General features: G+C 39.8%; 1 protein-coding gene across 2 annotated transcripts; it reads right to left on the bottom strand.

Annotated features, from left to right (window-relative positions):
* Positions 1-1,265: 1,265 nt before the first annotated feature.
* ZMPSTE24 (zinc metallopeptidase STE24) lies at positions 1,266-50,719 on the bottom strand. 2 transcript variants are annotated; one of them, XM_079941763.1, is made up of 10 exons: positions 50,193-50,719; positions 48,068-48,214; positions 40,844-40,930; positions 29,625-29,741; positions 29,092-29,244; positions 27,609-27,750; positions 22,551-22,735; positions 9,099-9,203; positions 7,186-7,329; positions 1,266-4,433 (listed from the first exon to the last, which is right to left on the bottom strand). In XM_079941763.1, the coding sequence occupies exons 1-10, from the start codon at positions 50,313-50,315 to the stop codon at positions 4,209-4,211; spliced, it is 1,428 nt and encodes a 475-aa protein (XP_079797889.1). In that variant the 5' UTR covers positions 50,316-50,719; the 3' UTR covers positions 1,266-4,208. The 2 variants fall into 2 exon arrangements, with proteins under 2 accessions (XP_079797889.1, XP_079797890.1); XM_079941764.1 differs by lacking the exon at positions 1,266-4,433 and adding an exon at positions 4,464-4,936.
* Between the last annotated feature and the right edge of the window lie 269 nt (positions 50,720-50,988).

Here is a 50,988-nt window from a genome sequence, read left to right as displayed (position 1 = left end):
TTAACTGAGATGCCAGCTTCATCCTGCTCGCTGGGTAAGAACAGTCCTGGTTTCACAGGTTTTTAGAACACATGGAGGTATCTTCCTATCTGTCTCTGGTCATATTGTTTGGCAAACCCTCCTCCCTGGAAACTATCCTGGATAATAAGAGAAGAGCCAGAGGTTTCCCTATCCATATTGTCTGAATAGGGCCATACCATCCCACTATGCATTATTCCTGCTTTTCCACCAAACTGTACATAGCCTGACACAAGAGTTACTTGCTCACATCATCATGATCTTGAATCAGGAGTTTCTGGAAAGCAGTTCTCTGTACTTTTCTTTGTATAGCATCTATGACAGAACTGAAGGCCCTCGAGGTAAGCTTTCTGCTAAGGTAAAGCTTTTCTGCAAATGATGATAGAAAACTCAAAACAGCCAAAGCTACATAAAGTATATATGTACAAACGAATCCAAAATATTGATGACAAAGACCAAGTGGAAGAACGAGTCCTCAGGGAGGGGAAATACCACATAAAGGATTAGGGGTGAGCGTGAGAATATACAGGTCAAGGGCAAGCTGGAACCACCATTGATACTAAAGTCGTTGATTTAATCCCAGCTCCTATCCTAAACAGAGGTAGGACTTACTAGCAGCTCTCAGACTTCAGCAAAAAGCCAAGTCAGATAAAGGCAGTATGTACACACAACAAGGACTCTGCCTTAGATTCAGAGATAAACCCTGCTGAGGTCACGCCATTTAATCTGAGGCCTTGATCTACTTCACTCTGCCCCCTGCACACCCACCAAATATTAGGGTGCAGACTGCCACCTCTTTCCCTCCTTGGCGGGCCTCTTTACTCCTTCCTCTGATTGGTCAATACCTCAGGAACCTACCAGTATCCTCTGGCCATCCCTACACCTCCCATAAACTGTAGGTGACCAGATCAAAACAATCACATATTAAAAAGCTAGTTACTGGGACTTCCCTGGTGATCCAGTGGTTAAGACTCTGCGCTTCCACTGCAAGGGCCGTGGGTTCGATCCCTGGTCAGGGAACTAAGATCCTGCATGGCACGGGGTATGCCCCCCCGAAAAAAGCTAGTTACTGCTGCCACATGAAAGGAAGACTAAAGAGGCAGCTGGAGCAGACCAAACAGGCCTAAGACAATGAGAGGTTATGGGAATGGAGAAGGAATGGTTCTGAATGACACTTCTGAGAAAACACCAGCAAGTGGCACTCTGGAGTGGAGCACTGAAGAGGACTCCGAGTGAGGTGCAGTGATGGTCCTGCTGCCACTCGGCACTCAGGCCGCTCCTTCACACTACTCTTCACGTAGTGGGTTGGCCAAAAGGTTCGTTCTGTTTTTTCCGTCAGATGGCTCTAGTAGCACTTAGTTGTCTTTAACTTCATTCAAAACAATTTTGTTAGACTGTACGTGACAGCTGTCATATCAGTGTGCGTTTAAAAAAAGACTTATCAAAGTTGGTGAATTTTTATGTAGCCATTTTAATATCGAAGATGGAAGAAAAGAGCAACATTTTCAGCATATTATGCTTTATTATTTCAAGATAGGTAAAAACGCAACCGAAATGCAAAAAAAAAAAAAAAAATTTGTGCAGTGCGTGGAGAAGGTGCTGTGACTGATCGAACGTGTCAAAAGTGGTTTGCGAGGTTTCGTGCTGGAGATTTCTCGGTGGACGAGGTTCCACAGTCGTGTAGACCAGTTGAAGTTGACAGCGATCAAATCGAGACATTAATTGAGAACAATCAACGTTATACCACGCGGGAGATAGCCGACATACTCAAAATATCCAAATCAAGCGTTGAAAATCATCTGCACCACCTTGGTTATGTTCATCGCTTTGATGCTTGGGTTCCACATAAGTTAAGCGAAATAAACCTTCTCGATCATATTTCCACATGCGATTCTCTACTTAAATGTAATGAAAAGTTCCATTTTTAAAACAAATTGTGATGGGCGATGAAAAGTGGATACTGTACGAGAACGTGGAATGGAAGAGATCGTGGGGCAAGTGAAACGAACCACCACCAACCACACCAAAGGCCGGTCTTCAGCCAAAGAAGGTGATGTTGTGTATATGGTGGGATTGGAGAGGAGTCCTCTATTAAGAGCTCCTTTCAGAAAACCAAACGATTAATTCCAACAAGTACTGCTCCCAATTAGACCAACTGAAAGCAGCACTCGATGAGAAAAGTGTACAGAATTAGTCAACAGAAAACGCATAACCTTCGATCAGGATGACACAAGGCCACGTGTTTCCTTGATGACCAGGCAAAACTGTTATAGCTTGGATGGGAAGTTCTGATTCATCCACCATATTCACCAGACATTGCACCTTCAGATTTCCATTTATTTTGGTCTTTACAAAATTCTCTTAATGGAAAAAATTTCAATTCCCTGGAAGACTGTAAAAGGCACCTGGAACAGTTCTTTGCTCAAAAAGATAAAACGTTTTGGGAAGATGGAATTATGAAGTTGCCTGAAAAATGGCAGAAGGTAGTGGAACAAAAGGGCGAATACATTTTTCAATAAGAGGTTCTTGGTGAAAATGAAAAATGTGTCTTTTATTTTTACTTAAAAACCGAAGGCACTTTTTGGCCAACCCAGTACTAGCACTTGGTTCCTCTAGGGTAATAAACATATATCTACTAGGTAACAAATGACAGACAAATTTTGTCAAATTAAAGACAAAGAACATCAATATGCACTGGCAATTTTTAATGTTTCACTTGTGCAGAGCTGAAATTTGTATTTAAAGGCACGGAAGGAAGGAAAGGCAGTTATCACAGCATGAATTCACAGATGAAAGATGCTGGATCAAATCATAGCACTGTTCCTCTTCAGCCTTAGGAAAATAAATAATACGGTACTAAACTAGATGTTTATTTTTATTATATTTCCATGTAAAGACATCACCCAAATATCAGCTGAGCAAGAGACTTTCTGGCCAGATACCAAGCACGCACAGTTGATCCCACTTTGGAATAAATGCCCAGAAGGAACACATCACCAGCGGGTGGGAGCTCCAGGCACAAAGTTGGGTCTCATTCATGAAGTGGACAGAGATTTGAATCAGTCAAACATGCAGCTTCAAAAACTGGAAATCTTTCATGACATTTGTTTTGAAAATAAAACTTGTCAGCATATCAAGAACTATAATTTTCTAAAATGGAATCAGGCCTGATTAAATAGCACTTAAGACTTACTGACAAAAATTAGAAAAATAAAAACGAAAACTCTTCTGTCCTTGAAAGAGATAGAAAATTATATTTTTTCCCTGTAACATCATAAGAGAATCATCAGTATTTCAATCTTACATCTCTTAAAATGTCATTTCTTCTTCTTTCCACATTCTCCCACTTTTAAAAGAGCAAAGCCTGTTCAACATGGCAATTTTTGCTAAGTAAAAGGATGCACTATTTATTGAATACAAGAGTATGAATGAGAAAAGGCTGAATGTTTAGAAAAATACTCGTTTACCCCTAATGGGATCATACCCACCAGGTGGAAAGAAAGAGAAAGACTTTCTTAAAAACAAAAACAAAACCCAGTGATTTAAAACATTCTGTACATAATTCCTAATTTCAAAGCATTATTAGAAACTCCTGAACAGTGTATAGCAAGAGAGGGAACAGAGAAGTTTGATAGAACAGGAGAGAGCATATTTCTAACTACTTTCATTTACAAAACATCAGCCTTACCAATTATTAGCTTTCTTCCTTATTTAAAACATTGATTGGCCAGCTTAAACCATAACAGCATGAAAGTAAAAATAAGTCTCAACTTAGGTATGAGCACAGTGATTCAGGACCACTGTTTCTGCCTTACAGAGAGGATTCAGAGGTGTGTTCCCTTTTAAACATATGCCCCCAAACGCCTTATATGCAGGTTCCATATAAGCATGTAAATAAAACAAGTTCTGTATTTTCTCAAGTAATTTTACAAGTTGACGGTAAACTAGATTTTAAAGATAAAACTAAGCCTTTAAAAACATTAAGCCTCAAAATTTCATCCAGTGTTTTCTTTAAGAAATGGATTATTAATATCATTTTTGAAATGAGATATTAAATGTATTTAAATCTTGGCTTTTCCATACTTAATAATTTTTCTTAAAAAAAAAAAAGTTTAAAAACATCAAGAGCCAGAACATGCTGCCAGGACAGAAATGATCAGAAACGTCTTCAGTTGCAGACCCTGGGCAACTCAGTCTTGTTTTGAATTTTTCAAAGCCTGGAGTCTCTCTAGTAGCGGAGGATGAGAATAATGCCACATAGAGAACAACCAGTCAGAAACAGGGAAACCCAAGTTATCTTTGTTTAGTTTGATTAAAGCAGAATATAAGTCTTTAGCCTTCCCAAGTTTCTTGGCAAACGCATCAGCTTGAAATTCAAATCTGCGGCTTAGGACTGTTAGGCAAAAAGAAAGAACCTGAAAAAGTAAATAAAAGTGTTTTAACCACTGCTCCCCTCTTTGTTGTCACTAAAGGTTTCATGAGCCAAAACTGTAGAGGAAGTTTGGCTCAGGATAAGAGAAACAGCAGGCCAAAAGAAAGATCACTCATATTTAGGGGACCTAGGGTGGGGGAATTATTAAAAATTGAGCCTTTTCCCCAGCAAGCCAACAGACCAGAAACAGACATATGTCCAAAGGAATGTCAGTCTTAACAAGGAAATACTAACATTTGAGAACTTGCCATGTGCTGGGCACTGAATTGACACTTTACATATTCTCCAACAATCCTACAAGGTAATTACTCTTATTCCTGTTTTACGGATGAGGAAGGTGTATCTCAGAGAGGTGAGGTAACTTGCTTGTAGTCACACTGCTAGAAGGTGGCAGTGCTGAAATTCTTGATGATTCCAAAGCCCATGGACACTACCTTCCTCAGATACAGGTAAGATGTGGTGATTTATATTCAGACTCTTCTTTTTCTTTTTTAAAAAAATTCTTGCTCACTTATCCACCTTTAAATGATAACTGAGAACATTCTAATATATATATATGTGTGTGTACACGCACACACACACGTATATATATATTATAGCCACTAATGACAATCTCAAAATAGAACTTTCTAAAGTGTTCTGAGCTATGGTAGCTTCATCAGAATAAATGTTCAGTCCCTGAAGGTGACAACTATGAAGAGGACAAATTTCATCCGAAAATATAAATTTTGAGGGAAAAGTAATTTATTTGCATATTGAAGTATTACAGGTTGAATGACATGATGTCTATTTCTTACCTTAAAATATGTCAGCAATAAAAAAAAAAGTTTAAAAAGTCTCTCCTCTGTACCCCTTATTGCCACTAGCAGATATAGAGTTTCAACATAAAGGCTGGGAGTTCCTGATACCTTCTTAGATATGTTCAAAGCTAATATCTGAATTCTACCTGAAATTTCTTTCCAAATCTTGAATGTACTTTTTGGGACAGAATCATTAACTAGTATCTATCTATCTATCTATCTATCTATGTATCTATCTCCTGATTTCAAGTGTCCCAGGCTAACTGTTCCTTGAATCTCACTGTAAGACATAAATAGAAACATAAGCAGATATAACCTATACCTACCTACTCTGCTGTAGGTTTCCAAGCTCTTCTTGATGGGGCAATTTCCCCATTTTCTGGGAAAATATGTCTTTCCTATAATGACCTCTTAAATGCTGACATTAAACATAAGATTTTCTGTTTAAATACTTAGTCTTTTTGAAATGAATCTCCTGGGCTCACCAAAGTTTTTACAACAGTTGCTAATATCTCACATTTCAAATTACTCTAATACCCCACATTTACTTAGACATTTTTTGAAGTGAACGCAACCACTCAATATAAGGAGACAAAGACAAAAACTGAGAGGCCAAATTAGATGCCCAAAGGAGAACCACTAACGTTACTGGTGCCTTCCTTATAAGAGGACACTTATACTCAGTCAAAATCTAGTAACTTTTACTTAATGAGTTTATCTGATTTCCCAGTCTATGATTGGTTGAAGAAGAAAATTATAAACAGATAATGACCATAACAGAAAGTTACACTGATATTAGCAAGGATTATCAGCCTGACAGTGAGCGAAGAGATAAGAAAATTAGTTAAACAAATAAATAAACAAACAAACAGCATAACTGCTTAAAGAGCAAAGCAGTCTGGGGCATTTCATATACATAACTCAGTGTCCTTAAGGCATTTCTGAATTGTGACTGAAGACAGAAATGACAATTACCACTATAAGGTGTTCTATAACCTCTTTAAGAAGTAACAGTCTATATACAGCATTTTATACTCTCAGCAAAAGGTAAAATAAAAAATTAAAACATTTAGAGTTTAAAGATAATAAATCTCAGTTCTCTGGAAAATGAATGTAGATTCTGAGGACAACGCTATACAAACATGATCTATTCCTCTCCATTTTTCTTTGCTGGTGCCTTACACCCCAGCCCAGCCCCACCTTTTACGGAGAAAGTTAAAACCTTAACTCTACAACCTGTCCCAAGAAAGAATTCTTCTGAATGGAGACACCTCGAGATCCCCGATACTATTTCTTGGCTTAATGTGGAAGTCTAATCAATTAGTATCAGGACATGTTGCCATCACTGGATTTATTCATATACAGTCTCATTAATCTATGTCTTATCACATATACGGAGTCCCCCTACTGAGTGGTTCTTAAACTACACTTATCATAAAACACCCAATTCTGATTCAGAGGGTCTGGGGTGGGATGCTAAGGCTATTATGTATCAGGTGGTCAGGGAATACAATCAGAGGAACACTGTCATACAGCCTCCCTTATCCAGTCATACTTACACTCAATTATATTTGCTTTGTCCCTTCACACACAGAAGGTTTTCACCCAAGCACTGGTGAATATGTGGTTTAGGACATAGCATTCCAATAGTTACTCTCCATCTACCAAGTCTCTAGGTACCTGTTATATCAAGGTTTTCACCACAAAAGTCTAATTCTCCACTTTTTTTTTCCCCTAACAGTATGCAAGCACTTATTATTTGGGATTGGGTTTTTCTGCTACTTTCTTATACTAGCTAGTAAATCAAGCGACTAAAACTTTGTTTCATCTGCTTGTTAAAACTATAGATTTGTTTTGTTTTTTCACTACCCTAAAGGTTCTAGATTTGAAATAGACAAGGGCATATGTGAGATAATTTTAAAGAGTATACGTTACCTCATTGTAAGGTGAAAAAATAAACTGGAAGATGATCAATAGTCCAATTAGAGTGGGTTGGCTGTCATAAAAACCAAATGCAACAAAAAGCTCCTTTCGACCAATTAATACAGCAAACAAGAAAAAACACAGGAAAGAATTCATCTAGAAAGAAGGATACAAAATTTCTAAGTTATTTCTAAGCTGATTTCACTGTGGGATCAGTAGAACAAGACATCATGATGTGATTTTAAGAATGATGTTAGTGTAATCACAGAAAAAGTTATTTAGGTAGTTTTACAGTTTTACTTTTATTCTAGAAGGAGAGAGGGACTGAGCTGAGGATATATACACTAATTCATGTTAGTGGACAAATAATGGTTTAGCTGGATGACTAGGACCTTGGAACAAACTAGTGGATGGCTAACAAGAAGATCTGGAAAGGGGTATGTGGTAAAACTTCCAAAATTAGCGCAGAGTATGATAATACTTAGGTCTAACGTGAATGTTCACCAAAAGCGTTCCACGGTAGAGGAGGCCCTCTCAATGATCAGGTGGAGAAGATATCTGTTCTGTGGATGTTAGCCAGCTTCTTTCCTTAGCCACTCTAGGACTTGGTCAAGGGCTCATGAACAGAGTGGCCATGGTGATAGGGATGGAATCAATGCATTAATCAGCAACTCAGACATCCCCCCACTGGCTCTTGCTGAGTGTGCAATTTTTCAGAAGAGGCAATCAACCCCGGCCCTGATGAGGTACCTCAGGGACCAGTCCACCACCCTCATGGTAGGCTGATTCTATTGGACCCCTTCCTTCATGAAAGCAGCAGTGATTTTCCTTATTAAACTGAATAACTTACATTAAACTTGGATTTGGACTTATTTAATGTCTTACTCACTGCCATGTATCTGTACAACATAGCTTCCCGCCAAGGAATTCATTTTTATACCTATAGATGTAAGGCAACAGGAAGGTACGTACAGGGGTACACAAGTCTTCCCATATAATCCATCACCCAGAACCAGCTAGCCTTTTAGAAAGGTACAAAGACCCATTTAAGTCTCAGTTGAGGCCATATATGCTCAGAACCAGTCAACAAAACACAGTGCTACTTCACTTAGAGCCTTAAAACTGTGGTCACTCTGTTGGTTTAGTGGTATTAATACTCAGAAGAGGAATATTACAGAAATTATTATGTGCTTTATATTTACTACCTTTTCCATTTTTTTTCCTATGGGTATAGAATGACTTTTTTCTGCTTCTTCCGGGAAGCCCTTATAATGACTTTTTTAAAAGAGAAAAAATGTTCTTTAAAAAGTATTTTAGGGCTTCCCCGGTGGCGCAGTGGTTGAGAGTCCGCCTGCCGATGCAGGGGACACAGGTTCGTGCCCCGGTCCAGGAAGATCCCACATGCCGCGGAGCGGCTGGGCCCGTGAGCCATGGCCGCTGAGCCTGCGCGTCTGGAGCCTGTGCTCCACAACGGGAGAGGCCGCAACAGTCAGAGGCCCACGTACCGCAAAAAAAAAAAAAAAAAAGTATTTTAATACCCAAGTTATCTGGGCTCACTTCTTTTGATCTTCACAGCTCCTTAGCTGAGTGACTCAGGAGGTGGTGACGATGACGATGATGATAACAACAATAAATACTTCTATAGCACTTACCATATTCCAGGTACTACTCCAAATTCTTTACGTATATTAACTCATTTAATTGTTACATCAGTCCTATGAGATATCATCACTCAATAAGGGAATGGAGGCAGAGAGAGGCTCAGGAACTTGCCTGAGGTCACACAGGTAGTAAGTCAGGAAGCCGTGATGTGAAGCCTGGCTACAGAGTCTGTATTAACCTCTCTACTATATGAACTCTCATGCCTGCTATATTTATGATTTGACTATCCTGTCATAAAAAGAGAACTGTCACTCCAAACTTACCTGGCTAATAATGATATTTTTGACTGTGTGTCCCAACTTCCAGTGCCCCAGTTCATGGCCTAGCACAGCAAGCACTTCCTCATTTTTACATCCTTGTTTCTTATTCTGAATCGAAGAACAAATTGAAAATAAATTATCAACAAACTTCAAAAAGTTTATACCTTTTAACCCAGAAAGAGACCTTCTTAGATTCTAACTTAAGAAAACAATCGGACTTTTGTGCAGAACTGTTCATTCACTTAACAAAACATTCCCTGAACCACTCCACATTAAACACCGGGTTAAGCTTGAACACAGAATCATGAACAAGACAGACATATTCTGACTTCATGAGTCTACTTTAGATTAAAAAAAATATAAATCTTTATCAATAGGACAACAGTTAAATAAATCATGACACAGTCATGTGACAGCCATATTATAAACCCATTAGAAATTTTGCTTTCAAAGATTATGTTGCAACATGGGAAACTGCTCATGATAGTGCCAAATAACATTTATGTTATACATCCACTAGATGAATATCCACTAGATGTTTTCAAAGATTATGTTCTGACATGGGAAAATGGCTCATTAGGTGAAGAAAGCAGGAAACAAAACTAAAAATATATAGTATGATTCCAATTATGAAAAAATGCAAATGTGTATGTAAAAATACACAAATATAGAAAACAGACTGAAAGTATATCGAAATGTCAACAATAGTTTTTCTATATGGTAGAATTACAGTGATGTTTATTTCATATCTTTCCTATTTTCCAAATTATCTGCTAATAAGGACATGTCACTTATGACCCCCCAAAACACCAGGAAATGCTCTTTAAAAAACTGAGACTTCCAAGCTAAGATGGCAGAGGGAACATTCACATCTAATTTTATTCCCTCTAAAAACTCCAGTAAAACTACAATCAAGAGTTGTTTTTTTTTAAGATATAAACCCACAAGGATAGGGAAAACAGGTGAGGTGGCAAGAGCAACAACATTTTGGAAGCAGGAAAGCAGACAGACAAATGATAATAGACTAGGCAGGCCAAAGGAAGTTACATCATAAGCTAGCAGTGGAGAAAAGAGAACCAGCCTGATTTACACTGGCTGAGAACACTGAGTAACACTGACAGTCTTTAAAGGGCTCGAGAACTAACAGTACCAGGTAATTCTGGAACTGGGGAACAGGAGGTGGTGGCTGAAATAAGAATTGAGAGCTGTGTGAGAAATGGTTAAAGCTCCAGATTTCTTCTCCAACTCCACACCAAAAGGCAAGTGCTCCTCCTCGTTCTGGCAAAAGCCTGAAAGCTCATTCTCCCTGGATAGGGCAAAAGAATAGGACACTTCAACTGGGAGTTCGACATAGTTGAGGGCCTGGGTACACTAGCAACAGACCATGTGTTTGCTTACCTAATGGTATGGTACACTGAACACTGAAAACTCCCTCTCCCAAACTAGTCCTCTCCCCATACCTGGCTCCCAGATAACTACCCACCAGGCAAAAGACCAGAAGAGTACTCTCTGGGAACTGACCATTCTACCAGGAAAGACCTGAAGATACTAACAGCAGGTATTCCTCAACTACAAGCACATCCAAGCCAAGCTACAGTGAAGCTCAAAGTTGATAAGCCTTATCTACAGGCTCAGAGATTCCAATCAGGTTTTCAGTCCCATTCCTTTACTAAGGAGTACACGAACAAGGATTATCAGGTATACAAGGTAAGTAAGCTGTTAAGATGGAAGACCAGATACAGAAAAAAATGCAGTATGGAAGAAACAGAAATTATAGAAGGAGAAAATTCAGAGATAAGATATTATATTCGTGGAAAAACAGAGGATAGTGTAAAAATGGGAAATTCAGAGAAAAATAAATCTTGGAAATTAAAGCTTAATAGAATGATTGGAAGGACTTCCCTGGTGGCACAGTGGTTAAGAATCCGCCTGCCAATGCAAGGGACACGGATTCGAGCCCTAGTCTGGGAAGATTTCACATGCTGTGGAGCAACTAAGCCTTTGCGCCACAACTAATGAGTCTACACTCTAGAGCCCGCGAGCCACAACTACTGAGCCCACGCGCCTAGAGCCCGTGCTCCGCAGCAAGAGAAGCCACCACAATGAGAAGCCCACGCACAGCAAGGAAGACCCAATGCAGCCAAAAATAAATAAATAAATTTATTTAAAAAAGAAAAAGGTTGGGAGATGATGGAATCTCCCAGAAAATAGAAGAAATAAAGAAATGGAAAAGCAGGAGAGAAAAGCTAAGAAAGTTCAATATAAGGAAGCCAACATTCAAATAATAGGAACTCTGAAAAGAGAGAATAAAAAAATGGAGAGGAGAAAATCATCAACAAAACAATTCCAGAAAGTTTCCTAGTACCAAAGAACCTCAACTTCCAAATTAAAAGGGCCCAATGCATACCCAGCACAATGGGTAAAAACAGACCCACTATGTTGTCCATTAGAAACTAATATAATATTGCAAATCAACTATACTTCAATTTAAAAACAAGGCTCACACCAAGGCATGTGAAATTTCAGAACACAGAGAAAGGAGCCAACAATTTCCTAGAAGCATAAAAATTAAGGTAACATACTAAGGATAAGTAAACTGAATGGTTTCAGACACCTCACCAGCAATGTTGAAATCAAGAAGACAATGGAGAGAGTTCCCTGGTGGCCTAATGGTTAGGATTCCGGGCTTTCACTGTTGCAGCCCAAGTTCTATCCCTGGTAGGGGAACTGAGATCCCACAAGCTGTGTGGTGCGGCCAAAAAATTAATTAATTAATTTTTTAAAATAAAGCAATTAAAAAAAAAAGACGATGGAACAATGCCTTCACGATCTTGAAGGAAAAGTATTTCCAATCTAGAAATCTAAACCCCAGTCAAAGTGACAGAAAAGAATGTGACAGAAAAGTGAAGGCATTTTGATGCCAGGACTCAAAAACTTTACTATGCAGTCTTTCTCAGGAAGGTACTGGATTGAGGATGTTCTTTACCAAAATGAAGGAGTAAATTAAGGAACAAAAAGTCATGGAATACAGAACACAGGAGACCCAATGTAGGAGAGAAGTGAAGGAAATCTCTAATGGTAAAGGGCAACCCCAGAATGACATCTATACACCAGCTAGAGAGCGTAACCCATCCAGATTTGAACAGTGTGACTCGAAAGAAAATCTGTTAAGGGCTGCCATGATCACACTCTCAGTCACCATACCATCTTTTTAACCTGATGAAACTAGTAGAGGATGTACACTATCAAGAGAACACAGCAAATCAACTTGGAATCAAGGATGAGCACAAGGGAAGTCCAGTATGAGAACTGAAGAGCAGGGCTTCAGAGAAACCACCCCAAAGAAAGAAAATAGAGATCTCTTTTGGGGTGTGGCAGGGATGAGGGGGACTAAAATTAATAAGGTTAATGATGCAATTAAACTTGTAGGAAATTATACTGAAGGACAGCAGAAGTTGTGAGAAGAATTAGCAAAAAGATAAAAGGAAAACTAAGCACACTTAAAAAAAAAGCAATTATTAAGCAAGAGGGAAAAAAGGTAAGGCATGCTCAGCAGTGAATAGGTACAACACTGTTTTACAATAATGTTTACAAAAATGTTTTGATACTGATTAAACCAAGAACTGTAACAGGACTATATTGGAAGAATTGAGGGAAGGGAGGAGCAGAGCGGATGTTAGGACAAGAGCTAAATCCTCATCTACCGTAAGTGAAAGTCAAGAGATAATAGTGTCAGGGACTTCGCTGGCGGCCCAGTGGTTAAGACTCTGTGCTTCCACTGCAGGGGGCGCGGGGTGGATCCCTGGCTGGGGAAACTAAGATGTCACATGCCATGCGGTGCAGGAAAAAAAAAAAAAAAGAGATAGGGTCAATAAATAATAGTACACATACAATATAGAAAATGATATGTGTAAATGTCAGAAGAAGCTAAAAGAGTTGCAGTCTGTGGGGAAAGGGCCTTGGCAGCACGTGAGCAGCACAGAGAAGCGAGAAACATGAAACTGCTATATTTTATTATATGCTTTTTTTGTACTCTGAACTTCTAAACAGTATGTTTGTGTTACTTTAATAAAGTAAAATTTAATGTTAAAATTTATTGGAGTTCTGCTTCCCTAACTTTATGATAGCCTCTCAAACCAACATTACAAATATATATGTAAATACACACACACACATATACACACAAAAATATATACATACACATGCATACATATTTTTTTTTCCTTCAACACATATGAAGAATAGGCCAGGAAAGATTAAAAAAGTAACAACAAAGTTGCTAACATTTATTAAACAGTGACTATGTACCAGGTTCTCTGTGCTAAATACTGTATTATAACTCATTTATACATCATAATCACCATATTAGATAAGTACACTTATTACTGCCCTTTAAAGATGAGAAAATCTAGACAACTGATGGGAACATACTGTATAGCATAGGGAACTCTACCTAATGCACTGTGGTAACCTAAATGGGAGGGAGGTCCAAAAGGGAGGGGATATCTGTATGTGTATGGCTGATTCATTTTCTTGTGCAGTGGCGGCTAACACAACATTGTAAAGCAATTAATTAATAAAAATTAATTAAAAAAATAAAAATATAAAGATGAGAAAATCTAGGTACAGAGAAATTAACTAATTTTCCTATGGCCACACAGCCAATAAACAGAAAACCTGGGATGTGAAGCCAAGTAGTCTGATGCCAGAGACCTGTGCTTTCAACTTTCACACAGCTATAACTATAAAAGTAAATTATTCAACATTTATCTAATAAACAATTTTTTAGTCAACAGATATGTAATCATTTGCATATTATTATAGTACTGGTTTTAAAATAACTAAACATAGGGAATTCCCTGGTGGTCCAGTGGTTAGGACTCCATGCTTCCACTGCAGGGGGCACAGGTTCGATCCCTGGTCTGGGAACTAAGTTCCTGCACGCCGCATAAAAATAAATTAATTAAATAAAATAACTAAACCTAAATGGTAGGTGGTCATATGAATGATAAAATATAATGTTTACAAAGCCAAATAAAATTCTCACTGTTTATAAACTTTCCAGATTAAATTTAAATAGTGCCAAGACACAATGAACAATTTAATCTTATACACACACTCTCACATGTGCATACCCACATTCACTCACCAACACACACATACTCTGAAAAACATCTAAAAATTCTTAATAACCACGATGAAGAGTGGCCCCCGCTTGCCACAACTAGAGAAAGCCCTTACACAGAAATGAAGACGCAACACAGCAAAAATATATTAATTAATTAATAAACTCCTATCCCCAATATCTTTTAAAAAAAAAACCTGCTTAATAAGGTAAAACAAATATCTTTAAACATACAGTTTAGTTTATTTTAAAGTAAGAAAAAGCCAAAGGTGAGGAGTTGAAATTAACATCCCTTGCCTAATCCCATGAAGGGGTATACTCTGAGTCAAAGAGTGAGCCAGAAAAAAAAAAAATGCTGGTGAAGTAGCCCAACTGTGTCAAGCTCATCTAAAGTGGAAAAAAAAGAAAAGTCTCCATTAAAATTCAAAAACATTATCTGCATGGTCCAGAAAACCCCAAGATGAGATATTAAAGTGCTTCTGGCTTGGTAGCACTGGGGCCAACTGATAGAAGCAAATACAAATCCTCTATTGAGGAATGTACCCTAAACTCAGACACTTCAAGATTCCCGAAGATTAAGATCATTGACCTATTATGAACTCACAATAAAAATTACCAAATACTTCAGAAAACAAGCCACAATGAGTAAGAGTTAGCAGAAACAATATGGAGCTAGCTGTATTAGCTCCTTAAGACTTCAGATACTGGAATTATCAGATACAGAATAAAAAGAAGCATGTTTTATACAAACAAGGGAACTAAAAACATGAGGAAGGAATAAGAGACTACCAGAAATGACTGATTTGAAAAAGAACCAATTAGAACTTTAAAACACAATGGACTGGTTAAAGAACAGATTAAATATAGCTAAAGGAAGAATCCATGAACTGGAGTGTAGAGCTGAAAAATTACAGAATGCAGCTCCAAGAGACAAATATAGAAGAGCGGTTAGCACCCATGGGAGACAGAATGAGATGGTATAACATTCATCTAATTGGAATTCCAGAAAGATAGACTAGGGAGAACGGGAAAGAAGGAATACTTTAGATAATGGCAAAGAATTTTTTAAACTTCAGGAAAGACATGAGTCCCTAGATTTAGGAACCACAGTATATCCCAAACAGGACTGGGATAAAGAAGTCCATACTTTCACAACACGAAAATCGAAGAGAAATCTTAAGAATAACCAGAAAGAACTAAAAAAAAAAAAAACCAAAACAAACAAAAAAAACCCAATAAGCTCAGAGAAGAATTTTTTTTTGGCCATGCTGCAGGCAGGACCTTAGTTCCCCGACCAGGGATCGAACCCATGGCCCCTGCAGGGGAAGCACAGAGTCCTAAGCACTGGACCACCAGGGAATTCTCACAGAGCTGACTTTTTCAACAGGAACAAAGGAAATCAGAACAGAATAGAAAAAAATAAACAAATATTAGGATGCTAGGATAAATAGCGGTCAATCTTGAATTGATATCTAGAATGAGAGTGATATAAAAACAAAAACAGGGACAACTTCCCTGGTGGCACAGTGGTTAAAAATCCGCCTGCCAATGCAGGGGACATGGGTTCAAGCCCTGGTCGGGGAAGATCCCACATGCCGCGGAGCTACTAAGCCAGTGCGTCACAACTACAGAGCCTGCGCTCTAGGACCTGCGAGCCACAACTACTGAGCCTGCGTGCCACAACTACTGAAGCCCATGCACCTAGAGCCTGTGCTCCACAACAAGAGAAGCCACTGCAATGAGAAGGCCGCACACCACAACGGAGAGTAGCCCCCGCTCGCCGCAACTAGAGAAAGCCCACGCGCAGCAACGAAGACCTAACGCAGCCAATAAGTAAGTAAGTAAATAAATAAATAAATAAATAAAACAAAAACAACTTTCCAAAGAAACTTCTAAAGCATATACTCTGGAAGAAGCAAGGTAATTTCTAAAAGGAAGGTGTGAGATGAATACGGAATGGTAAGCAAAGACACAGGTAAGCACATAGGTAAACTTAAATAATGACTGTATAAAATAATAATAATGCTAATTTTAGGGGTAAAAAATAAACAAGATAAAACTAAAATATAATATGAAGGGGATATAATTAGATCAAAGTGTTTATTTAAGGTTCCTGGATTGTTCAGGAAGCAGTGAAGATACTGTATATATTAAGATTTTAGGTTATATGGGCATGATTTATTTTTAACAGCAACCATTAAAAGAATAGTCATATATGAACCTTGAAACATTAATGACAACCCAAATATCATTTTTTAAAAACCTTCAATAAGTTCTAAAAATAAAGCAAGAGGAGGATGTGTGTGTATATGTTTGGGGTGGAGGTGGGAGTGATATGAAAAGGATAGAGGGGAAAAAAGGCATAAAATAATATGGTAAAAATAATTCCAAATATATCAGTAATCACAATATACATGAATAAATAAAGCTTGTCAAAAAAAAAAGACAGTGAGTGTTAGATTGGATTTAAAAGCAACCGTAACAACAAAGTCTATCTATGTATGAGACATCTAAAATATAAAAACTGTAAGGTTAAAAGTAAAAGGATGAATGTGATATGGTGATGGTTGCACATTATATACTAAAAACCACTGAACTGCACACTTAACCAAAACATAAAACAGAAGCAATATTGTAACAAATTCAATAAAGATTTTTTAAAAATGGTCCACATCAGGGACTTCCCTGGTAGTGCAGTGGATAAGACTCCATGCTCCCAGTGCAGCAGGCCCGGGTTCAATCCTTGGTCAGGGAACTAGATGCCACACGCATGCCACAACTAAGAGTTTGCATGCCGCAACTAAGAAGCCCGCATGACGCAACTAAGACCTGGAGCAGCCAAAATAAAAAAGTTAAAAAGTAAATATTTTTCGGGACTTCCCTGGTGGCTCAGTGGTTAAGAATCCGCCTGTCAATGCAGGGACACGGGTTCGAGCCCTGGTCCGGGAAGATCCCACATGCCATAGAGAAACTAAGCCCCTGCGCCACAACTACTGAGCCTGTGCCCTAGAGCCCGCAAGCCACAACTACTGAAGCCCGCGCGCCTAGAGCCGGTGCTCCCAACGAGAGAAGCCACCTCAATGAGAAGCCCACACACTGCAATGAAGAGTAGCTACTGCTGACCGCAACTAGAGAAAGCCTGCGCGCAGCAACTAAGACCCAACGCAGCCAAAAATTAATTAACTAATTAATTAAAAAAATAAAGTATGTTGTTATTTAAAAATAAATATTTGAAAAATATTCTTGTTTTTAAAAAAATAAACAAAATAATAAAAAAGCTTCATCTATGGGACACATATCTATCCCGCAACAATTACACAATATATACCCTAGAAAGTGAAGGCTAACGGTTTTGAAATAAACTCCAGCTACTTAAAAGAGTGACGTACAAAAAAAAAAATAGACAAAAAGGGAATTTATTTTGTTTTATAGACCTTAGAAAAATGCAACCTAATGGAAACACAGGCAGCAAGATACTGGAATCTAGATATTCTACCACTTTTCCACTCCTTCACCAATTCCTCATTTTGAAGGAAAATGACCACTTCAAAATGAGGCTGGGTAGAGGGACAGATTAAAATGACTGGCAAGATAGCATTTACATTTATTATCTCTTTTCCTTTTAAACATCAGTATTTACGTCAGAATACATTTGGTAGAGAAAGTGAAGAATGAGATAACTAGCCTAGTTTCTTAAATGGCTAAGAGACATGTGTACCTGTACCTTCAGGGAATGGCCATCAAGAAGGAATAACGAACAAAGCACCAATTAATGGACATGTATTCTAAGGGGGAAATAAAGAGGTGCAACTGAAGATTTATATACAAAAATATTCATTGCAAGAATAGTTTTAACAGCAAAAAACTGGAAACAACCCATACACCCAATAAGAGGAGAATGATTTTATTTTATTAATTAACTAATTTATTTTTTTATTTATTTTTGGCTGCTTTGAGTCTTCGTTGCTGTGTGCAGGCTTTCTCTAGTTGCCGCGAGCGGGGGCTACTCTTCGTTGCAGCATGCGAGCTTCTCATTGCAGTGGTTTCTCTTTTTGCGGAGCACAGGCTCTAGGTGCGCAGGCTTCAGTAGTTGTGGTACGTGGGCTCTAGAGCACAGGCTCGGTAGTTGTGGTACATGGGCTTAGTTGCTCCACGACATGTGAGACCTTCCCGTGGGACCTTCCCAGACCAGGGCTCAAACCCGTGTCCCCTGCATTGGTAGGCAGATTCTAACCACTGTGCCATCAGGGAAGTCCCGAGGAGAATGATTTTAAAAAATGATGATTTAAAAAGATTAGAAATATATATAGTAAGATGTTTACGGTTAGTTGGATTATTCATGTTTTCTAATTTGTCTATTAGTTTAATAATAAGCAAAATAGGCTGCTTTGTTTAATAATAATGATAACAGCTCCCACTCATTAAATGGTCTATGTACTAGACACTGTATTATTAGATATTTTACATACAGTTTGTTAATCTCCACTACTACAAGGCAGCTATCATTATCATCATTTTATATAAAGTACACAGTCTTTAGGCTTCTAGTTTCACTAGTTACCTGCCTCCCAGTATGAACTATGAATTAATTCTTTTATAAAACAAGCAGGTCTCTATTAGATAACATAGGCTCTTGTCTCTTGGTTTGATGTCTGGGTTTAGGAAGCTATTCAGAACTGCATGGAGTCACATTCAAAGATATGGAATGAAAAGAGCTTAAATAAGGGTCACTTTCTGCAGAAAGGAGACTTGTTTATTGGTGGTAGATTCTTAAACAAAACTGGATTTTCTTTTCTTCCCATGCAACTTTCACATACAATAACAAAAATAAGTACCACATATCTTTCACTTTTCTATAGCACTTTTCATAAAATTCATATGCTGATTCATTTGATCCTCACAACACCAAGCTGCACAAGATGGGAAGTAATATCTTCATTTTAGAGATAAAGGACACCAAGAAGTTAAAATGTCTTAAGACCATCTTGCTAATAAGTAGTGGGTAAAAGCCAAACCCACATCTCTGGATCTTGTCCTCTACTATACTTATCAACTGGGAATACTTTCACATGACCCTAGCACTTGCTGGGGAAATACTTGTTTTCTTCTATAAAAGTACAGCTTTTATATATTAAAAGTTTTCCTTTTACTTAAACTGCTTTTGAGACAGGTTGTTCCAATGATCGAATTTGTCTTCTGAAGGATAAAACTGCAGAGAGTAAGTTTCCTAGTCATCTTATAAAATGTGAATAGCCAGTATGGAGATATTCATCAAAATGTTAATAGTAGTTATCTCTAAGAGGAGGGATTTCAGATAACTTTAGTTTTCTTCTGTTCAAAATGAAACACTTCATCCTTTCTATGTGATCCAGACTTAAAACCATTTTTGCATCCCCCACTGTGTTGTACATAGTAGGTGTTCAGTAGCAGGTGCTGAACAAACCACTATTTCCTAAACTTCTGCCACACCTGTGTATTCTCTGTGTGATTATTTAATATCTTTTAAAAAAATCAATTCACTTTTTAAAACTTAACCTTATCCTAAATGACAATTTTCATGAAATCATGATAAGCTAGTTTTATCTTTTTCCTAATATACATTAATACACATATAGCCATTTAAATTTCAAATACTGATATACTACCTAAAATCACCTCACCTGTGGTACATGCACTGGCGTTCTGCGTCAATCTTTGATTTCCTCCTTTACTCCCCATAATAGCAATCACCCAAGTACTTTAAATCCATCTTTTATTATGACTCCACACTTATTCTCACCTCTCACTCTAGTAGTAGGCCCTTATTTCATGCTTATCTTGGTTATCTTGATGCAATAGGCCCCTAGAAGTCCCCCTTGCCTCTAATCTTTGCTCTATCATATATGTTGCCACCAAATTTTAAACTTCCTAAAACAAGCTTTGGCCTCTACCCAAATCAATCCAAACTTTCCAGGCCACTGAAAACAACCACTCAATGTCTTCAGGAAGAAGTACTTTACAAACTCGTCCTGGCCTACCTTTCTATCCCCTTCTACAAGAATCCGTTTATTCATTAGTCTCAGAATAGCCATTGTGTAGTTGTCTTTATAGCTTTATTCATTCCATATCTTCAACCTGAAAATCTCCATCCCCAAGTCAAAATTTTGCCTAGTTCAGATATCCTCTCTTTTAAGAAACCTGTCTGACCATTAGCATCTGCATTAATTTCTTAATTTCTAAAAGCCACACTATTTCAGCCACTCACTTACCACCCTCTGCCTTAAACTATGAGCTATTTGTATACATATCTACTCTCCTCTACTACAGGTTCTCTAGGGTAGGACTATGTAACTTATACATAGATGCTAAAATATTTGCAGCTACTCTTCAAGAAGCCAACAAAATAACTCAAACTCCATTCAACGTGGTTCAAAAGACTAATCTTTTCTAAGATTTAAGCCAAAGAATACTGTTCTCACAGATACTAAAGGTCAGTTATTTCATTACTGAAATCAGCAGACCACTATCTAACACCCAGGTTTGGCTATAAAGTAATCCACCCTGCATGTGGATACCTCTTCAGCAGGTTGACTTGCTGAACTTGTATGATTCGCCACTGTTGTCACCTGGTTACTCTTTTTGGACTTCAGTTTTCCTGTCTATAAGATGACCTTAAGAGCTCTTCCTAGCTTAAAATCCTATGACTCTTGGTCAGACCAAAATGACTTTTATTACAATATCTGGACAGGATAAACCCACTTGTTTCCCTTTTTTTTTTGGCCTCACCATGCGGCATGTGGGGTCTTAGCTCCCCAACCAGGGATCGAACCCATGCACCCTGCATTTGGAGCGTGGAGTCTTAACCACTGGACCGCCGGGGAAATCTGATAAACCCACTTAAAAATAAATATAATCAAAGGAGTTAACCTTCACCCAATACTGTTTAACCCCTTCACAGAATTTTGTTCCATCTACATATTTATAACAGGCTAGGCACTCTATTAGACCATCTCTTTAGAGTCAAAAGAGATGCTCAGTGATAAAAGTTATTTTCTGGTACTTAAAGTACACAGAGTACAAGGTTATTCACATATATTATTTCATTTAATCTTAACAACCCTAAAAGGTAGGCATCTTTATCCCAGTGTTTTTCAACTAGGAGTGATCTTGCCCCCTCCTTCCAGCACCCCCCAACCCTGCGGACATCTGGCAACGTCCAGTGACATTTTTCATTGTCACAGTTGTTGGGAAAGGAGGGATTGATACTGGCATCTAAAGGGAGAGGCCAGAGATGCTGCTCAACATCTTATGATGCACAAGATAGCCTTCCATGATGAAAAATTGCCCGGTCCAAGATGTCAATAGTGCCAAGATGAGAAACCCTGATGGCATTGTCTTTCAGTTAAGGAATCAAAGATTTAGAGAGCTTAAGTTACTTGCCCAGAATTACACAGATCCCAAATCATCTCTGAATGACACCAAAGTCAATGGCACATTCCATCACACACACAACTACTGGAGACTGTTTCTGATGAAATATGTACTGTTTTCTTATCAGTGTTTCCCCTCCCCATTTAGTCTTGGTATACTTTAGATTTTGCTAGTCAGCATTAGCTGACCTCATCCAGGAGAAGATTCAGAAAAAGCTTTCTCAGACTAAAAGGTCAGATTTAACAAACGTCTTCTCTTGTGCTCTCACTGCATCCAGTATTTACAGCTTCAATGCAGCAACTACCATATTGTACTGTGCTTGTATGACTTTCTCCCCTTTAGACTATAAACTCCTTAAGAGCAAGGTTTGCCTCTTTATTTTTGTATTCCTAGTGCCAAGGAAAGTATCTCAGCACAGAGTTTACATTTCATAAATATTTGTTAAACAAACAAAAGAAAACTGACCAAGTTACATAGTATACCCAAGAATGCACAGCTACTAAATGACAGAACCAGGATTCAAATTCAAGTCTCTCCACTGCCAAAGCCTATAGTTACTATATCTCAATGAAGCTAAAAATGAGATGTTTATCACCTTTTTATCTTGCCTGTGGGAATTCTTCAATCATAAACATGTCAGGAATTATATATAAAGTCCGTGTTTTAAAGACAGCTTATAATCATAAGAATTTTCCTACCTTATACTTGTGTACATTCTGTGAAAGCTTGCAAGGTAGTTAGCATGTAACGATAGTGATAATCTCTCCCAAATACCACAGTTATAAAGGGGCCAGTGTGTTTTTATTTGATAGTCTCCCTGAATTCAACACTCACTACATAGAAATTAATGTTATTTTGAGTTGTCACAGGAACTGTTCATAAAAACTAAGCCAGGGTCTCTTAGGAAGAGAAGAACTCACTTTAACTTTAGCTTTTATTTCTTCACTGTCCCCTTCTCCATCATTGCAGGGTTCCATGCCAGACTCCTCCTGGATGTCTTTGTTTAGTACAGAATACTCTTCTAGTAGAGTGTCAAACAAAACTATTCGCTTGTTCTTGAAGAAGCCATAAAAATAAGCATTGCTGTGGGAAGAGCGTTTAGATCCTAAGGAAAAGACAGTTCAAAGCATGGAAAATAATTAAAAAGTATGGGGTTTTTTGGAGAGACGCCTAGAAACTGAATTACTGGAAAGGACATTAACATTTTCAAATTGTTTAACACCTGAAGAATATTATATCAACATAAATCACCACCAGCAGTGGAAAGTGCCTGTTTCTTTGCAGTCTTGACAACAAATATTTATGCTCATTGCAGCTTTATAGCAATAAGTAAGTAAATAAAGCCTAAATATCCAACAGTCATGGAATGATTAAATTATGGTAAAGCTATGAAATGGAATTTTAAGCAGCCAGATAAAAAGTATACTTTTGAAATATTTTAACAAGATAGGAAAAAGCTCACCAACATAACTGAAAAGGATGTAAAACTTCATGTATATAAAATTCCATTATTGTCATGAAAAAATGTACATGTAAATAGAAAAGCAGAAACACAAACCTATTAAGAAATACCTTAAAATATTGAAGTGTTTACCACTGGCTTCTAGAAATATGGATTTTTGCTCCCTCCCTTACACTTTGCTCTGTTCCAAGGCTTTTAAAGTCAGTATACTTATTTAATCAGAAAAAATTAAAACTATCTTAAAAAGACTGAAAAAAAAACCCCTAAATTTTTAACAGTGGCTAACAGTAGCTGAACTATGGTTGATTTTTATCTTCTTCTTCATAATTTTCTTTATTTTCTATACTTTATTTTCTTTATATTTTATGTTCTAGCATGTGCAGTGAATTTAGTGGTTAAGAATGACTTTAGGTTCAAATCTTGGCTCTGCCATGTATTAGTTGTGTAAATGTAAGAAACTTTCTTAATTTCTTTAAGCTTTATTTTCCCATTTATGATATGAGGAGAGGACTTTTTTGGTTTGGTTGCCTGGAAGTTAAGAGCCAAATATGTGGTCCAATTTTATCAATAATATAGGACCTTAGGATCTGGAAAGCTGGGTATCTAGATCTTATACTTCTATCTCATTTCTATCTTCTCTGATTCTAATTTTTAAATTAATTTAAAAATATTTCTTAGAAGCTACCTGAAGTTACCTATGGAAGTAGGCAGATAAATAAAACAAAATGAATGTCTTAGTATCTCCCACTGGTCTAAGTATCTCAAAGTGTGGCCCAAAGAATGCCTACGCCAAAATCACCTACGGGTACTTGTTAGACGTAAATACTAGAAACACCCAATATCTGAGAATGGAGCCGAGGAATCTTTAAACAAACTCTCCAGGGAATTCTTACATTCACTAAAGTTTTAAGAGTCCCTGCACTAGACCATAAGCTTTTTGTACCACTATGCCTTGCATGTAGTATTTATTCAATAATGCTTGTTTACTGAATGGATTTATCGTACCACTTGAGGTATGAAGTAATGTATTTGGGAACTCTGAAAACCAAAACGTTCTATGAGATTGTAAGGCATGGCCAGCTGTCTCTTCATCTTTCGTTTGTGATGTCTTATCTTAATCAACTTCTTGGCAGCATTTGATACCGTTGACCACTCCCTCCTTGAAACACTTTCTTCTCCTATCTCAAGAGAAACACCATCTTCTCCTGGTTTTCTTCCTACCTCAGTGGTCTCTCTTCTTCAGCCTCCTTTGCTGGCTCTTCCTCCTCTGCTGACTCTGACCTGAGCCCCGTTCTCTTCTCTAAGTGCCCTCATCCAAGGAGGTATCTACATGCCAGATACAGGTACTTCCATATCACTATTTCTAGACCTGACCTCTCCCTAGAACTCTGGATTTATATATCTAGCTGCTTATTTGACAGGCCTACATCTCCACATGGATGGCTAAAGTGCCTATCTGTTGTTTATATTCTCAAGCATAGTTTTTTCCCTGACCAGTATTAGAATTCCCTTGCAGAGTTTAGGGAATTTCACATCATGCAAGTCTTGTGAGAGACTGCTTCTCATTTGAGAAATCTAAAAAGCTAGCTGTCTGCTTCCCCAAGCACTCCTGGCAGCTAGCCCAGTGCCCTGGCTCAGTCAGTCAGATGCACCCACTGGGGACTCTGAAACAGTTAGCTAATTACATAAAGAAGCAGGGCAGTGAGGAATGAATTCTGCAGGTGCTAGTGGAAGGGATGTTAGGGATACACACTGCTGACTCCAACATCAGGAGCCACTAGCAGTGTCCTCCCCAGACTGGTTCTGCAGGACAATTCTGAGTTCCTGGTCTCCCGATGGAGAGTCCACTTCCCAAGTTTGGTAAATTTAACTTTCCTGGTGACTTTGTGAGTTATCAAATATTGTTTCAATAAGGAATTTCTCTGGTTAAATCAGCTATAGTTGGTTTCTATGGCTGGCATGCAACTAACTACTGCTTGTAGAACTCTAGTACAATGTTCAATAGGTATATAACACACCCATCAGAACTTAAACCCTCACAGACCTGCTCTTCTCCCAGTTTTTTCACATCTCAGTAACCTACCATTTATCCAACTGCTTAGTCCAAAAATCTAGGTCGTTATCTTTGATGCCTCTTTCTCTCTTATTCCTTTACATGTCATCTACCGGCAAATTCCATCAACTCTACCTGTAAAACACATCCCCAGTATATCCACTTCTCTCCATCAATTACTACTATTCTAGTCTAAGCCACATTATCTCCTCCTGAACAGCACTGGCCTCCTAACTGCTCTCCCTGCTTCTACTCTTGCCTCCCCTACCGTCTATTCTCTATATAGCAACATAAAATAGGTAGAAATTACAAACTAGGCCATGTCACTTTCCTGCCTAAAACCTTCAATAGCTTTAACTCTAGACTTAAAATAAAATCCAAGCTCCTTACTCTGATTTACAAAGGCCTATGTGGTCTGACTCTCGCCTATGTCTCAGATTTCATAACACTTTCCTGCCATGAGGTAGCCACACTGGACTTTTTTCTGTTTCTTGAAGATACAAAGCTCTGGAGGGTCTCTCCATTGATCTTGGCACGGATGGCTCCTTCCTTCAGATCTCAGCTTAAATTCATTTGCTCAGAGATGTCTTGTCTGATGACCTAATCGAAAGTATCTACTCAGCCATTCTTTATCACTTCACATCAGTTTAATTCTCTGCACAGTACTTACTATCTGATATTTTCTGAGAGCAAGACTCTTGGTTTTTCACTCGGTTTTTCCTTTCAATTTACAAATCCATCATGTGTGTTGTTATTGTTATTAACAACATTCATTTACTCAAAATATTTTTGACAACATTATTAACAACAACAGAAACATGCATTGCAGATGAGTAACTTCTGTTTAGCAGAGGTAAGTTGTCCAAAGTCACACGGGGAATCTGTGCTAGAACTAGAATTTAAACGCAAACCTATTGGCTCCACAGCCTGACCTCTGAAATGCTACCCTCCACCTACTCAAATCTTGATTTTCCACAAAGTCCCAGCTTATGTTATAACCCTCCATAAAGCCTTCCCTGACTATTTCAGCTAAAATCATATAGCACTGATGGTATAGATCACATATCTTCTCGACTACCTCTACTGGCATAGCATTAGCATTCACGTTATCTGATTATAAGTGATCGGCAACTTAGGTTGCCCCTTCAGTAAAAGCGCCTCAGAGATTGTTCTACTATACTGATCATTGTGCTACTAGTTTAATATTATTAAAAGACTAGTAATCTCAGAGGCCAAAGCAGTAGTATGAATTGGCTTCTTTTTCTACTATTTCCCCATAGACATGTTCTAATTGTGCCTTTGGTTGGCTGCCAAATGCCTGAGATTTCTATACTCTTCTCGTTGCTGTTAATTCATTCTTTCCAGTTGTGACCATCTCTGTCCTCCTGGACCCTGCAATTACTTCTCAGTTTCTACTCCTTCATCTGCCATAGCTACTTCTCAATGGTGATTTTTACTTTAGAGGAGGAATGGGCAAACTATGGCTTGCAGGTCAAATCAAACCTGCCACTTATTTTTATAAATAAAGTTTTATTAGAAAACAGCCATGCTTGTTTCTTTATGTATTACTATGGCTGCTTTTGTACTATCATGGCAGAGTTGAATAGTTGCAACAGAGACCATGTGACCTGCAAAGCCTAAAATAATTACCGTCTAGCCCTTTACAGAAAGCATTTGCCAGACCACAGTTCAGAGGAAGCAAAACTGAAACCCAGAGATGCAAAGTGACTTGTCCAAGATCCCACAGCTGGTAAGTGGCAGAGGCAGAACTACACTCATTCATTTACATGGATTTTAATTTACAGATTCTGAAAGTCATGGTACCACACAGTTTTTCTTTGCATCTTTGTAGGTTTCCTTGAGACTTTAGTAGTCTTACACAAGCTAACAGATAGATAGTTTAATTTTCAAAAGCAATCATCAGAAAAGCAGAGTATAACTAATCCAAAATACCAAGTGGCACCAATCTTGGGTAATCTGCAGGTGAAATCAGAGTCCTGCAGAACACTGGAAGTTTTCTTGGTGGAGACAAAGCCAATAACATTGGTTTTGTTTTTGAGCCCCCAAACCACTGCCAAATGGAAACTAAGCAAGAGTCCAACTCAGTTACATATAGGAGCCAGGCAGGTAATAGAAGTGAAAAAATCAGTCTAATATTATGACATAGCAGGGAGTGATAAAGGCCTTGGTGCAGAATTAAAAACAATAAAACCAACCAAACATAGCTGCAGGCAAGAGCAGGACTTGGCATCAGGCCACCAGTTTCTATCCCTGGACTATGTCATCAATTCTTATAAATCTTCAAAAGCCAAAATGTAAAATCCTAATCTTTAAATAACAAAAACAAACAAACAAACAAAACCCCAAACCAACTGATTTGTTCTTTTATTAAAGTTTTAAGAATAAACTAATCAAATAAAACAAATCACTCAAATAAAATCTTCTTACCCCAGGGAGCCTTACCTTGAACAACATACACCTTAGTCAAAGGGAAGTCAATACTCTTTGCCATGATTTCAATTTCTTGTTTAAGCTTTCCCTCAGGAAGAGGTGTGAATTTGTCAAATAAAGGGGCAATGTAATCAGCATAGATGGTGACAAGCACCTGAAACGCAAATATGAGAACAACCTATGAATATGTCCTTAAAGAGAAACTACTCTATACAGATTCAGTATTAAAACTATGTGATCCCAGCCCTGAGAACAGGGACCTTATCTTATTTGCTCTGGTATTCCCAGCCCGAAATAGTACCAGTACAGCATTCAATATCTGTTTGATGAATTAAATCAAAATGAATAGTCTCTATATGGTAATAACTGAAAAGCCAAATGGTCCATTCAAAACTATCTTGGGGATTTCTGACACTTCATGAGCCCATCATAACTTGGAATTCTGTCTTTCAAGGTAATCATAATAGACTTGAAGTGTTTGCTAAAAAAAGAACTACTAGAGCTTGACTGTGTGCTATTATTTGGTTTGCCTGCTAATATTACTGACCTGCAGTTCATAACTATACACACTGGTTGAAACAGTACTTCCTTAAGCATTTTGGGAGCCTTTCCTCTGCTCTCTCTCCTGTCACTTCAATTTGCCATACAACATATATTTGTAAGTCCAATTAGCACCCATTTTCCAGTCATGATCCCACCAGCAGGAGGTGAAGCAATAAGCATCATGGTAATTCAGACTAAAAGAAACCTCACCATCAGTGCAGCTGAAGAGCTGATAGGACGTATTTTCTGGGGGCTGTTAACAGGCCATTTTGATTGTGTTGTAGTGTTTGTGCTGTGAAGCAGTTTGGAATATCGGAAAGAGAAGAGGAAAAGAAGATGTGAAGAAGGGACAATGGGGAAGCGGAGAGAGGAAAAAGGAGGGAGAAGGAAGAGAGGGAAGAAGGGGGGAAAAGGGAAGAGGCAGGGTGAGGGGGAGGGGCAGGAGGAGGGGGCAAGGGACAGAGAAGAAGGGGTAAAGGGCAAAGGGGAGAGGAGGAAGGGAAAGGCAGGGGAAGGAGGGCAGGAGAAAGCAGACACGTTTATGCTTTCTTTTTCTTATCCCGCTTACATCTATTCTCTCTCCAAAATATCCATGGTTTTTAGACACTGGAGCTCAGTCAAGAGTCATCAAATTGTCAAACTTAGTCATCACTCTGGTGGCAACTCACAAATGCACAGCCCCAAACTGCTTGACAACTGCATCATTAAAGGTAACTAACAACTAGCTTCTAGAATCTATAAGAGCCAGTATAAGGAGAAGAAAATCTATGGTCAGAGTCAACTCTCCCATTTCTATAGCTAAAAGCAGAAAACAGAAGGGGAATTTATATGAGCACCTATTTATATTTCTTCTGCTTCTTAAGAATCATTTAAATGCTAATGAAGATTAAATGACAGTTATCTCACCAAGGAACATTTTGTAAAAGAAAATCGAAACAAAGATTTCACTTACCAGAGACACAACTAGTGTGAACAGCCAGGCATAAATAAAAAAATAGTCTCCCCCAATTTTAATAATGTAAAGTAGAAGTGAAGACACGGGTAATAAAATGCACTGAGTCACAATAAACTTCTTGATTGCATCTTTCATGAAGAACCCCAAAGTCTGAAAAAATAAAAGGTCATCATGAGAAACTAAGAAACTGCTTTTAAAATAACAAATAAGTGAATAGCAAGGATACATTATTAAAGCAATTTTAAAAATTAAAAGGCAGTGAGACTACATGACAACAGGTAGCCTAAGACAATAAGTCAATGTCTTGCATTTTATAGTTTAAAATAAACTCATTTAAATGTTATTAGCTGAAAAAACACTAGACATTAGTGCTAGAAGAGTTTATGGCAAGACCTTAAACTATGATCTTTACCGTATCTTCAGTTCCTTTTCCCTCAATTAATTCATGCTCTAAAATAGCAAATTACGTTTTAATTATTCCCAGCAGAGGACAAAAGCACAAGAGAGAACATTTGCATTCTCTATTTTACCTGCTGATTGAAACCATGTTTTTCTTCTATCACAAAAGTATTATAAAGACTCCACGGCAAACCAGTCAATGCACTGAAAAGTGTAGCCAACAGCAGAAACACCAAGGACTGAGTGATCTAAACACAAGAAAAAAAGAGGCAGTTTTTTAATATTAAGTCATTCTTCAAATGAAATATTAGGGAACCAATCAACGAGTATTTGCTGAGTACTTACTATAACTCAAGCAATGTGCTTGATTCTACGGGACTGAAACATCACTGCTACCCTCAGAGTTTATTTGCAAGACAGGGAGGCACTAAAACACTTCCTTTTATTACACGGGCACCATATGAAAGTTAATTGAAGTCATAGAGACAAAAAGGTTAAAAGAACTTAAATTCAGCCACATATGCTGGTGAATTCAAGAAAGGCTTACAACACTGATGAGAAATGGAATGCTACTCTGAAGAAAGAGATAAATTAGTGGGACAGAAGAGGCAAGGAGGAGTTCCACACAATTTGCAAAAGCAAGGAGAAAGAAAAGAGCACCTTAAAGGTGAAAGATGACAAGATGATGGGCCTAGTTGGGACCAGGCAGAGAAACATAATGGAGCATCAGGAAAGCTGGGCCAGGGCAGGTGGGGCAGAGTGTGCTGAAGTTTTAACAGAGCCAAAACTCAAGAGAGAAAATAACTCTCTAGAACTCCTTTAATTGCCTTAACAACAGGTCCTTAGGAGATCAAAAGCCAAGAACTGCCTCATTTTTCTTTACAAATATCTTTTCCTATGACAGTGGAGGATGAGGGCTAATTGGTATGAAGGGACTTGGGGGGAGGGGAAGGCAATGAAGCAAATAAAACCCTCGCTCTCCCTCCCACCACACCATCACTCTCCCTCTTACTCCCCAGTGTAAAACTGAATTCTTTTAAGTGTGAGTACACCACCAAAGCATATTTGACTTGGTAGTAAAGATGCAGCCACTATGTTTCTAAACATAGGAAGAGGGAGAAGGGAAGAGGAAAAGAGGAGGTTTGTCTGCCTACAACATGCAGGGTGGTTTATGCCAGCATCTGTCCCCAAATGGGAAATGAGAAATTTTTTAAAAGTAGATTCCAGGACCTTCCTCAAAATTACTGAATCGGAATCCCATCTTCAAAAAATACAACCATATTGTATAGATTGTTTGAATACCTGCTTTACTCATTTAACATATCACAAACATCTTTCTATATCAATAAATATAGATCTACTTCATTGCTAACGGCTCCATTACATATATTTCCATTATGTATGTAGCATTCATTCCAATGCTACAATGAACCCGTTTCATTCATTCCCCATAAATTTGTAAAAGTGAAATGTCTGATGTCAGACTCTTTTTTTTTTTTTTTTTGCGGTACGCGGACCTCTCACTGCCGTGGCCTCTCCCGTTGCGGAGCACAGGCTCCGGACGCGCAGGCCCAGTGGCCGTGGCTCACGGGCCCAGCCGCTCCGCGGCATGTGGGATCCTCCTGGACCGGGGCACGAAACCGTGTCCCCTGCATCAGCAGGTGGACTCCCAACCACCGCGCCACCAGGAAAGCCCTGGTGTCAAACTTTTAAAAGATTTTTGATACAAACTGCCAAGGTGTCCTCTAGAAAAACTATACTAGTTTTCAGTCTGACAGCACCATGAGACTAGTTCCCTATCCCTCAACAATTCTGTCCTATGATTCTTTTAACTGTTTTTTACCCAATATGATATGATAGGTCAAAACAAAGAAAGAAGCACAACTCCTCGATTCTTCATTGTTGTACTAAAACACATTTCTTTGATTGTCAGTATGGATTTATATTTTTCATGTATTTTATGATCATACGAATTTCTTCCTTTGCCCATTTTTGTGTTGAGGTACTCAATTTTTTCTAAAGTGTTCTTTCGGGACTTCCCTGTTGGCATAATGGTTAAGAATCTGCCTGCCCATGCAGGGGACACAGGGTTGAGCCCCGGTCCGGGAGGATCCCACATGCCGCAGAGCAACTAAGCCCCTGCGCCACAACTACTGAGCCTGCGCTCTAAAGCCCGCAAGCCACAACAACTGAAGCCTGCATGCCTGGAGCCTGTGCTCCACAGCAAAAGAAGCCGCCACAATAAGAAGCCCGTGCACTGCGATGAAGAGTAGCCCCCGCTCACCGCAACTAGAGAAAGCCCGTGCACAGCAACGAAGACCCAACACAGCCTAACTAGTTAATTAATTAATTAAAAACTCTAGATCATATTAAAATTTATAGTTTCTTCAGACTCACAGACTTAGAGAACGAACTTATGGTTACCAGGGGGAATGAAGTGGGGAAGGGATAGTCAGGGAGTTTGGGATTGACATGTACACACTGCTATATTTAAAATGGATAACCAGGACCTACTGTACAGCACAGGGAACTCTGCTCAGTGTTATGTGGCAGGCTGGATGGGAGTGGAATTTAGGGGAGAATGGATACATGCATATGTATGGCTGAGTCCCTTTTCTATGCACCTGAAACTATCCCAACATTGTTAATCGGCTATATTCCAATATCAAATAAAAAGTTAAAAAAATTATATTTTTTTTGTTTAAGTATTGTCAATGTATCTTTGTTTATATTTAAATACTCAATTCAACTAAGTCTTTCTTTTTCTTGGAGGATATAAAATTGGAATTTATTTTTTTCTCAGTTGTCCTAAGAAAATTTATAACCTATATATTCCTCACCAATCTGAAATGCCACCTTTATCATATACCAAGATTACATATACTTAGTTAGGCCTGTTTCTGGTACCAATACACTATTTAAAATTTATGATACATTTTAATATCTAAAAGTTACCACTCATTATTTTACTTATTCAGAATCTTTCTGGCTATTTCTCTGTCTTTAGTCTTTCAGATTAACTATAAAATGTTTTATCATGTGCCCTTCACAAGCTGCTCTGGGATTATACCTGGGCTCTATTCTTTTTTTTTTTTGGCTGCATCGGGTCTTAGTTGTGGCACGCAGGCTCTTCGTTGAGGCATGAGGGCTTCTTTCTAGTTGTGGTGTGCAGGCTTCTCTGTAGTTGTGGCGTGTGGGTTTTCTCTCTCTAGTTGTGGCACAGGCTCCAGAGCACGTGGGCTCTGTAGTCTATGGCACGCAGGCTCTCTAGTTGAGGTGCGGGGGCTCAGTAGTTGTGGCGCCCGGGCTTAGTTGCCCTGCAGGATGTGGGATCTTAGTTCCCCGACCAGGGATTGAACTTGCATCGCCTGCATTGGAAGGTGGATTCTCTATCACTGGACCACCAGGGAAGTCCCTCTACTCTTTTTTTTAAAGTTTATACATCTCTTCTTTAATAATTCACTGAAGAATTGTGATAAGGCACTGATTATCAAGTTTAGCATTCTGCACAGAATGTACCATTTTCTCCTTTTGAAAGTCTAGATTTTGCTCACCTGTAGTCTTCTGAAACATTCTCCATTCTCCCTAGTTTATCAACATATGCCATAAGTTCAAGTTCCTTCTGCACACTAACATATAAATCATCTACGTATGGAGCCTTGAATTAATTTAAGATAACTTGACTTCTTCTTAATCTCACTTATCTTATGCATAAATACCACTTAAAATGAATAATTCTATCAATAAACCATTTTTCTTCTTAAAGAAGATGAACAGTAAGTCTAATTCCCCAATCAGTAGGCTTATTTCCTCCTTAAAACACTAAGATTCCAAGAGCATTGTAAATTATTTTGCCTTAAACAGTAAAACAGCCTCTTAAATGGTCCCCCCGCCTAATATCAATCCCTCCCCTTTCGATCCATCCTACATACACACCAGATGAATCTAAAACTCCACTTCTCAACTTTAAAAGCTCGTAATGGCACTATAACAGGGGTCCCCAACCCCGGGGCCACAGACCGGTACTGGTCTGTGGCCTGTTAGGAACCAGACCACACAGCAGGAGGTGAGCAGTGGGGGAGCGAGCGAAGCTTCATCTGTATGTACAGCCGCTCCCCATTGCTTGCATTACTGCCTGAGCTCCGCCTCCTGTTCAGATCAGCTGCAGCACTAGATTCCCAGAGCAGCGAACCCTACTGTGAACTACGCATGTGAGGGCTCTAGGTTGTGCACTCCTTATGAGAATCTAATGCCTGATAATCTGAGGTGGAGCTGAGGCAGTGATGCTAGCAGTGGAGAACAACGGCACATATAGATTATCATTAGCAGAGAGGTTTGACTGCACAGAGACCATGATAAATCAATTGCTTGCAGACTCATATCAAAACCCTATCAGTGAGTGGCAAGCAACAATTAAGCATCTGGTGGCAGGCTTCATTGTGGCAAGTGAGTTGATGTACATCAATTGTACAGCTGCACCTAGTGGCAGGCTTTAAGTCAGAATCCGACACGTTTTAGTCTGCGTGTGGCCCGCCCATTAATTTATCTACTTCCATCCGTGCCTCTTTCCCACACTGCACACTTGTCTCAGCCACCGTTTTGGTAAGCCCACAAGCTAACCCTAGCCAGGATGAGTAAAAAAACAAACGTCATTGGAGAGCTTCTTTGGAAAGGGGGAAAGACCCAGTGATGAGACAGCAGAAGACTCTAAGACTGCCAACAAAAAGAAAGCTACATTTAAAAGAAAATACCAAGAGTCCTACTTAAATTATGGGTTCATTGCAACAGGGGATTCACATTCTCCAAGCCTGCTTTATATAATATGTGGCTACCGGCTATCCAATGAAGCCACGAAACCTTCAAAACTGCTTCGCCACATGGAGACCAAGCACCTGCATTGAAAGACAAGCCTTTGGAGTTTTTCAAAGGAAAAAAACCATGAACACGAAGAACAGAAGCAATTATTGAAGGCCACCACTTCATCAAATGTGTCTGCACTGAGAGCATCATTCTCAGTGGCTAACCGCATGGCTAAAGCTAAGAAGCCCTTCACTACTGGTGAAGAGCTGATCCTGCCTGCTGCTGAGGACATTTGTCATGAACTTTTAGGAGAGACTGCAGTTCAAAAGGTGGCACGTGTTCCTCTTTCAGCTAGCACCATAACTAGACGAATTGATGAAATAGCAGAGGATATTGAGGCACAATTGTTAGAGAGGATTAATGAGTCACCACGGTATGCAATCCAGGTTGATGAGTCTACCGATGTTGACAACAAGGCAACAATGCTTGTTTTTGTGCGATATATTTTTCAGGAAGGTGTGCATGAGGATATGTTATGTGCACTTTTGTTGCCAACCAGCACCACAGCTGCGGAACTATTCAAGTCTTTGAACAATTACATATCAGGAAAACTGAATTGGTCATTTTGTGTCGGTATATGGACGGACAGGGCGGCTGCCACGGCTGGACGGCTTTCTGGTTTCACTACTCGGGTCAAAGAGGTCACTTCTGAATGTGAGTCTGCGCACTGTGTCATCCACAGAGAACTGCTGGCTAGCCGAAAAATGTCACCTGAACTTAACAACATTTTGCAGGATGTGATTAAAATTATCAACCACATTAAAGTACATGCCCTTAACTCACATCTGTTCGTGCAGCTCTGTGAGGAGATGGATGCAGAGCACACACATCTTCTCCTTTTTAAAAAAAATATATATATTTTTTTCTTTATTTATTTGGCTGAGTTGGGTCTTAGTTGCGGCGTGTGGGCTTCTCTCTAGTTGTGGCACATGGGATCCACAGTGCAAGGGCTCAGTTGCCCTGTGGCATGTGGGATCTTAGTTCCCTGACTGGGGAGCAAACCCGCGTCCCCTGCATTGGAAGGTGGATTCTTTTTTTTTTAAATATATGATTTATTTAAATTTGTTTATTTATGGCTGTGTTGGGTCTTCGTTTCTGTGCAAGGGCTTTCTCTAGTTGTGGCAAGAGGGGGCCACTCTTCATCGCAATGCGTGGGCCTCTCACTATAGCGGCCTCTCTCGTTGCGGAGCACAGGCTCCAGACGCACAGGCTCAGTAATTGTGGCTCACGGGTCCAGTTGCTCCGCGGCATGTGGGATCTTCCCAGACCAGGGCTCGAACCCATGTCCCCTGCATTGGCAGGCTGATTCTCAACCACTGCGCCACCAGGGAAGCCCTGGAAGGTGGATTCTTAACCACTAGCCTACCAAGGAAGTCCCATGTCTTCCCTTATACACAGAAGTGAGATGGCTTTCTAAAGGTAGATCACTGGCCAGAGTTTTTGAGGTAACGAGAGCCGCTCCAGAAATTTCTTTTAGAAAAACAGTCACCACTGGCAGCACATTTCACTGACACAGAATGGGTCACAAAACTTGCTTACTTGTGTGACATATTCAACCTGCTCAACGAACTCGATCTGTCACTTCAGGGGAGAACAACTGTGCTCAAGTTGACAGATAAAGTGGCGGCATTCAGAGCCAAACTGGAATTATGGGGTCGACAAGTGAACACTGGGATTTCTGACATGTTTCAAACATTAGCAGAGATTTTGAAAGAGACTGAGCGAGGGCCTTCTTTCTCCCAGCTGGTGCATGATCACCTATCTCAGCTTTCAAAAGAGTTTGAGCATTACTGCCCAACCACAAAAGACCCCCGAACTGGCAAGGAATGGATCTGTGACCCATTTGTGAATAAGCCAGGTGAACTAACTTTGTCTGTGCTAGAAGAGGATCAACTGCTTGAGATCGTAAGTGACAGTGGCCTTAAAAGTGTGTTTAAGACAACTTCAAATCTCCATACATTCTGGATGAAAATCAAGGTGGAATATCCTGAGATTGACACAAAAGCACTGAAAAGCCTGCTTCCATTTCCAACATCCTGTCTTTGTGAAGCAGGGTTTTCTGCAGTGACAGCAACCAAAACGAGACCACAGAGACATAAGCAACACACTTCGGGTGTCACTGTCTCCTGTCACCCCCAGATGGGATCATGTAGTTGCAGGAAAACAAGCTCAGGGCTCCCACTGTTTCTGCATTATGGTGACTTGTATAATTATTTCATTATATTTTACAATGTAATAACAATAGAAATAAAGTACACAATAAACGTAATGTGGTTAAGAATCCGCCTGCCAATGCAGGGGACATGGGTTCGAGCCCTGGTCCAGGAAGATCCCACATGCCAAGGAGCAACTAAGCCCGTGCGCCACAACTACTGAGCCTGCGCCCTAGAGCCCACAAGCCACAACTACTGAGCCCATGTGCTTAGAGCCTGTACTCCGCAACAAGAGAAGCCACCACAATGAGAAGCCCGCGCACCACAACAAAGAGTAGCCCCGGCTCGCCAGAACTAGAGAAAGCCCATGCGCAGCAACGAACACCCAACATAATCTAAATAAATAAATTAATTTTTTTAAAAAAATGTAATGCTCCTGAATCATCCTGAAACCATTCCCCATTGTCCCCCCACCCCATCCATGGAAAAATTGTCTTCCATGAAACCGGTCCCTGGTGCCAAAAAGGTTGGGGACCACTGCTCTATAAGACTGCAAACTCATTATACTTTTAAAGATTTTCATAATCCAACCCCAAAATGCTACTTTTCACTACTCTTCTCTAAGACCCTTCTACTCCTAACAGACAACTGTGAGCTGGAGTTTAGACAGGTGACTGAGTTAAGGAAGATATTCTATCTGAAAAAAAGGAGTTGTGACAGTCACACTGGGGAAGTTGGAGAATACACAAACCTCCAGGAGTTTTTCTCAGAAGATCTCTAATTCTAATTCAGGAAGGAGAAAATATCCTAGGAATAAGATCTACTGGGCAGTGAGGGGAAGGGGTTTTGACTCATAGCTTCTCAAAGGCAACAAGATCTGGGCTCTAGCCCTATCAGTGAACACTTGAAGACTCCAGGACACAGAACATTATAAAGTGCTGCGCCATGAGGGCAGAGTGATCCAGACCAAAACATCCTGATGGCACAGTTCACCTCTTGTCTGAGATGAACCTATTCATTCCATCTTATATGTATAATGTGGCAACAGAACTCTGGAGCATCCTGAGTCATTAAGTTGATTACCTGCTGAAAAAGGCTGGGCCAAATATCACTGTCAAAAAATAAGGACACTGATTATAAGACCATTTGTTGGTAGTTTGGAAAGCAGAAAGCCCTGCCAAAAGACACACTGCCTATGCCTAAGGATAAGCTGAGGTCCACTTAGTTTTCTTCTTCTTTTTCTAGTGAAGAAATTGGTTTTAATTATATGAGAAGTAGATGTTCATTGCTGAATTTTCTTAAGAGATAAGCAAAAATAAGGAAATAAAAATTGCCAAAATTCTCTCCCGAGAAAACCACTTTTGGAATTTTGGTATATACTATTTCAGACTTCTTATAGATGTGGAATATGTGCACAACGACATGTGTACAAGGATGGGCACGAGTGTATACAATTAAGAAAAATTGAACTGTACTTCCCTGGTGGCGCAGTGGTTAAGAGTCCACCTGTCAGTGCAGGGGACACGGGTTCGATCCCTGGTCCAGTAAGGTCCCACATGCTGCGGAGCAACTAAGCCTGTGTGCCACAACTACTAAGCCCGTGTGCCACAACTACTGAAGCCCAAGCACCTAGAGCCTGTGCTCCGCAACAAGAGAAGCCACTGCAATGAGAAGCCCATGCACTGCAATGAAGAGTAGCCCCCGCTCGCCACAACTAGAGAAAGCCCGCGTGCAGCAACGAAGACCCAACATAGGAAGGAAGGGAGCTGGGGGAGGCGGGCAGAGGAAGAAAGGAAGGAAGGAAGGCAGAGAGGGAGGGAGGGAGGGAGGAAGGAAGATTGAACCAATCTAAATGTTCATCATCAGGACACTAGTTATATTAAAAATCTGTATGGATATTCACACACACTTTTACTTACTTATGTTGCTTCATAAGTGACTTTTCCATTCAACAAGTTCCATTCAATAAGTTGTATAAAATAACAGCACAATAACATTTTTTCCCTGACTGGCAAAAGTTAAAAATCATGTATATAATAAGTACTGGTGAGGATCCAGGGAAAGGGTATTTTAGTGCTTCATACATTATGAAACAACAAAACCCAAAAAAGCTTGTTTCAGGTGGGAATGTGGTCAGCTGTTTCCTCTGTACCATGTACATTAGATTTGAATTTCTTTTTCTTTTTTTTGGCCGCGCCGCACAGCATGCAGGATCTTAGTACATCAGCTAGGGATTGAACCCATGCCCCCTGAGTGGAAGCGTGGAGTCTTAACCACTGGACTGCCAGGGAAGTTCCTAGATTTGAATTTCAATTCCAGTGTTATCATCTTCTATTTCTTTGCTACACTTTCATCCTTGTTGGCCAATTCCCTCTTTCAGTGATCCATCTTTGTAAAATGTCATGTGGATGTATAGCCGGGAGACCAGGAGGCAAGACGACTGCACGCTCTGAATCACTGAATAGCAGATGTGCAGTGACCAGTCACCAGCAGAATTTGAAAAGACTGACATGATTGGTCACTGCATGAGCATCTGTTATTTGCACAGTGATCTGTGAACTGAAGAGCTAGCAGGGAACTTGTACTTTATGCCTGTAACATACTGTGGTAACTGAAATTTAAACCTGCTGAGGGACTGGTGTTACTAACTAAACCATGGTAAGTGAAATGTGTGTATATCAGAACTGTGCAGAGTGAGGACTGCCAGTACCATGCAGCCATTAAAGAAAACAAAGATCTATATAAACAGACAGGAAGAGATCTCTAAAGCATTGTTAAATACAAAAATAACGTCTCAGAACATTATATAAAATATGTCCCATTAACGTAAGGAATATTTTTATATGTATGTATATAAATTGGGTTTATTCGTTCAACAAATACTTATGGAATACCTACACCATGATTGGCATTGTTCTAGGCACAAGTCACAGCAGTGAAGAAAATATGTAAGGTCTCTGTCCCCTTGGAGCTTAAAAGTCTTGTCAGGGTGACAGATAAAAAGTAAACGAATAAACAGTAAGATAAATGCAAATAGTGGTAAGTGCCTCTATAAAGAAAATAAAATAAGGTGATATGCTTCACTAAAGAGTGACAGAGGGGGAATCCCCCGGCAGTCCAGTGGTTAGGACTGTGCGCCATCACTGCCAAGGACCTGGGTTCAATCCCTGGTTAAGGAACTAAGATCCCACAAGCCACATGGCTCGGCTGGGGAAAAAAAAAAAAAGAAGAGTGACAGAGGGATGCTATTCTAGATGAGAGTGGTCAGAGAAGGCCTCTCTGAGAAAGTGACATTGAAGATGGGAACTAAAATAGGAGCCAGTCATGTTTATACAAAACCACCTTAAATTTTTTATGAAACAATACAGAGAACATGCAGTTAAACTCTAACAGCGCATATAGCAGGTCAGGACAGAGTCTATAAAGATACAGAGATATCACAGGAAGAAGAGGTCTTAAAGAGTTTGGCTCCTTTAGAAAACGGTACACAGAAAAGGGATACAGGATGAGCTGAATTAAAGTCCAAGGTACCTACATGTATAGATAAGACCCAACATTTCAAATAAACAATCAGGAAGGAGAGAACAGACTTGGCAATTTCCAAGAAAGAATCAAAAGCAGTGTCCCAGCATCCGTTACAGGCAGAAAGTCTCAGGTCGAAGGCTTTGATTCCAATAACTGGAATTCCTGGAAGAGTGGGCAGTCAACTCAAGCAGCTCAGTGGAGATTCTAAGAGGTATACTCTCTGTCTCTGTTGAAAGTATCTGCTAAGCATGTGTGGCACAGGGTATCTGCTTAGCGTGAGTTCAACATAATTCATGCTTCCCCTTTCATAGAGTTGTTCCCAAGAAGCAGCTGCCTACCAGAGACTACATTACTCAGCTCTCTTGCATCTGAGACTAAATGACTGGCTCACCAATGAAATGTGAATGCAAAGGACAGGTATCACTTCGGAGCCAAGGGAGTTAAGAAGGGGATGTACTTTCTTCACCCTCTCATTCCATCTGCCTGTTGGATGCAGAGAACTTAGGGGCACTTAGGGAATGGCAGAGCCATATAAGAAGAGACTGGGTCTCTGACTTACCACATAAAAGATGTCACCTGCTGACACCCAAAATACTCACACTGGGTTATTATGTGATTAAGAAATAAACTACTGTAATAAGCCATTGAAATTCTGGGGTTTGCTACAGTAACTTGCATTATGCTAACACAGGTCAACAAGGACTGCAGAGACAGAGAAGCCTAATAACGGTAGAAGCCAAAAAATTAACTTTAGTAGAAAGCTGGTCAAGGAAAAAGAAAGACTGACAAATATATGCTAATGAATGACATACCTCATATTCTGGTCCAAAGCCAGCATAGCCACAGAACCGCCCAGAGAGTCTCCAGAGATAAGGGATTCCTCCAAAGAGAAGAATAAGCTATAAAACAAAGCACATGTTGGTCACATTGAAGCAGTACTAGAAACTATCATACGAAAGTATGTTAAAAAAAAAAGAGAGATCTTATTTAGGATAAAATATGCATTTAGACAGATACAAACCAATTGAGATACTAAGTTTACACTGTTAAAAGGTTTTTGCCTGTACACTTTATACGGATGAACTGTATGATTTGTTAATTTACCTCAATAAAGCTGTTTAGAGAAAAAAAAAACTTTTGTCAAAAGACCTTAATAATCAGGAACTAAGCTTAGAAAGGCTAAGCAACGTGTCGAAAATCCCACAGCTAACAAGTGAAAGAAACGGAATTTGAGCCAGGCTTTATGGCTCCATAGCTGGCTTTTCCTTGAAAGGAAATAGCCTCTTGGTTAGGACAAAGTATTAGTATCGATATAAGTACAGAGTCATGTCCACCTACCATGTTGGGGGACAGAATGAGCTATCAGAGCCTTCTCTGGGTCAGGAAAAAGTGAATCCTGAGGTAGGAGTCAGGGTATCATAGGAGTAAGGCACTTTCTCAGCACCACCCTTTGTCTTGGGCAGATAAAGCGAACACAGATATTCACCAAACCAATAAGACATATGAACAACAGCGCAGCTCTTAAAATGTGAAAAGAATACATGCTTACAAAACACGACTTCTCACAACAGATACCAAGTTCGTGGAATCATTTTGCCCAGAGGAGTCAACGTACTGTTTCTTCACTTGTGGAGCCCCGGAGTGTGATCACACTCCTTGGTTAGAAGCACAATATTCCCATCCGTTCAGACATGGTTCCTTGTGGCTTTGAGGGGTTTGGGCACTATCATATATTTCTTAGGTGTCCTTCCAATCTACTTTCCATTTTTATATATGTATCCATAAATAATAAAGTGGTTTACATATGCTTTTTAAGAATATATATATGTATACACACACACACACACACACACACACACACACACACGGACTTCCCTGGTGGCGCAGTGGTTAAGAATCAGTCTGCCAATGCAGGGGACATGGGTTTGAGCCCTGGTCCGGGAAGATCCCACATGTCGCGGAGCAACTAAGCCTGTGCGCCACAACTACTGAGCCTGCACTCTCAGCCCACGAGCCACAACTACTGAGCCTGCATGCCACAACTACTGAAGCCCGAGCACCTAGAGCCCGTGCTCCGTAACAAGAGAAGCCACTGCAATGAGAAGCCTGTGCACCACAATAAAGAGTAGCCCCTGCTCGCCGCAACTAGAGAAAGCCCGCACACAGCAACGAAGACCCAACGCAGCCAAAAATAAATAAATAAATAAATTTATTAAAAAAATTTTTTTTAAAAAAATATATATATATACACATATAAATGACATCTTATTGTATCTATCATTCTACAACTTACTTTTTACACTCTACACCTTTTTAGACCAATATATGGTGAGTTTTAACTCTATTTGGTATTATCAGCTTTTTCTTTAAAGTGTTTACATCAATTTACACTCCCATTAGCCATACTTGAGCATTCTTATTTCCCCACAATCACACTCATATTTGATGCTATTCACCTCTTAGACTTTTACCAGTATGCAGGGGATTGATACAATACCATGGGTCGCAAATGTGGTCTCTGGACAGCAGCATCAGCATTGCTGGGAACATGCTAGAAATGAAAAGTCTCAGCCTCCACTCCAGAACTACTGAATCAGAAACTGGAAGTGGGGCCTAAGAGTCAGTCTCCAGTTAAATGTGATGTACACCAAAGTTTGAAAATCACTGTTTTAATAGACTGCCTTTTTAAAGGCCCCTTAACTCTACATCCAGCTTAACTCAATCTTGGATATAAACTGTTTTCCCAGAAGACATGCTTTGGCACCACTGTATGTGGTATATGCTCCACTTGTTGAACTAATTGACTTGGGATGGCATTTCCTTCATCCTATTCTCAATACTAATAAATAATGCAGAATTAAGGATTTATAATGCTTTGGGGGAAAGGCTGGAACACCTACTATTGAAAGTCCAGCTTTTTTTTTTTTTTTGGCTGCGTTGGGTCTTCTTTGCTGCACGTGGGTTTTCTCTAGTTGCAGCGAGTGGGGGCTACTCTTCGTTGTGGTGTGCGGGCTTCTCATTGCGGTGGCTTCTCTTGTTGCAGAGCACGGGCTCTAGGCACTCAGGCTTCAGTAGTTGTGGCTCGCGGGCTCTAGAGTACAGGCTCAGTAGTTGTGGCGCACGGGCTTAGCTGTTCCGCGGCATGTGGGATCTTCCCGGACCAGGGCTTGAACCCATGTCCCCTGCATTGGCAGGTGGATTCTTAACCACTGCGCCACCAGGGAAGTTCCAAAAGTCCAGCTTTTAAGTAAGTATCAAGGGTACCTTTAATATGAACTTTGAATGCATTTGGAAACTGCTATTGCAAACTTGCTTAGCATGCTTTGGGGAATAAAAAACAAAACACGGTGAACAGTAAAGTTTCTCTGTATTGATAGGATGTCCTGTAAAAAGAACTAATGATGCCTGCGAAAACAAGTCCTGTGCTTCCACATATATTATTTCACTAACGTCTTGAGAAGCAGGCAGGGCAGGGAGCATAGTCATCTCGATTTTACAGATAAGGCAACTGAAACTCAGAAATGTTAAAGTAACTTGCCCAGAGAAACCCAGTGACTAAGTAATTGCTATGTGTTGAGTACTATACTAATTGCTTCATTACATTATCTTACTCAGTCCCTGCCACAAAACATATGAAATATGGTTTAATATCTATCTTCTTCTCATCTTAAAGAGGAGAAAAAATGAGACTCAAAGAGGCTAAACTGCTGACTCAGAAACAAGCAGAAATTGGAGAAGCTGTAATTTGAGCTTTTCCACTCTGCCCGACTCTACTCCCCAGTCATTCCATTTCTTGAGAGGGCTCTTTATTGACACCTATGAGATATCAGGAAAGTTTGTCTCAGAAAGGGGGGACATTTTATCTCTGGGTGCTCTGTCACATTTGTGTGAACGGTGGCATCTGTAATTTGTCACAAGGGCCTCTTATGTTCCCTCAGGTAGAAAGTACCATGGCAAAAAAAAAGTCTAAGTTAATCTTTGCACTTGTTCTTTGTGACCAAAGCTTACAAACCAATTAATTTTAATCAACACAAAATAGGAATTAATGAAATTGTTTTCAAACAGAACAGGATTTCAAAGTAACACAAAATACTTCCTATCTAATGGAAAAAATGTAGTTTACTAATTCCCCAAGGATAAATTTAGCACCTTCATGTTGCAGTCCCTAGAGTATCAAAAATGGTTTCTTCTGTGTAATTTTAAAGACTCAGAAGAGCAGAGTTTGAAATTCAGTTCTCCCATTTAGCAGTGAGTGTCACCTGGACATTATATGGGCAAGCCATTTAATTTCTCTGAGTCTTTGCTTTAACCACATTAGTCTTAGTATTCAATATTTGTCAATGCAAATTTTGTGACTAACTAGACAATTTTGTAATCATTTAACAAAGCTACAAACAGCCAGTTTCTTCTCTTTAAGTGAGGAAGCAATTATGGTAGCCAATCTCAATTATTTTTACATGTCTGTATCTTTGCCATAAGCTTCTTTGCCTTAAATACCTTGCTGCAAACATTTTTGCTGCATAACCAAACGGCTGTAAGGAAATTTTGCTGTGAAAGATAAAATAACTGGTTGACAGTTTTGGGGTTGACAGTTTGGTTTCAACTGGTTAGTATATCCTCCAGTTAGCGATGTTATTGATGGCTTTATTGAGCTGACAGATGATTTGCCCCAAGAGTTGGTTTCTTACTTTGAAACACACTACTTTGGAGGAGAAAGAGGTCTCCAAGGTGCAAAGCTGAACCCACATTTCCCATAGAGCTTCGGAACATCTATCAGTGGACATCTGACTACATACCAAGAACGAACTATGGTATAGAGGCTTTCACAACGCAATACAGAACTCAGTTACAAATATGCCTCTTAGTATTTGAAAACTGATACTTCTCTTAACAAAGGAAGAAGTTTTAGCAAAAAAGAAAAAGTGCAATGCTGAACGATGAGACAAATCAACAAGAAAAAAACTGTATAAAATACTATGAACAGAAGACTTGGAAGACAAGTGCTTAGGTACAATTCACAAAATAAAATCAGTTATTTGTGCAGTATTGTCATGAATCCACACACATTTTAAATGTATTCAAATGTTTTGTATTTTGCAATAGTCTTTTTAATTTTGTTATTCATTTTACGTGTTTATGTCCTTTTTAATGTCCCTCTTTTATTTTTCATTATTTTATCTTTTACTGCAAAATTGCCTTACAGTTAATCGGTTATGTGGTGAAAATGCTTACAGCAAAGCTGTCTACAGCAAACATGCTTACAGTGAAAGTACCTAAACCTTATTATCAATTTAGGAATCTTTCTCTTAGTGGTACTGAGGGACCTAAAAGAGTTCTGGAGGAATTATGACAGAGCATTTTTTCAAAAAGAATATAAAGTCAAGCCATGCAAAGATATGGGAGACTCTTAAGTGCATATTTCTAAGTGAAAGAAGCCAATTTGAAAAGGCTATAAACTATATGATTCCAACTATATAACATTTTGGAAAAGGCAAAACTATGGGAATGACAGAAAGGTGAGTTGACGCCGAGGATTAGCGGGGAGGCAGGGATGAATAGACAGAGCACAGAGGATTTTTAGGACAGTGAAGCTATTCTGTATGGCACTGTAATGGTGAATACAAGTCATTATATTTTTGTCCAAACCTATAGAATGGAAAATGCCAAAGGCGATGGTAATGTAAACTATGGATTTTGAGTTATAATGATGTGTCAGTGTAGGTTCATCTATTCTAACAAATGTACCACTGTGACTCGGGACATTGACAGTGGGAGAGTTCTGCGCATATGTGGGGGCATGGGGTGTATGGGAACGCTCTGTACTTTCTGCTCAAATTTGCTGTCAACCTAAAACTGCTCTAAAAAATAGTTTATTTTTTAAAAAGAATATATACCCATTTTTCATTAATATAAACTTCTGGATTCTATTCATGTTTATATCACTTTATATTGCACTATTTTGTAGCCCTTAAAAATTTCAACAAGGGATTTCCCTGGTGGCACAGTGGTTGGGAGTCCACCTGCCAAGGCAGGGGACACGGGTTCGAGCCCTGGTCCAGGAAGATCCCACGTGCCAAGGAGCAACTAAGCCCGTGCACCACAACTACTGAGCCTGTGCTCTAGAGCCCGCGAGCCACAACTACGGAAGCCTGCACGCCTACAGCCTGTGTTCCGCGGCAAGAGGAGCCACCACAATGAGAGGCCCGCGCACCGCAACGAAGAGTAGTCCCCGTTTGCCCCAACGAGAGAAAGCCCGCACAGCAACGAAGACCCAATGCAGCCAAAAATAAATAAATAAATAAAAACACAATAGCCAATGCTTCTGGAGCACTTACTGCAGATCCAGCACTATTCTAAGCGTCCTACATACATTAACTAATTTTCAATCCTCTCACCAACACTATGAATGAGGAACTATTATTACCATATGATTTTAACAGAAAACCGAGGCACAGAAATGTTGAGTGACTTGACTGAGGTCTCATAGCTGGTATGGTACAGCTGAGACTCAAACGCAAGCCACCTGAATTCAGAGTCAGCTCTCAACCTCAACGCCATGCACTTTCAGTTGTTCTTAGGGGTAGAAAACCAAGAACTGGTCTGTGGTGGCAGGAGGAGTCTTACTCATTTTATGTGTAAAGCACACACACACACACACACACACACACACACACATATATATATGTATACATACAGTACAGAAACAAACATACAGTATATCTCTGGTATTAAAATTTCATGGAGGGGCAACTAGGAAAATTGGCTAAAAAGGTACCAGGGTCAGGGGCCAGGGGAGATCATGAAAAGAAGACTGAGGAACATGGCTCTGTACTTTACAGCCTCTCTTCTTTTAGCATGGGGGAAGACTGGCCCTGTTGTACTAAGTAAAAATTATCTGTCACTCATTATTTCATTCAATACATATGAATTATGTGCTTATTATATGTCAGGTACTAGGTATAAAATGATGAACAAGACTTTAAAGTACCCTATCTTTAGGGAACTACCAGTCTGTCAGCTAAACAGGCAAATTCAATACAATATGCTAAGCACTCTGATAGGAATAATAATGGGATGCTACTTTATCCAGACTTGAGAGATGGGGAAGTTTCAAACGGTTTCTTAGAAGAGATGATGTCTCAGCTGGATCCTAATGGAACAGTAGGGATTTATCAGGCCCAGTGAGAGAGTGGAGACAAAGTGGGAGAGGAAGGGCACCCCAGACAGAGATACCAGCATGTGAAAAGACTCAAGGTCATAAGAAACCAAGCTGGGTACGAGATGGACAATAAAGAAGCGGAAAGAATTTGGGGGAAGGAATAAAAAGATGAGGTTCAAGTAAGCAACTGCCAGGTCAAAAGGACCTCATAAAGCGTGCCAAGAAATTTGGACTTTACCCTGAAGGAAACAGCGGGCCAGCAAAAGGTTTTATGTAGGAGAATAACATGATCAGAATCGTGTTTCAGGATTCCTTGGGCTACAATGTAGAGGACAGGTTACAGAGTTGAGAGGCAGGAAGAGGAGCTGGGATTGCTACAAGAATAACTTACAACAAAAGGTTCGTTTTTGAGACTTCCCTGGTGGTCCAATGTGTAAGACTCTGCGTTTCCAATGCAGGGAGCCCAGGTAGGTACAATCCCTGGTCAGGGAACTAGATCCCACATGCCTCAACTAAGAGTTCGCATGCTGCAACTGAAAGATCTCGCACGTTGCAAGGAAGACCCGGCACGCAGCAATGAAGATCCCACGTGCCCCAATGCAGCCAAATAAATAAATATTAAAAAAAAAAGTTCTTTTTCATACCTGGCCTCAGGGTGACAGTTATCATATTCTACAGTTTTCAACTGCCTAAATAGTTATGTTTCTGCCTGTTTTGCTCCACACTCATTACCATCAATAACAAAGGTTAAGAAAGCATTCTGGGATTTGTAGGTGTGGTACCCTCTTTTGTGTCACAAAAATACAAAAATGAAAATAAACATTCCAAAGTATTAAATAAGTTGACAGACTGTCTCCCCAAGAAGTAAATTACTCACAGTGCCTTCAACCTCTGAATAGAGTCCTGACCAGAAGCTGAAAGTACTTTTATCCAGCTGATACAGTCGAGATTTCTCAAATGTTTCTGAATCCATGATCTGTCCTAACTCCAGTGGTACATGAGTTGTTGTTTTATATATCCGTCTCTGAAATATTTTGAAGAAAACACCTTAAGGAAACAGTCAAGCTAACTCATTACTTATTACAAGTCATTTACGATCAAACTTTGGTTTATAACATTAACTTGTCACTTAAGCCTGTTGAATTTGCTTTATACATACACAAATACTGCGTTTGATGAAGTACACTGACCACTAAAACGACTCGTGCAGGAAAGTAAAAGCATGAGAGAACCTGCAACTAGTTGACTAGGTGAAATTAAAATCAAAGCTGTCACACACTTTGGTTTGCAGAGGTAAACCAAAATTGTAACATTACAAAGAGTACTACTCATTCCAGGTACAGCATACATCCTATAATATAGAAACTAAATTCATGGACAGAAGGAAGTAAATATGCTAATCATGAGTTTTAACAGATAATGTGGCTAGTCATTAAATTTGATTCTAAAAGACAAATTAAGGGAAATTTGAGGAACGACAGAAACAGATCAGGTCTTCAAGAAAGACAAACTTTCTCGTTATACCAAATTCTAGAAAGTAATTTCAGCCCATGGTACATAATACAGAGAACAGATACCAAACAATATAACGGACAGCATTTTCTACAATGGTTTTACAATAAATCTCTATTCCCTATTTATTATTGGATACCTTACCAAACCCTTGATAAAGGGCATTACATGAAAGCATAACGGAAGAAAGAAGACATTATTGAAAAGTAGTTACTGTAACTAGGCTTATTATTAAAGTAAGACAAGTAGGTAGATGTTCAATACCCCATCTCCAATTTAGACAGTACATACTGTGTGCTTACTTTCTGCAAAGGATCTTCTCTAGGCCTACAGCATTCTGTACTAATGAAGCTGTCTTAAGAGCTAGTCAGAGAACCTAGTGCTATACAGCTTAACACCTCTTTGAATATCCTGGACTAAAAAAAGAAATCTAGATATAACCCAGACAATGACAGATATAGAAAATTTTTTAATTTTCAATTTAAAGATTCATACAGAATGTAATCTGAGAGGAGAAATTTGCAGAGGAAAAAGATTGTAGTGCTCAAGGAAAAGGTTCCAGCAGTTTAAAAAAGAAAGGTTTTCCTAACCATTACAGTTGACTTGATTCAGTGCCAACACAGAAGAAAACCAGCAGTGAAAGACAGCCATAAAGTGGTCAATTAAACTTCAAATCTATCTCATTTAAAAGTTCAGATCTCAGAAATTCCCTGGTGGTTCAGTGTTTAGGACTCCAAGCTTCTACTGCCCGCCAGGGTGGGAGAACTAAGATTTATTTTTTGGCCACATGGTGTGGCCAAAAAATAAATAAATAAATAAAGTTCATATCTCTAATCCATCAAACTGTTAATTGTGATTATCTCCAGGGAACTGTTATTAAGTAACTTTCTACTTTACTGTTTAATTGTTTGAATAAAAACAATAAAGAAGCCTTTAAGAAAATGTTCTTTGGGCAAAAACAACAATATACACTTTTTTTTTCTTTCTTTTTTATTTTTTAAAGGGAAAGGAGTTCAGGTCTTTGGAAGGACTGAGAAATCTTCATTTTCAGAAAATGGCTTCCCAGTGCTGTGGTTGAACATGACACAAATATCGTGGGCAAGTTGTGATTATAAAATTTTAGTATCTTCTTTCTGAAGGTTTATGAGTTGCTGCCAAAAATAAAGGAAGTAAGTCTGGGCCCGAGAATCCTTAGGAAGCTGTGGGGCAGGTACAAGAGCTCAGGCCTGAAAAGGCGGCAGCCCTGCCTTCCCTTTCACCAGATCCTAAGCGGCCTGGGGCCCATGATCACGTTGCGGAAAACGTCCTGAAGCACCAGATCCCCTCAAGGCCTACCCCATCATCGGGCCAAGTTAGGAGGCTCAGTAGAGACCCATAAGGTCGAGGCCGGTGCTGGGGCCGCAGCAATCATCCAGGGACTTGGAGTCGAGACCGAGGCTGGCCTAGAGCTGGCCGGGTGTCGGGGTCAGGTGGGCCCTGTCTAGGCTCACCTGACGCCGTGCTAGGAAGGTCTCCCAGAGATACACTGTCCAGGAGAAGAGCAACACGGCCCCGAAGATACGCTTCTCGGCCGACATCTCCCACACCGCGTCCAGCGACGCCCACATCCCCATGACCACCCCGTTCCGCCGGCTCCTTCAGCGAGCACTGGTGCCACACCGACACCCGTCCCCTCAGAGCATCCCCGCAGTGTCACAGCGATATCCGTCCCTCCCGAGAGCTCCTATACCGACACCCGTCCCATCCCACGCCCTCTGCTCAGCCCGCAGTGTTACACAGACACTCTTCCCCCGGCTGACGCTCCCTAGGGCCGCCTAGTGTCTACAGGAACAGGATAAGCTCCGCCTTCCTCACTTCCGGCCCACAGTCCGAGTTCCGACCTCCGCCAGCCGTTGCTCCCCTGAGTTGTGTTGCACCGACAATCTTTCCCCTCTCCTCCACGGCGTGTTCCTGCTGAGGGTCCGGCTTCCCTCCTGGGCCTGGCAGAGCCGCGGACTCTCCGCGTTCTAGCCTCCCGAGTGGCAATTTCTTCTCTTCGTTACGGGGCTTGCCCTGGCTGGGCTGCAGCCTGCGCCGTTCTTTCCGCGGCCAGGACCACTGGTCTTCGGGCTAAGCGGGAACGGACAGAGTGGGCCGCCGCTCCGGCCCTGAGGTCGCTGGGAAGAACAGCAGAGGAGCCGGCTTCCCAGGCTCTAGAAATCATTCCTCTGAACTGGTGCTTCTCGGACTGTGGTGTATTCATCCCTGGGATACCTTAAGACTAAAGTTAAGAGCGGGACTAGGCAT

Source organism: Stenella coeruleoalba, assembly GCF_951394435.1.
Source record: "Stenella coeruleoalba genome assembly, chromosome: 1".
Taxonomy (NCBI): Eukaryota; Metazoa; Chordata; class Mammalia; order Artiodactyla; family Delphinidae; genus Stenella; species Stenella coeruleoalba.
This window is presented reverse-complemented; position numbering and strand designations above follow the sequence as displayed.

Bases quoted from the DNA above. Each gene is read 5' to 3' on its own strand.
- ZMPSTE24 (XM_079941763.1), bottom strand. From the start codon at position 50,315: ATGGGGATGTGGGCGTCGCTGGACGCGGTGTGGGAGATGTCGGCCGAG. The intron at 29,245-29,624 runs GTAAAATAGAGA...TTATTTTTTCAG, and splicing joins AACATGGTTTCAATCAGCAG to ACTTTGGGGTTCTTCATGAA. The intron at 27,751-29,091 runs GTAAGTGAAATC...TTTGCGTTTCAG, and splicing joins TCACACTAGTTGTGTCTCTG to GTGCTTGTCACCATCTATGC.